Source organism: Strigops habroptila, chromosome W (genome assembly GCF_004027225.2).
Source record: "Strigops habroptila isolate Jane chromosome W, bStrHab1.2.pri, whole genome shotgun sequence".
NCBI lineage: Eukaryota > Metazoa > Chordata > Aves > Psittaciformes > Psittacidae > Strigops > Strigops habroptila.
Genome location: NC_044301.2, coordinates 29,348,128 through 29,420,216, shown reverse-complemented (window position 1 = coordinate 29,420,216; position 72,089 = coordinate 29,348,128). Strand labels below are relative to the sequence as shown.

The 72,089-nt window shown below is 42.8% G+C and overlaps 2 protein-coding genes across 2 annotated transcripts; both read left to right on the top strand.

The window, feature by feature from the left end:
* The first annotated feature begins 13,978 nt into the window (after nt 1-13,978).
* On the top strand, nt 13,979-51,290 carry LOC115619219 (alanine aminotransferase 2-like). Its single transcript, XM_030511276.1, has 11 exons — nt 13,979-14,608; nt 26,387-26,476; nt 27,987-28,095; nt 37,670-37,803; nt 39,850-40,093; nt 40,852-40,931; nt 41,495-41,631; nt 42,319-42,493; nt 43,890-44,045; nt 45,109-45,221; nt 49,089-51,290. The coding sequence occupies exons 1-11, from the start codon at nt 14,276-14,278 to the stop codon at nt 49,177-49,179; spliced, it is 1,662 nt and encodes a 553-aa protein (XP_030367136.1). The 5' UTR covers nt 13,979-14,275; the 3' UTR covers nt 49,180-51,290.
* An 8,071-nt stretch (nt 51,291-59,361) lies between these two features.
* On the top strand, nt 59,362-64,169 carry LOC115618999 (borealin-2-like). The gene is given in 7 exon segments (XM_030511015.1): nt 59,362-59,399; nt 60,777-60,811; nt 61,246-61,286; nt 61,616-61,676; nt 62,357-62,424; nt 63,951-63,971; nt 63,973-64,169. Coding segments are annotated over 7 exon segments (315 nt in total). The 3' UTR covers nt 64,024-64,169.
* Nucleotides 64,170-72,089: the final 7,920 nt, after the last annotated feature.

The window sequence follows — 72,089 nt, the reverse complement described above, 5'->3', positions numbered from 1 at the left end:
GCCTGGCAGATTGACTATATCACACTCCCACCAACCCGCCAGGGCAAGCGCTATGTGCTTGCCATGGTGGAAGCAACCACCGGCTGGCTGGAAACATACGCTGTGTCCCATGCCACTGCTCGGAACACTATCCTGGGCCTTGAGAAACAAGTCTTGTGGCGACACGGCACCCCAGAGAGAATTGAGTCAGACAATGGGACTCATTTCCGGAACAACCTCATAGACACTTGGGCCAAAGAGCATGGCATTGAGTGGGTATACCACATCCCCTACCATGCACCAGCCTCTGGGAAAATCGAACGGTACAATGGGCTGTTAAAAACTACACTGAGAGCAATGGGTGGTGGGACTTTCAAACACTGGGATACACATTTACCAAAAGCCACCTGGTTGGTCAACAGTAGGGGATCTGCCAACAGGGCTGGCCCAGCCCAATCAGAACTTTTACATACTGTAGAGGGGGATAAAGTTCCTGTGGTGCACATAAAGAATTTGATGGGGAAGACAGTCTGGGTTATTCCTGCTTCAGGTAAAGGCAAACCCACTCGTGGGGTTGCTTTTGCTCAGGGACCTGGATATACTTGGTGGGTAATGCGGGAAGATGGGGAAGTCCGATGTGTACCTCAAGGGGATTTGATTTTGGGGGAAAACAGCCAATGAACTCAATTGTACGCTGTTGCCTGCTCTATAACACTTTTATAGCCCACCAGCTAGATATCTTCAGGTCACCAGCCATTGACCCTGACTTCCCTCCGATCATCACCTCAACAAAGAATGAATTTTGAGGAAACCAGACGAGCTCAGCAGTGACCAGATGAGTTTGGCGGTATCATCAGCAGGCAACAACCCAACACTACGTACCGTCCCTCCTGCCCTGAAAGACTATTACAAGAGATGGAGCCTGACATCATGGACTGGATGAGTTCAGCAATTTTACAGGGATTGGTCCATGGACTAGGGAACGATATCTTTCTCTGTGTGTGGGTGTGGGTGTATATATATGTGTATATATGGGACAGGGGTGATGGTGTGCTGAGAGATGTGGGATCTGAGCATGACATGAATGGTATGGAATAAGGGGTGGATACTGTCCTGGGTTCAGCTATAGCAGTCATTTTTCTCCTGCTTAGTAGCTGGTGCAGTGCTGTGTTTTTTAACTTTCAGCCTGGGAACAACGCTGATAACACCGATGTTTTTAGTTGTTGCTAAGTAATGTTTATTCCAACCAAGGACTTTCTCAGTCTCATGCTTTGCCAGGGAGGAGGGGAAGCCGGGAGGAAGCAGAGACAGGACACCTGACCCAAACTAGCCAAAGGGGTATTCCATACCACAGCACGTCATGCCCAGTATATAAACCGGGGGGAGTTACCCAGAAGGCCCAGATCACTGCTCGGGTCGGGCTGGGTATCGGTCGGCGGGTGGTGAGCAATTGTATCCTCTCCCCTTGTTATTTCACTAATCGTTATTATCATTGGTGGTAGCAGTAGTGGTTTTGTGTTATACCTTAGTTGCGGGACTGCTCTTATCTCAACCTGTGGGAGTTACATTCTTCCCATTCTCCTCCCCATCCCTCCGGGAGCGGGGGGAGGAAGAAGGGGGGGGGGGGGGAGTGAGCGAGCGGCTGTGTGGTTCTGAGTTACCGGCTGGGCTCAAACCACGACAGCAACCTTGCTGAGGGCGCACTCAATCCCACTGTCCATGTCGCTGACAAAGATGTTGAACAGGACCGGTCCCAACACCGATCCCTGAGGGACACCACTCGTTACAGGTTTCCAACTGGACCTTGAGCCATTTACCACAACTCTTTGTGTGCAGCCATCAAGCCAGTTTTTTATCCACTGAGTGGTCCATCAATCAAATTGATTTCTCTCCAATTTAGCGTCAAGGACGTCATGCGGGACAGTGCCGAACGCTTTGCACAAGTCCAGGTAGATGACGTCAACTGCTCTGCCGCTGTCCATCCGTTCTGTGGCTCCATCATAGAAGGCCACCAAATTGGTCAGCCAGGATTTCCCCTTAGTGAAGCCATGTTGGCTGTCACCAACCACCTCGTTGTTTTTCATGTGCCTTAGCAAGTTTTCCAGGTGAAACTGTTCCAAGAGTTTGCCAGGCACAGAGGTGAGACTGACTGGTCTGTAGTTCCCTGGGTCTTCCACCTTCCCCTTCTTGAAAATGGGGGTTATATTACCCTTCTTCCAGTCATCGGGAACTTCACCTGACTGCCAGGATTTTTCGAATATGATGGACAGTGGTTTAGCAACTTCATTCGCCAGCTCCTTCAGGACCCGTGGATGGATTTCATCAGGTCCCATGGACTTGTGCACGTTCAGGTTCTTAAGATGGTCTCGAACCTGATCCTCTCCTACAGTGGGCCTAAGGTCTTCATTCTCACAGTCCCTGCATCTGCTTTCCAAGACTTTAGTGGTGTGGTCAGAGCATTTGCTAGTGAAGACTGAGGCAAAGAAGTCATTAAGAACCTCAGCCTTCTCCAAATCCATGGTAGCCAGTTCTCCTGATAGCTTCTGGAGAGGGCCCACATTGTCCTTAGCCTGTCTTTTATTTGCTACGTATCTATAGAATCCTTTCCTATTATCTTTTACATCCCTTGCCAAACTTAATTCTAGCTGGGCCTTAGCTTTCCTAACCTGGTCCCTAGCTTCCCGGGCAATGCTCCTATATTCTTCCCAGGCCGCCTGTCCTCTCTTCCACCTTCTATAAGCTTCTTTTTTCCCTCTAAGTTTCCTCAGCAGCTCCTTGTCCATCCATGGAGGTCTCCTGGCCCTCCTGCTGCACTTTCTTCTAGTCGGGATGCAACACTCTTGAGCACGTAGCAGGTGATCCTTGAATATCAACCAGCAGTCTTGGGCCCCCCTGCCCTCTAGGACTGTATCCCATGAAACATTACTAAGGAGGTTCCTGAAGAGGCCAAAGTCTGCTTTCTTGAAGTCCAGGGCAGTGAGCTTGCTGCACGCTCTTCTCACTGTCCTGAGGATCTCAATGTAATGTTGGATTGTTGCCTGCTGATGATACCGCCAAAGGGTGAGCGGGTCCTGCTGATCACTCCTTGGCTCTCCAGTCTACGGATCAGCTTATGGATGGGAATCAAGGAGTCTCGGTTGGTGCGATATTGCCGCCGGTGCACTGTTGTGGTCGCAATTGGCACTTGTTGTTCTTCGACCTTCAGCAACCCCACAACAGAAGGATCCTCTGAGAGACCGGGTAAGGTGGACAGCTGCTTAATTTCCTCTGTCTCCAAGGCAGCGATACCAAAAGCCCATCTATACCCTTTTGGGTCTTTGAAGTACCCTCTCCTGAGATAGTCTATGCCAAGGATGCATGTATCCCCTGGACCAGTTACAATGGGGTGCTTCTGCCACTTCCTCCCAGTCAGGCTGATTTCAGCTTCCAGCATAGTTAACGCTTGGGATCCTCCTGTCACTCCAGAAATATAAATGGGTTTCACCCCTTGATACCTTGATGGCATCAGGGTACACTGTGCACCGGTATCTACTAGAGCCTTATACTTCTGTGGGACTGATGTGCCAGGCCATCTGATCCACACAGTCCAGTAAACCCGATTATCCCTCTCCTCCACCTGGCTGGAGGCAGGGCCCCTCTAATAGTGATCATAAAATTCTCCACTTATGTCTTGTAGAAAGGGATTAGTATTCCTTATCACAGGAGCTGGAGTAAAATCAGCTCTTTCACTCCATCTGGGAAACTGTTCACCAGAGACTGGAGCAGCAGCTTTCCTGGGAGGATCATCCTTGACCATTGTTCTCGTCTTCAGTTCACGCACCCGTTGCTCCAGAACTGAGGTAGGTTTTCCATCCTACTTTCTCATGTCTTATCCGTGATCCCACAGGTAAAACCATAGGGTGGCCCGTGGTGTGTACTTCCTATATTTTCTTTCTCGAGCAGTAGGGCGCCTTCTGTTAATAGCTGAGACATCGGTTGGTACGCGTGGGGAGCTGGATAGATCGGATAAATCGTCTCTCAATTGTTTGAACTCCTGGGACAGTTTTTCCACAGCTGAAATGATGGAAGGGGTGAGATTGTCTTCGAACTCTCGGATTTGACGAATCAGGCAATCTCTGTTGGTGATATTCCGTCATTCCAGGTCATTGATGCCAATGTGAGGGCATATGATGATGGTGCACTCCGTGTAAGTTTCCGCCACATGGGTCATGTACATTCGACTTCATCTGGATCTACGGATGTGTTCCTGGCATCCGGCCTACGATAGATCATCTCTAGAATGGCTGATTCCCTCAGGGACTGGATGCCTTTCTCTATCGTGGTCCAGTTGGCTGTGCGACTCCTAATATCGTCTTTGTAGGGAAACCTTTCCTTCACAGCCGCCAGGAACTGCCTCCAAAGACTGAGGGCTCGCTTCTCTCTTGCAATCACTTTGTCATTTCCTCCTTCCTTAGCTAGTGATCCCAGCTGCTTGGCTTCCCTACCTTCTAGTTCGTGACCATCAGCCCCATTGTCCCAGCATCGGAGCAACCAGGTGACAATGTGCTCCCCTGGAAGACGGGTGAAATCTTTTCGCATATTCCGCAGTTCGGTTGAGGTCCGGGGTCGAGAAGTGACCTCTTCTTCTTCTTCCTCTTCCTCTGATCCACGTAGTAGTAACTCTTGTTCAGATGCTGTTCCAGGTAGTAATGGCATTGGGTCTTCATCTTTCTTCGCTTCGCGTGTTGCTCTTTGTGCCTCTCGTTTGCTTTTGCTTACAGGGGCAACAGACATTGTCACAAACTGGCCATTTGGTTTAGCTGCAGTGTTTGTCACTGTGGTTGGAGTGGCTGCAGTGCCTGCCACTAGGATTGGAGTGGTTGCAATGTCTATTGCTGGGGTTGGTGCAGCTGTTGTGCTTGGGAGTTGAGTAACACCAACAGCTGCATTGTCTATTGCTGTCAGGGTTTGAGTAGCTGCTGTACTTGTCACTGGGGTTGGTGCATCTCTTGTGCTTGGGAGTTGAATAACACCAACAGCTGCATTGTCTACTACTCTCAGGGTTTGAGTAGCTACTGTGCTTGTCACTGGGGTTGGTGTAGCTGCGGTGCTTGGAGTAGCTATATTGTCTGTTGCCGTCGGGGTTTGAGTAGCTTTTGTGCTTGTCACTGGGGTTGGTGTAGCTGTGGTGCTTGGAGTAGCCGCATTGTCTGTTGCTGTCGGGGTTTGAGTAGCTGTTGTGCTTGTCACTGGGGTTGGTGTAACTGCTGTATTTGAAGTTGGAGTAGTTGCGTTGTCTGTTGTGGTCAGGGTTTGAGTAGCTGTTGTGCTTGTCACTGGGGTTGATGTAGCTGCTGTACTTGGAGTAGCTGTGTTGTCTGTTGTGGTCAGGGTCTGAGTAGCTGCTGTGCTTGTAGTTGGCATAGCTGCGTTGTCTGTTGCTTTGCCATCAGATCCAGAGATATTTTTTTCCCTTTGAAGGTGCTGGATAGTGTTGAGCAGGGCTCTGTAGGCGTAGGCCAAGCCCCAGCACGTTGCCATGATTTGTCCCTCTCTGGTATAAACAGAACGACAGCACACCTCATTTAAGTGTTTTACTAGTTTTTCCGGATGTTGCACTTGTTCAGGGGTGAAGTTCCAAAGCACTGGAGGGGCCCACTGGCCTAGATACTTGCCCATACTATCCCACACACCCTGCCACTCATGACTGTCCAGCCTCAGGGAAAATCTCTTGGTGGTCCTCCTATATCGTCGTCTAACCCTAGACCATATTTGAACCCAATACTGCTTAACCTTCGAGATTAAATGAAATAGGATGTTCCCAGGATGGGTTGGCCGTGGGTAAAACACACTCCGTATGTTTGCCAACATGCTGATCCCCAGCACAATCAGCAGGCAGGTTTCAAGGGTATTCAAAGGCCATCTAAAACCTTCAGAACTCTCAACTGCTGTTGCAAATAGGCTGGTGGGGGAACGGGGGGTGAAAGAGAATGCCTCCTTCGTAAGTTGACCCCCCGAGGAGAAAAAAAAAGATATGCAATTGCTGAAATATTTCATTATATACCTCCCAATGTATAGAGGTGATGGCCACGCTGGAAGCACAAACCAGACCAGTTTCATGATCAATGAGTCTATTGTATTACAAGTCATTACCATGAAGTACAGTGAAACAAGAACCTTAGCCCAGGCCCCCCAGCCGATAAACACTAAAACAGCAAATAGTGGCTGTAAGTAAGGTACAACATGCTGAAACTCTGAGATCAAGTGCAACAAGTCTGAGAGCCAAATAATCACCATTGTGACGAGTAGTAACAATGAATGCTTATCACAAATATGATTAGACACACTCTGGTCAGATCTGTCGTTATCTCAACCCTTCGTGCCCCACGTTGGGCACCACAAGGGACTGTCATGGCTTGAGCCCAGCTGGTAACTCGGAACCATGCAGCCGCTCACTCACTCCCCCCCTTCTTCCTCCCCCCGGTCCCGGAGGGATGGGGAGGAGAATTGGAAGAATGTAACTCCCACGGGTTGAGATAAGAGCAGTCCCGCAACTAAGGTATAATACAAAACCACTACTGCTACCACCAATGATAATAACGATTAGTGAAATAACAAGGGGAGAGGATACAATTGCTCACCACCCGCTGACCAATACCCAGCCAGACCCGAGCAGTGATCTGGGCCTTCCAGGTAACTCCCCCCGGTTTATATACTGGGCATGACATGCTGTGGTATGGAATACCCCTTTGGCTAGTTTGGGTCAGGTGTCCTGTCTCTGTTTCCTCCTGGCTTCCCCTCCTCCCTGGCAAAGCATGAGACTGAGAAAGTCCTTGGTTGGAATAAACATTACTTAGCAACAACTAAAAACATCAGTGTTATCAGCGTTGTTCCCAGGCTGAAAGTTAAAAAACACAGCACTGCACCAGCTACTAAGAAGGAGAAAAATGACTGCTAGAGCTGAACCCAGGACATTCCTTCAGGCAGAAAAAGACTAGTACTTGTCATAGTGTCTTACAGAGTAAATTTCTCCCTGCAGCTGAAGGTCCCATGGTCTTATCTTCCTGTGGCTGTTGACCTGCTCTGCAGATTGAAGAGCCGACAGTATCCTAGTTGCCAAGTAAGCTTCTCTAGATTCCCACTACTGCTTATTTATTCAGCTTAATCGTTGAGGCTAATTTATTACAAGTCCTGTGAAACTTGAAAATGGAGTTCCAGATTCATAAAAGACCACACATGCTCTACATAAGCAATGTGTTTTAATTACAGATTTCGAAGCGAAATCATTGCTTTGCATACCTTAAAAACAGACTGTAAAAACTGAAACATCTTCTGAAAGGCCACATAGATTAACAAATACACATCTATTCTGAACATTTAGGAGATAACACAGGGAAGTCATATGATACCACAAACTTAACAACAGTGAAGAGGTGCATCCTCACCTTAGTCATTTGAAATGTGGTTCCTCTTAGTAATCTTGACGGTTAATCTTCTCATGACAAAGTCACAGGCAACAATTTTAGGATAAAATTTTCCTTTTCTAAATTTTAAAAACAAATCTCTTTCACACTAACCATCATCTCCTCAGAGTAGGTTTCTCACATTTATCATTTGAAGTGGGAGGTTCTGGCTCCAAGTACAATCACTCCAAGTCATTCACTATCTTTTGTTGATAACTTGCATCTATGATTATCAGGGGCAGATCTTCAATGAGACCTCCTGGATAAAACAGAATAACAGTACGCTGGACTATGCTATTTTTCACATGCAAACTGAGGAATTGCAAGGGTCTTAAATCACTTCTGATCAGTTTAGGCTTTACTTTTCCCACCTGGCCCAGGAGAAAATCTTCCCACCCTTCCTTTAGCAGTCATCCTAAAGATGGAGAAGCCATCTCAAAGCATCCCAGCAGAGAGGGGCATACCTTGTAATGGACAGAGGCTCCATGAAGACAGCCCCTAAATGAAGAAGTTTATGATCCATATTTGTACAAAATACTTCTCATTGTACTTCTCACTGTACTTGATTTCACAAGTCTTCCATATAAAGATTTATAACTTTGTGTATTCACTAATATATGCAAGTTAATTAAAATACACTGAAAAATCTATTCTGGTAATAGACCAGCTGCGCTGTTTCTTTGTTGTTTTGCACTCTTCTTAAAGGAATTGATTTAATGTAAAACTGTTGTGAGATTTAAATGACCAGAGGATCTGATGTTTGGTAAATGTTTTTTCTACCTGTTTTCTGCTGGAAGCCCTACATGTTGCAACTGGCTGCAGTGGAAGCTTTTGTATTACTGCAACACAAAGGATTTTGATTTCAGGTGATAAAACAAATGCTGATAGAGGTAATTGCACCAGATAGCTTTATATTTTTGCCAGGGTAAAAAGTAAAGGCGGTAAAATAACCTCAACATTTTGATTCTAAATTACTTGCATAAAGCAAAAGAGGATGGATGCTTATTAAACTATTCTACAACTAAGATTTCCACCACTGGAACACATCGCAGTTAGACTTTAAGTGCAATGCTTGCTTCATGCACACTATCACAGAATGGAAGTAATGCTGGAATGGATATATGAATCGTAGGCAAGCAAAAATAAACTCATAATATAAAGTACATATGGTCAAAACGTAATTAGAAGTGGTTTAAATCCTGAACACTGATAGTGGGGGAACATCACTGAACTCTGATTATCATGCTGCCACACATATATTCTGAGCTCTGGGTATCTAGATGCTGTAAGTTACAATGAGCATATGTAAGTATCAACTTTATCTCTTACAGATAAATGTAAGATACACAGGTATACAGTCTTCTTTGATCTAGTTTTCCTGATTCTATGCCCAATGTCTCAACTATAAAACCATCCTTACTGCAGTCTCATACACAAATTTTCTTCCTGAAGACTGCAGTCAATGTTCTTGGAGTGCTGCCACCATACCACTACCCTACCAGGACCAAAGCAATGGGAAAAGCACTAGACTTCTGCTGTCTTAGAAAAGCTTCAATCTCTGAGAGGTAAATTACATTTATGCCCCAGAAAGTATCCTTCAGATTTCCAGTTTGTCATGCCAGCCCTCTTCATCCTTACTACCAATATTGTATGATGAATAAAGAATCAAACCTCTTATCATTCGCAACATCTTTCCTGTGACAGTACAACCTACTGATTTTTTTCTATCCTTCCTCCTCTGGGAGTCTCTATCTGGAGACCAGTTGCCACACAGGGCATGACAACATATTCTGTTTTTGTGAGCATCTTGGGCTCCTGTGTGTGTGTGCTGTGATTTCTGCGTGAGTACAGAGTTACTGAATTGGCTGATTTACCCTTTTCTTAGTATTTATGTCTCAGTGGGGTTTGTTTCCCCTTTCTCTCTGCATATTGGTTTTGGCCTATACCAATCCATTACCAGCACAGATCTTTCTCCAGTGATACACAAAGATAAGACAGGTTTATTTTTTATATAAACTGTGACTGTTGCCAAAAACACAAATGTGTTCTATGTAGGAAGGACATCCAGATTTCATTCCTGAATCAAGACCAAAACCATGCAACCAGGACCCTGAGGCTTCTTTTGGAATTTTTTTTTTTTTTTTTTTTTGCCTTAACTGCGAAGGTCCAGACATAGCAAAACAGAGACTCTTTTAATATTTTATAAATATATAAATATTTAATATTTATAACAGCAGGGAGCTCTGCTGGGTATATTAACAGTATCTAGAAAAGAAGTTAATAAATATACAGGAGAACCAACTATTGCAATACCCTGCCTTTCTTTATGGAGCAAATAAACAAGTCAGTGACAGCTGTTCAACTAGTTAATACAAACAAAAATATTTTCCTTATTGAATGCAAATAAGGTAGTATTGGTAGCTAGACAACTGATTATTAAGATTTACCAAAGGTGTATATTTTTCTTGTTATTCTAATGTATTAACACATTAGTTTCAAGTTTGGGAAGTCCAAGACTATTTCTTTTGCATAATTTCAGAGATTTAATCCAGCACTGAGAAAAAAACAACAAATACATTCATTTCTAAGGGTACAGGTACCTCCTCTCTTAAGACAGTCAAAAATAAGTGGTGCTTTGCAAGACCAAGCTTAATTTAAAATGTTTTAAACTCATTTAAAATAGAAAATATGAAAGTTATACCATTTCTCTATTTTATGAAAAGCTACACATGACTGTCTAAGTGTCTGTTCCCGATGGCTTCTTTTCATTGCTGCTGTCATAACAATCCAGCTGACCTGAGTGATCTGAGATCTTAGGGTTCCTTCTCCCCCTTCACTGCCACACCAACTTCTTGCACACTACAGTATTTTGGCATGCAACTGTAATTTTACAAGAAAAAAAATCCCAAAGTAGGTACAATTCACAGATCCACATTAGAGTTGAAGAGAAGCACTTCACACATTACATTTCTGCTCAGCACTACAGACAATTTGGAAACATTCTGCTCTCCTCAGTGGAGCTCCCTGCAAGTGCGCACAGCCTCAGACTTGCCCAAGAGCTGACAACATGCAGCAAATTGAAAACTTAAATTCCTAAAATGCTGTGCAACCTTGTGTCAGCAAGGTTATAAAATGCATCCTGATTAATTAACGACTTCCTAATTAGTCAGCTATATTCAGTGGGGTTTTTATTCTTTCCACAGATAAAGCACTATCTAGAGAATTACCAAGGTGTATCTAAAATACATGGGTATTCATACCAACAGTGGAATGTATCAGGGGAAAATTGCAAATAATACAAACAGCTAGATGATAATATTTGCAATGTTACCATGAATGAATTGAATAGTTATAATGTTACAGTATACAACTGCTAAGAGGGAAGTACTATACAATTAATCAACTAATTATACAGACAAGCTTTAATCCTATTTTCTATGATTCTGGGTTTGGCAATTTCAGTAATCACAGCAGTTTGCAATACTTAATATTGTTACTATGCTTCTCCTTGGTAGATTTCAGAGCAGCTGTAATCTGAGTACCCTCTGAGTCCTTTCATAAGAAATCAAAGTTGTGACTAACAAGTCCTTTGAGATCCCATTACTCTGAACTTGGGCAAGAACAACATTGAAGTGGTACAAATGCTGGCTTTGTTCTCCAAGTACAGCTAAATATTGAGCATTTCCCAATTACAAAACATTTGGTTCTTCAAAATGTGGTTACACATTAACATCTTTTGGTTTCAGGAAGCCCACATTCCGGTTGTAATTATGGGGCTTAAACCATACAACTATTCATGACAAAAGGTCTGTCAAAATGGAAATATGTAACAGCAGCTGTTAGTCTCTTTGTCAAGTTTTTTTCTCCAACTCTCTATCCACCTTTCTATGCATTTATGCACTTGCTGTTGTTCTGTATCTCCAACTCCTCGCTATTAACATGAAATCCATTACTTTAGCTTCTTATGACTGCAAGAAAACCATCCTAGGTCTTTATGACTAAAGGTGGAACGCAACACAGGGATCAAGGAACTAACTGCCTGCCCTTGGTAAGCAGGACTTACCACCTTCTTTGTCTTCTTTGTCTGAAGCTTGTGCAGGATATGTAAACTGGCTGTTGATCAGGCCGATAGATCACCACAAGCCAACTTGCAAAAGCAAACATCTTCTCTGAAGGGTATAGCATGAGCCTGCAATTATGTGTGCTGCCTGCAGCTCAACTCCAGGGGCTGGGAGGGAGAGAGAAAGGAAGATTTCTGTCAGTACATACAAAAAGATACTTCATCCTTGACAGGTAATTGCACAAGATTGTTACAAACATCCATTAACTACTTTCACAGCTCATGAGGTAAGTTTTCTCCTCATATGATAGGTAGATATGCCAAGCCACAGTAAATCCAAGTGGTATGCTCAAAACCTCAGTCACTGACGCTAGAGTACTGACTCCTGAAATCATCAGGAACTTTGCTGCTAACTTCAAAAAGCAAGAAGATAGGCATGATTTTGCCTCAGCATTGCAAGCTCATCATACACCATTTGCTTTCCTGAAGGTATCTGCATTGCAATAATGTTTGGGGATGCATTTATCATAATTAAAGCAACAGATACACCCTCTATGACACAAACACTACTTGGTATTACATTGAACATGGAAAGGCTTTTTTCCACCCTATATATTTCCTGTGTGCGTTTCTAAACTTAGGAAATTAATCAGACTATTGAATTTCAAGTTCACATAAATTCATTCAGATTTTTTACCAAAAACATGTGCTTTAGCTTGTGCAATGCGCATTTTATGATTATTAATTTGTTAGTCGTGTTCCACTGCTGCTGTGCTACATTATGTGCTAACAAGCAACACTGCAGCATTCACAAACAAGGTCTGAGGTCTTGCTTGGGTTGTCAGCTGGAGGCAGTCTATACCTCTGATTCCTGGGGATCAGAGATACTGTGGCAGTGCTGGCTGGAAACTTTCTGCTATGCCAGCTGTTTCTGGGGGGCGGATTGGGGGGTGGAACAGCAGTGTCTGGACCAAGAGCAAAGGTTCATTTGTGTTCTCACCCCAGCAAAATTTGTGGTTCCAAATCCATTAGACTTTGATTTTTAATTGGCTATGTAGCATTTCAACCTTGCTTCTAGTGAACCCTGAAACACACTCAAATCAAGGTGTCTGGGAAGTGTACTTGTATACGCTGAATGTAAACACTAGAATTTAAAATAAGTTGCACATTTCAGGCCTGATTAAAGCTTACTGCAAAACCAGTTCTGTTTTTGTTTTTGTGGTAAATATGACATTGGCAATTCTTACCAAATCTTTGCTTCTGAACTGCATTTTATCAAACTTGGAAAAACAGCACCATGACACTGCTTGTTAATTATCAGTCAGAAAGCCAGATTCAGGTAACACTCAGCTTTCCAGATACATGACTGGTGGCAACTTTAAAGGAAAAGTGTCAAAATATGCAGGCTCTGGAAGTTGACATTTACAAAGTTAAAAAGGTTTAAAATATGGGGGAAGAAATCAGTCTGAAGGAGATGCAGGCTGCAATGCCCTGTCTCTGGAGAGGCATGGATTTGACAGATGGACCACCCAGTGGATAAGGAATTGGCTGATGGTTGCACTCAAAAGAGTTGTGGTCAGCAGCTCAATGTCCAAGTGGAGATCAGTGACAAGTGGTATCCCTCAGGGGTTGGTATTGGGACTGGTGCTGTTTGTTCAACATCTTTGTGGGTGACATGGACAGTGGGATTGAGTGCACCCTCAGCAAGTTTGCCAATGACACCAAACTCTGTGGTGCAGTCAATATGCTGGAGAGAAGGGATGGGATCCAGAGGGACCCTGACAGGCTTGAGAACCTCATGAAGTTCAACAGACCAAGTGCAAGGTCCTGACCCTCAGTCGGGGAAATCCCAAGCAGAAATACAGGCTGGGGGAGACTGGATGGAGAGCAGCCTTGAGAAGGACTTGGGGATGATGGTTAACGAAAAGCTCAATATAACCTGGCAGTGTGCACTTGCAGCCCAGAAACCAACAGTGTCCTGGGCTGCATCAAAAGGGGCATGGCCAGCAAGTTGAGGGAGGGGATCCTCCCCCTCTACTCTGCTGTGGTGAGACACCCCCCCCCCCCCCGCAGTCCTGCGTCAAGCTCTGGGGCAACAACACAAGAGGGACGTGGAGCTGTTGAAGCGAGTCCAGAGAAGGCCACGGAGATGCTGCGAGGCACCTCTGCTCTGGAGACAGGCTGAGAGAGCTCGGCTTGTTCAGCCTGGAGAAGAGAAGGCTCCGGGGAGACCTTAGAGCAGCTTCCAGTGCCTAAAGGGGTTACAAGGAACGTGGAGAAAGGCTTTGGACAAGGGCGTGTAGGGACAGGAACGCCTCGGGCTCGCCCCCTCCCCGGCTCCTCCAGCGCCGGGAGCGCGCAGGCACGCGGCGGGGGGGCTGCAGGCGCGGCCGTTCCCCGCCCATCACCTGACGCCGTGGGCAGGCGCAGCGCGGGGCCGCCGGAACTACAAAGCCCGCCGGGCAGCATAGGACTGGACAGCCAGCGCCTCAGCGTGCCCATAGAGCAGAGTGTAATGCGGAGACCCGCTGTAGACGTGGGCGCCAGGGTCCGCAGCGCTGGGCTGATGCAATAGCGGGATCCGCGGTTATCGCGGCAGCACCGCAGCGGGATCGGCTGTCTCTACTGTGACCAAGTTTGCGGGGTCTGAACATGGGGGGATCGAGCGTGTTGACGTGACTGTGCCGGTTCCTCGCGTTACTCTGACCGCGTCCCTCGCTCGCCCCGGTTACAGGCCGCACCGATCCGCGGTACCGGCGTCCTCAACCGCGTGGGGGGAGCTACCCGAAGGCCCATGCACCGGTTCGTGTTGGCTGCCAAGCAAGCCGCGGCAAGCCTAGGCTGCCGGGGCCCGGGGGGCGGTGGGAAGGACATGCCTCTGCGATGCGCCGCTTCGCTGGCGGCGGGCTGGCCCCCGCGGGGTCCTCGGCTCCAGCGGCCAGCGCGGGAGGGGACGGTGCGCTGGAGCAGCGCTGCTAAGGCCTCCGTGGTGAAGATCAATGAAAAGGCGAGCAGGGAGAAGATCCTGACGCTAGAGTCCATGAACCCGCTGGTGAAGGCGTTGGAGTATGCGGTGCGAGGGCCTATCGTCCTTAAAGCCGGCGAGATCGAGAAGGAGCTGCGGAAGGTGAGGCAGGGCAGGGCGCGCTTCCTCCTCCCCCGCCCGTTCTCGCGGCGAACGCGCCGGCACCGCCTCCGGCACTCCGCCGCCGCTCCTCATTGGGGCGCCGGGGGGCTCAGCGGGGCCCGTAGAGGCCTCGGGAAAGGGGTGGCGGGGTGCAGGGGGCGGCTGCGCTGCCGGTGCGATGCCTCGTACCAAGTTAACAACTCGCAGACCACGCACAGCACCTGTCCTATTCCCGCCGTTGCCCGGAGCCGTAGCTGGGGCACACCGGCCGTCCCCCGACCCTCCCCGGGCCGGCCCCGCTCCCTCCCCTGCGGGATACTCAGTGTGGGGGTGGAGGGGAGAGAAGCCCAAAGCAAAGAAACCCGCCCTCCGGCTGCTGTTGATCCGATGTCACGGGTTGCGTCAGGCAAACACTCCCACAACGCAGTGTTTACATTTCTACAGCCACTCTGACCCTTTGCTGCAATCCCATGTTCACCGGTTATACAAGAGGGTGACTGACCAGCTTCTGTCCATGGAGGTGTTCAAAAACCGTGTAGATGAGGCCCTCAGTGACATGGTTTAATGGTGGCCTTGGCAGTCCTGGGGGTTCTGTTGGATTTGATCTTAAAAGTCTTTTCCAACCTGGTTGATTCTGTGATTCTATGACAGAGCCTTTAAAATGTTCACGAGCATTTTGGAGATGCTGCCTTTGCTGGGGTGGTACTGGCGGGCTTGGAAGGTGTGAGGTGGGCCCAGCTCTTCCCAGGCTCCTCTGGCACATCCAGCACTCCTGGGTTTTCCAGACCCGGGGAGGCTAATGCTTCCTGTGGAGCCCACCAATACCGTGCTGGTGTTTTCTTCGCTGCAGGAGTTGAGGTGCTTTGGGGACAAGCCCTTGGAGCACAAATGCTGCCTGAAGTTGTAGGTGGTTAGTGCGTTAGGGGGTCAGGCAACAAAGCCTGATACAAGATACTCCTGAGGGTCTGGGCCAAAAAGCACTAAATAAAGCAAATCAGTGCTCACATTTTGTTATTCAGATTTTTTTTTCTTATTCCTTACACTAGCATTGGAAAAGCCCAACCCTTAGCAATGCAGGCATGGCTTTGGGCTTGTGCTGTCCACACCACAGCCTCCCCTGGCAGCATGAAAACTTGCTGGGTTTTGGTTTGAACAAAGCTTCTGGCAAGCTATTTTTCTATGATTGCAAATATTATTCCCTGCCTTTGCTGGTTCAGAAAGCCTTGCTAATATGTTGTTACAGGTACTGCAAGACCATTTTCATTAGTGTATGTAAAGTGCTTTGAGCAAAAGCAGTGCCATAGCAATGCTAATGAGATTATTTTAATTCTTTGGTCTTTGTGCTACTTGGTTCCCCTTGGTCTAGAAGGTAAAGAGTGTGTTTTTTCAGCTCACTGTGTATTATATACATCAATTACTTATGTCTAACTTAGTAATTATTGAAAACAGCTTCTTTTTTAGAATTCTACTTAAAAACTTCAGATTGGTGGAGACTTCATTTCAGAACATTTGATTTTTGCCTTAAAACTTGTTTATAAAGGTGGCATTGTCTTTATGCAACTAGGTTCCCTAGTGGGTGCATTTTCCAGAGTATAAAATCCTCCTGTGTTCTCACTGAGTATGTTTGGTTTCAAGTTAACATCACAGGGCAAGAGGTATTACTTGACAAAACAAATATAATACAATCTCCACTAACTCCTCTCAACTCCCCTGTTTACTTCAATTACCAGCTGAGTCACTGCAAAGACAATAAATAACCTTCTATGCACTTTTTAACAATTGCAAGAGCAAGTCATTGCCAGTCGCTTTACTAAAAGATTGTTATGGCAGTTTTGTGCCCACTTACCTGGCATTTTCCATTTAAAAGTTGTTTGGGTTTTTTCTGTAAGCCATTCTCATGGGATAATGGCATCCATTATCAATGGCTACCAGCACTCAGGCACATGACTGTGCTCTGCTGTGACTAACCTGATCAAAACCCTCCTGGTTGGCAGGGAAGGAGGACAATATTGCTGTAAAAGTTGAGATGATGGATCTGCAGAGAACACTAATCAATTTAACAAGCAGCTGGAAGACTATTTTCTTCCACGCTGCTCAAGTTAGTCATTCCCCTTTGCCTTTTTCTGATAATACTGTTACTCCTACTGTTTAATCAAACTCTCTGGGAAAGTATGCAGCCTTGAGGAGTACCTGGGTTCCTTATAATTGAAATATTGTAGGTTATCTGTCTTTTTTTTTTTTTGTCTAAAATTGACTTCTGTGTGATCACAGGTCAGTGGCACTTCTTTGATTACTTTTAATTGAAACTGGACAACTACTTTTTTTTTTTCATCCTTTTCAACCTTAAGCTCACAGAGTTATGTCAACCACTGCCAGCAGAACTAACACTGCCTGATAAAGAGGCTGAAGTGGTTGTCAGGGGAAGGTGATGCCCCACAGCATCTCTAGATCGATTATTACTCTTCACTGACAGCAAAAGGGATGCCACATAGCATCTACATATGACGGGGAAGAAGATCTGCACAGGCATGAGAGCATGGACTCCACTACTGTGGAAGCGCTGCACTGGCTGCTGGTAGCAAGAGCTGTCAGGTGAAACAATGATAGTAAATCTGCATTTGTCCTGTTCTGCCAAGGTGCCTTTGGGTCATTTGTTCCCAAACTAAAGGCATTTGAAATGCAGACACCAGACTGTATCTAATCAGATACAGTAGAGGCTCTCCCTGTTTAAACTTGGTTCAATTCAGTTAGATGTCATTCTTGAGTAACTTAGACAGCTTGTCATGCAGACTATAGAATAGTTACTTGAAGCTGTTTGCACAGTGTAAGCTTTCATCTTTGAGTTTTATTCTGCTGTTTCAGATTCTAAATAGCATTTCCTCTGTTATTCGATCTGGGACTTGCTTCTTTTCTATATTACCTGCAAATGATTACAAAAGGAGGTGTAACTCCACAGTGCACAGAGAATAAGGACTAAAATGTTACTTGAGAAGTTGCTGACTAGGTAATTCAAGGGATAGTTTTTTAAAAAAAAAACAAAACAAAACAAAACAAAAAAAAAATCAACCCCTGAAGCATTGATTTCAACTAATGAGCTCAGGATTAAGCTAATGTAGTGACCTGGGTTCAGTTATAGCAGTCGTTTTTCTCCTTCTTAGTAGCTGGTGCAGTGCTGTGTTTTTGACTTTCAGCCTGGGAACAACGCTGATAACACTGATGTTTTTAGTTGTTGCTAAGTAATGTTTATTCTGACCGAGGACTTTCTTAGTCTCATGCTTTGCCAGGGAGGAGGGGAAGCCAGAAGGAAGCAGAGACAGGACACCTGACCCAAACTAGCCAAAGGGATATTCCATCCCACAGCACGTCATGCCCAGTATATAAACTGGGGGGAGTTACCTGGAAGGCCCAGATCACTGCTCGGGTTGGGCGGGGTATTGGTAGGCGGGTGGTGAGCAATTGTATCCTCTCCCCTTGTTATTTCCCTTATCGTTATTATTATTAGTGGTGGTAGTAGTGGTTTTGTATTATACCTTAGTTACTGGACTGCTCTTATCTCAATCCATGGGAGTTATATTGTTCCGATTCTCCTCCCCATCCCTCCGGGAGTGGGAGGAGGAAGAAAGGGGGGGGAGTGAGTGAGCGGCTGCGTGGTTCTGAGTTACTGGCTTGGCTCAAACCACGACATGTAGGTAACAAGTTAGAATACTCTAGTAAAGCAGAGTAAGATTAATTGCTCAGGAGTACAGATGAGGCATGCTGTACTTGGACCTCATGAGTTTTGTTGGCCTGTGACCTCTATTCATCTAGATGGAAAATGAAGGTTTTGATCTACATTAAGTCTTTCCAGCTGGAAATCTTCATGCAAAATCACTTGCTTGAATCACTTCTCTGAATGTTTTTGTTACAATTTTGAAATTGCAGTAGTCTTTCAAATGTGACAACTTGATTTCTCTTCCTCTTTGCTAATGGTAATAATCAGCTGATTCTGGCTTACTAAGGTGATGGGGGAGAAAGAACTGACTTCAACCCTTTTCCTTGGTGTTTCTGGGAACTTTTTAAAGTAAGCTAAAGCATAGGCATATCTTAATAAATAATTCTATTCTCAATGGAACTCAAACAAGATTTTTTTTGTTTTTTTATTTTTTAACCCCTTTGTTTTAGACTTGCTAACAGATGGCCACCATATCAAGTATTGACTTTACTTACATTTCAGACTAGAAATTTTAGCTTAAACATGAATTCAATGCGATAATGTCATCTTTGGACAGAGCAGTTCTTCTTACTTAATCAGTGATAGCAAGCCAGCTTTGTCTTTACATGGGCACCGCACATATCTGATTTGTTAATTTGCATTCATGCTAATTTTAACTGACCTTGCTATGTAAAGTCCCTTCATATCTGTTACTCTGACATCTCTCTCCACTTATACTCTCCTTTTGTCCCTATTTTCTGCTTAGCTTTTACATAATGTCAAGTTCTATGTCAGGTTGTGTTGGCTTACACATACTTGCAAGGCATGTGCATATTAAACAGCATTTTAGGATCCACAAGTCAACTCATGTAACGTTGGAAACCATGCCTAGCTTAGTGCAAGTCACACAACATTAGGTCCCTGTTCAAAACTTTAAAGCTACTGAAGGAAAGATGTAGGGCAGAAAGGGGTAGAGGGGTGGTGTGGAGATTAACGGCACGGACTCAGAGCATCCTCATGCAGTGAATCACTTTATTGCCTATTGCTCTAGCTTTTATACCATTCTAGCAAAAGATATTTTTAGCCTATTGCTCTACCTTTTATACCAAGCTAGTTTTAGCACATCATGTTTAGTTCCTGGTTTACAGTTTTGTTTTTTCCAACATTCTTCGTCATTTCACAAACAGTCCCAAAATAACCAATTCCTTATCTTTCTGTTCTCCTGCTCCTGTCCAGCTGGGTTGCTCTGCTTAACCACACAGTGTACTTTGCTTCTTCTTTAACTCTTTCTTCTCCAGCCAAGCAGTTACTTCTCTTGGGCAATAATCAAATAGTTTCCATCCTCTCCTACAGGGTGGTATGTATGCAGAGATACACTGGTAACATCTAGAAAGTTCCTTCAGATCAGCACAGGTGGTTAGCATATTCTACCACAGAGTCTGAACTAGGTGCTTTTAATACCCAGTCAAGGTGCCTCTACACATTGAAGCCTGTGTTTTTTACTGTGTGGTGGTGGTTTGGTTTTCTTGGTGTTTTTTTGGTGTTCCCCCCCCCCCCCCCCCCCCCAACAGCCACTGTAGTATGACTTTTACAGTACAAGGGCTGTACCCTCACCTCCTGTGCTCATGTTTTTCATTTGTGTAACTATTGCAAATAGGTTCCTATCACATGTTTATTCTTCAGGTCACTTTAACTTATGTAGCTCTGGCAGCTTCTGCTAAAGTATTTTGGTTAAACAACTGTAGAGCGCTTTTTTTTTTTTTTTTAAATTTTATTTTACTAATTCTTCAGGCTTTTAAATCGAATAGAAAAAATTCTGACTTAGAATCCAGACTTCATTGTAAATATGAGTTGACAGTGTCCCTGAGAGTTGTGGAAAGATAAAACACAGTTTAGAGCATGACATGCAGAAATATAATTTGACATGCCAAGAAAAAGATACAAGGTTGACTGGTACACCCAGTAATGAAAGATGTTAAGTTTAAATTACCATCCTATAATTTCCTGCCTTGAATGCATGCCTGTGTGCACACTAAGAAAGTATCTTCTAGACAAGAGCATTTGACTTCATTAAGACTTGTTGTTCCTTGGTTGCCTGTTCATGTTGCATGTAGAAGAGAACCTGTAGTAAACCCCACATTTTTTAGCAGGGTGAAACTACTGCAGATGAATATGAAAGAAAATCAGTTTTAAGAGTACAATTGCCAAAATCATACATTCAGAAGCGCACAGTCCACAAGATCCAGATATTTAATCTTTTCTTGTTGAATACAGTAACAGAATCTATTCCAAAATACCCCTTTACCAATAGGTCTTCAAGTTAAGAGGGTCCTAATGTCTATCTCCTTCTAATGAGCATTATTTTAATGCTGTCATTTACAATCATGTTAAAATCAAGGGCTCTATTCATATAGGCAAAACTTTAAATGCAAATGCACTGTGAACACTGTAGAAGGCAAAAGTAAATTGAGGACAAGCCCTGTTCCAAAATCCCTGAATCAGATCTGCCAATTAATGGTCAGCCCTACCAATTTTTCTCATTTGATATTAGAACCCCCCTTGTCCCCCCTTCCCGAATTATACATGCGTAACACAAACTCAAAGCCTTACTCTGTAGTAAGCAGGTCAGGTTTATTTTTCTGTTGTGAGCTGTTTTAATAAAAAGATTGGAATGCTAATTCAGGCCTTCAAGTCCCTATTAGTTAAGAGCCTCTGGGTAGTGCTTTCTTGGCCTTTTGAGAAGGGGGGGAAGGCAAGCAACTTGGCTACTACAGTGTAGATCTCAACTATGTTTGGTTTTGCCAGCTCTCTTATACAGCTTGTTTGTGCAAGTCGCAGCATAACAGACTCAGCTTGTGCTAAGGAAATAGCACAGTGTTTCAGTGTGATGTTATTGCCTGATAACCATCAAAAGGAGGCACAAAACAATGGCAATGAAAATGCAACAAAGAAGAGCAGCCAAGAGTGGACAAATTCTGAAATTTAGAAATAGCTGAAATGCCACATTGCTTTTCTGGGATTGAAAGAACCTCACATTTTTTGGCCTCCTCAGGTGAGGAGTCTTTCCTATTACCAAATCCAAATCACACAAGCCTCTCTATTGACTGAGGATTTTCCTTTGAAATTCACTGAAGACTTCAGCAAAGACAGCTTTAGGTCAGTTTGCACCCTTTATGCTTTCTGGGCACAGTGTTAGTTTGCAATTTGCCAGCATTCTTAAATGGCACCATCATAAAGGGAACCTCCAGACACGCTAAAACTCCAAAGAGACAAACCAGCTCTTGGCAATGGACTGCCTTCATGGTAGTTCTTTGGGAAAGTGTATGTTCTGGCATCATATAGTTTTGTTGGGGATTTTTTTGGGTTTGTTTGTTTTTTTCTGATAAAATAATTCTCCCAACAGTTCTTGCTTGGTGACTCTCTCCTTGAGAGACAGCTCATCATTTCATACTATACTCCATACCTGCTGGGTTTCCTGAGGCTGTGGGGATGTCTAAGGGAAGCTTCCCCAAACCCGGTTATCTACATAAAGATTTGTGTTGACTTTGCACCAATAAATTCTGGTTCACATGTGAAAATCCCTTCTCCCAGTTTTCTGTGATAGTCAGAACACTGACACAGTCAGAATAATCCTGTCTGACCTGTTTCAGGTTTCAGAGGCTTTTCATCTGGTCTCTTAAAAGACTGCATTTCCTCTGAGGAGAGTGACAGAACTAACTGCTGAAGGAACTGATCTCCAAAGAACTTATTCCAAATCTGGGAAGAGTCCTTTATTCAATTAAAATCCTTTCATTATCAAGAAGATGGCAACTGGGAGGAAAAAAAAAAAAAAAGACATTTTTGTATTTTCTACTTTACAACTGAATTTAGAAGTGCAAGAAGGCTTCTTCAGCTGTTAAAATGGCTACTACAATTAGTCCCTTTGCTAACAATTTCAAAAGAATGGCAGCAGATTGGCTTTGTTCCCAAGATGAGGATGAATCAGGTTGTTAGGACAGCGTGAGGTGCCACAAAAGGCAGAAAGTTGTAGCAGTGGTTGTTTTGAAGGGCTGGGGATTGTTTTTCCTCCTTCATGTGGTTCATACCCTCTTCAGTAGACATGAGTATCAGTCTGGTACTTAATGCTCACAAGTTTGTTATTAGAGCTCTTGTTCTGCAAACTTCACTTTTCCAAATCTCTGCCTGGTGGCAGAGAGTAGTTACAATCCAGTCAGACTGCCTCAACAACACACCTTGAAAGCCTGATTGTACGAGAGAGAGAGAGAGGATGTAAGAGACAGAATATGAGAGCACATGAATGGGGGTGAATATGGGGGCAGCTCTCTATCACTAGAAGAAAGCAAAACAATTTAATGGCCTAGTTTCTGCCCCCCCCCCCCCCGTATGTTCCTTGGCTTGTCAGGGGCATAAATTGTCTTGGCACAGGCATGTTACTGATGTGGTCAAAGACTGCTTAGCCTTCTGCAGTGAAATAAATCTTGCCCTAACAAACTATGTCCTGTTGCAGCATGTTTCTGACTGTTCTACAACCTGATGTTGAAGTTATCAACATCACATTCACACTTCCTCCTTTCATACAGATCTTTTCATAGACTTTCCAAAAAGTATTTGATGTTAATCTTCCCTTGGATACTCATGCACACTAGTGCCATCACCATAGGAGAAACCGTGACACAAGTAACCAGTGACTAATGCTACTCTGTCTTAAGGATTTGAGCGAATTCCACCTTGAACTCATCTGCAGAGTTATAGGCACTGTCTAGACTTCCCTTGATGCAGCTTCTGATTTGCTTTGAAACTTTGACTCATTAACATTTGACACTTGTTCTTGCCTTTTATTGTTTCCTGTTCCTTCTTTCTGAAATGCTAGGATGGGATTTTTTTGTTCTGGAGGAATCAAACATAAATCTGTACAACTTTGATATTCCTTTCCATAGAAATACTGGGAATCAAGTAATAGAAGAAGATGAGAACAAACCTAAGTAGTCAGAACCATTTTTTTCAAGGTTTCACTAAGAGGGGATATAGTGAATCTTGTGAAGACAGTTCTAAACAATTGCTGATATTGATAATGCATGTCAGGGAAGGCAAAGACCCCAGTTATTTAAAAATGTATCTCTGATTTGAAAGACAAAAAGGGCAATGCCTCTTATAGCTGAGACCAAGAAATACGAGTTAGTCAAGAGGACCATGAGCCTTTAAGCAGGTATGTAGGAGCAGTGTGTACAGCACAGAAAACCTCATTGTTCCTTCTCTACCAAGACTTTACAGTAAGATAACTGTTATGTATGTTTTTCTATTTTCTCCAGATCAATCATTTTAGTAGGAAAGGTAGTGTGGGGTTTATGGAGTAGGTGCTGACTATATACCTGCAGTTGATGCCCAAAGGCAGTGATGGCATAAACACTGAGTTGGGCACTAGCAGAGATCTGCATGGTGTCCATGCTAATAAGCTATGAAATAATTTACAATAAACCTGACATGGACACCAAAAAAGGTCTGTTACCTTGTAAAGGCCTGTACCACTATAAAAACTCCACAGGTGCATTAGGAAATGCAGGGTACCTTTCAGCATTTCGCTAACCAAAGCAGCAGCTATTTTTTATTGCAGATCACAATAGTATTTATTTGTGTGCAAAACCCATCTAATTTGTCTAACATAATGTATTTATGTTGTTAGAGGTTTGTTCATAATCTGGTAAACCAAGGTTTTTTTATTTCATCTATTGCTGAGAACTGCTGTGTTTTTTTAGACTGCCTAATGTAAGGCAAAGAATGTATCCCTTATTCTTTACCAAATTTGTTTTGCTGTGCAAATCTAGTGAGACTGATTCTGTTTGCTGTAAGAAGGACCAAATGCAAACAGTCTGTGGGAATTTTTCTTACTTTCAGGCAAACCGAATTTGTTCTTCTACATGTAGCTTCTTTTCCTGCTTATTTTCAAATTAGAATGAAATAATGTTGAGCTATCAGTGGACCCCAGGTAGTTTGAAAAGAACCTATTTCTAGCTGCTTGCTTTACTCACAAATTGCTAAACTTCAGCCTCAGATACCTGTAATTTTTATCTGGCATCCCTATTCTTATTTCCTTATTTAAGGTTGAAATACAGCTCTTATTTAAGCACTCAGATCAGCAAACATAAAAGCAAATGACATGATGGAGTCTGTGTGTCACTTTCAATTATTTTAAGTGAATGTTTGGGGTTTTTTTTAAAATCCTGCTAAATTTAAGGCCATATAAAAATAACCCTTTTGAATCAGGATCACAAAAGTCCAACTGTCTTGTCTTAATGCCATTTCTAACTACCTATTTCTATTTCAAAAGAAAAAACCTAAACACTATCAGTCAAATGATGGACTGGATTTGTAGTGAGGATTTGAATCACATTATCACATAACCTCTCAGCCACATTACACAGCTGTACATGTCCAAATCTTGGTATACCTGGGAATTTGCATCCTTGGTGACTACTAATATTTTGGTGATTGTTACCTTTGCACATCTGGTTTCTTGTCTGTCTTTGAAGTCTTAACACATAATCCATGGTAGAAAAGCAAAAATTAGTTAAGGCTTACCAGCCACATGTTCTATATCCAAATCCAATAACTTGCTGTAAATATACAGGGTAGGAAGAGGCTTTGTGAGTTCAGTCCACAGCCAGAGCAGTATGTTATAGGCAATTGTGTACAGAAAACAAATCGGTCTAATTTTGCAGTTCATTAGTCCACATGAAAATTCTGTTGCTGTTAGAAGGCCTCTCTACTATCTTTCATACTTAAATATACATTAGAAAAGCTATAAATTTGTTTTTGCCTACCTCATTTATTCTTCTTGTAATGTTGGCCTTTCCTTGAAGTTAATCTTTTTTATTTAAATCAATGGTGTGTTTTTGTTTTTTTCTACCAGTTAGTCCCTTGTCTTTTTCCCCCTTTATTTCACTTTTTAAAGAGCTGTGATTGGTAATCAACATTCATCAACTGTTTTCCCTCTGTTCTCATGATGTATCCAGTCCCTCATAGGAAAAACAGCTCTCTGAAATTTCGGAGATTAGGAATGTCGTGGTTTAAGCCCAGCCAGTAACTCAGAACCACGCAGCCGGTTGCTCACTCCCTCCCCTTCTTCTCCTCCCCCTGCTCCCAGAAGGATGGGGAGGAGAATCGAAAGAATGTAACTCTCACGGGTTGAGATAAGAACAGTCCAGTAACTAAGGTACCATATAAAGCCACTACTACTACCACCACTAATAATAATAATAATGATAAGGGAAATAACAAGTGGAGAGGATACAATTGCTCACCACCCGCCGACCAGTACCCAGCCTGACCCGAGCAGTGATCTGGGCCTTCCGGGTAACTCCCCCCGGTTTATATACTGGGCATGACGTGCTGTGGTATGGAATACCCCTTTGGCCAGTTTGGGTCAGGTGTCCTGTCTCTGCTTCCTTCTGGCTTCCCCTCCTCCCTGGCAAAGCATGAGACTGAGAAAGTCCTTGGTCGGAGTAAACATTACTTAGCAACAACTAAAAACATCAGTGTTATCAGCGTTGTTCCCAGGCTGAAAGTTAAAAAACACAGCACTGCACCAGCTACTAAGAAGGAGAAAAATGACTGCGACAGCTGAACCCAGGACAGTATCCACCCCTTATTCCATACCATTCATGTCATGTTCAGATCCCACATTTTTTTCAATATACCATCGCTTTCGTCTCATATATATATATATACCCAGTGATTATTTAGCACTTCTGCTGTTTTTCATATAGGGCCTCACTACGATATATTTTGTAAAACGTATGTATGGAAAAATGGGGTCATCACACAATGAATATTTAAACAGAAAACAAATAAGCAAGCAGTATCTTTACTGTTTTTACCCTAGAAAGTACTAAAGGTCAGCATCTTTTCTGTAAAGCATTTAAGATTTACTGGCTGTATTGTATAAGAAATGTCTTAAGCTTTACATTAAACACTATTTGTTCTGAGATTAGGCATTCTTTAGTTACAGCCATATGACAGATACCAAAAAAGAGGAATTCCTTATCATCTACTTCATCCCTAACAATGCATTGCAAATAATCTCTTTTTAGGGAATCAAGAAACCTTTTACTGAAGTAATTAAAGCCAACATTGGAGATGCACATGCAATGGGACAGAGGCCAATCACCTTCCTCCGTCAGGTAAGAATATTATAAAATATTATTCTTAATTTTTTATTAGATTACCAAGAATGCCTTAAAATCTGTCTGGTGTGTGTATTAGCATAAATGATTCCCTAGATGCACTTAGACTTAACATAGTTCTTTTGTAAAGAATTACAGATTTTGATTTCTGAGCTGAAGTCCTATACCTTGCTTGCTGAGTGTCCTCTTTCAACACAGTAACTTTCCTTATGTTTCATGTTATTCCCCATCCATACATTCTCCTGCCAATTCTCCTATGTTATCAGTCTGCACATTCATTATCAATAATGCACTTCAAAAAAGAAAGTGGTTGTCTTCAAAGAAAAAAGCAAATGCCTTTCTTCATCTGACAGTTTAAGATCTGCACACAATTGGGTGCAACTAGTTGTAATGTTGCTGATTTTGCACATTTTACCTCTGATTGGTTAACTTTTAGGAAAGACTACAACAGAATTCACCTTTGTATATTATTCCCGAAACACAAGCAAAGTTTAAAACGAGTATTACGTTATTTACTGAGCATCCCTTACACACACATGTAAAATCCAGTCTATAATAATGTAAATTCAGAGTTCCAAGACAAACTGAAGCCCTATGAAACTGGGGGTCCAGGTGATGAGATTATAAAATTGAGCTATACAGCAAACTGTCAGCAAACTAGGAAGACCAGAGCTTCTTACAAATTATTCAGAACCAATGTTATTAAATAAAGTACTGGGTAAATGGGAAATTCTTCCTCCCCATGACTGTGTGCACACATGGATTAATTCTTCAGTCACTGTCCCAGAAGATGACAACAGCCTATCCATATTACACCATGTAAGCATAAAAATGAGAGAGAGACTGGAACAAATTAAGCTGATCTCAGATCTCTAGATTCTTTGTGTCTTACATTCCTTCATAAACTTAATTCTGCTAGGTCATGTTTCTACTTTTACTATGTTCTATATCACCACTTCTTTTTTAATTAATTATTTCACACAAAATCAAATTAGTAATAACTTTAAGTTATTTTTGGGAAGGATTATTAGAACATGCAACTGGGGCTTCAAAATTTGATCATATTTCTCAGTTCTGCTCCATTTTAAACTCTTGGTTTCTTGTCAATAAAGTGGGCTAGTAATACACAAAGAGTGGAGGATAGAGCTGTTTAGAGATACCATGAATAATTAACTGTGTTTTAGTGTGTTTGCACTATGCATAGCTCACCTGGACTCCAGTCTTTACTGTTTGTAATACTAATAGTTAATAATTCTATAACTGTTTGTAATACTAATAGTTAATAATTCTATAACTGTTTTTATGAGCAGAACTTGGAACCCGATAAGATTTCTTTACTTCCGTAAGCACTACCCTTAACAAAACAACTGCAAACTCTTCATCAATAACCTTTGTTTTAAATTAGCTAGTATTTGATATTTTCATTTCCAAGGAAAGTTAAGAGTAATATTATCAACTTAAAATAGCCATTGAGAAGTGGCCAATTTACATTTTCTTGGCACTTTAGGTAGTGGCACTGTGTACATACCCAAACCTGTTGGACAGCCCAAATTTTCCAGAAGATGCCAAAAAGCGAGCCAAACGGATCTTGCAGGGTTGCGGAGGAAACAGCTTAGGTAAGCGTCTAAGTTTGTTGCTCCTGTTTGTATTAGAATCAACAAAGGTAGTTTCAATATCTGCAGTGCTGAAATTTCTTAATCATGTTTTATATGATTACAAGTCAAATAGGAGTAGCCTACGGCAAAAATGATAGGGGGAGAGTTCATGGTGTGGCCTGCTGATAAGCAGTGACTAACAGTGCAAATTTTTGAAAACTAAAACCACTGTAGACCTTACTGATCTGCTGTACTGGTTTATGCCTTCTCTCCACCCTCCCTGTCTCTAGTATCATGTATCAGCCTGTCGTGGTTTGAGCCCAGCCGGTAACTCAGAACCACACAGCCGCTCGCTCACTCCCCCCCCCCCCCCCTTCTTCCTCCCCCCGCTCCCGGAGGGATGGGGAGGAGAATGGGAAGAATGTAACTCCCACGGGTTGAGATAAGAGCAGTCCTGCAACTAAGGTATAATACAAAACCACTACTGCTACCACCAATGATAATAACGATTGGTGAAATAACAAGGGGAGAGGATACAACTGCTCACCACCCGCCGACCGATACCCAGCCCGACCCGAGCAGTGATCTGGGCCTTCTGGGTAACTCCCCCCGGTTTATATACTGGGCATGACGTGCTGTGGTATGGAATACCCCTTTGGCTAGTTTGGGTCAGGTGTCCTGTCTCTGCTTCCTCCCGGCATCCCCTCCTCCCTGGCAAAGCATGAGACTGAGAAAGTCCTTGGTTGGAATAAACATTACTTAGCAACAACTAAAAACATCAGTGTTATCAGCGTTGTTCCCAGGCTGAAAGTTAAAAAACACAGCACTGCACCAGCTACTAAGCAGGAGAAAAATGACTGCTATAGCTGAACCCAGGACAGTATCCACCCCTTATTCCATACCATTCATGTCATGCTCAGATCCCACATCTCTCAGCACACCATCACCCCTGTCCCATATATACACATATATATACACCCACACCCACACACAGAGAAAGATATCATTCCCTAGTCCATGGACCAATCCCTGTAAAATTGCTGAACTCATCCAGTCCATGATGTCAGGCTCCATCTCTTGTAGTAGTCTTTCAGGGCAGGAGGGACGGTATGTAGTGTTGGGTTGTTGCCTGCTGATGATACCGCCAAACTCGTCTGGTCACTGCTGAGCTCGTCTGGTTTCCTCAAAATTCATTCTTTGTTGAGGTGATGATTGGAGGGAAGTCAGGGTCAATGGCTGGCGACCTGAAGATATCTAGCTGGTGGGCTATAAAAGTGTTATAGAGCAGGCAACAGCGTACAATTGAGTTCATTGGGTGTTTTCCCCCAAAATCAAATCTCCTTGAGGTACACATCGGACTTCCCCATCTTCCCGCATTACCCACCAAGTATATCCAGGTCCCTGAGCAAAAGCAACCCAAAGAGTGGGTTTGCCTTTACCTGAAGCAGGAATAACCCAGACTGTCTTCCCCAACAAATTCTTTATGTGCACCACAGGAACTTTATCCCCCTCTACAGTACGTAAAAGTTCTGATTGGGCTGGGCCAGCCCTGTTGGCAGATCCCCTACTGTTGACCAACCAGGTGGCTTTTGGTAAATGTGTATCCCAGTGTTTGAAAGTCCCACCACCCATTGCTCTCAGTGTAGTTTTTAACAGCCCATTGTACCGTTCGATTTTCCCAGAGGCTGGTGCATGGTAGGGGATGTGATATACCCACTCAATGCCATGCTCTTTGGCCCAAGTGTCTATGAGGTTGTTCCGGAAATGAGTCCCATTGTCTGACTCAATTCTCTCTGGGGTGCCGTGTCGCCACAAGACTTGTTTCTCAAGGCCCAGGATAGTGTTCCGGGCAGTGGCATGGGACACAGCGTATGTTTCCAGCCAGCCGGTGGTTGCTTCCACCATGGTAAGCACATAGCACTTGCCTTGGCGGGTTGGTGGGAGTGTGATGTAGTCAATCTGCCAGGCCTCCCCATACTTGTACTTCAGCCATCGTCCTCCATACCAGAGAGGCTTTAACCGCTTGGCTTGCTTAATTGCAGCACATGTTTCACATTCGTGAATAACCTGGGCAATAGTGTCCATCGTTAAGTCCACCCCTCGATCACGAGCCCATCTATATGTTGCATCTCTGCCTTGATGGCCTGAGGTGTCATGGGCCCACCGGGCTAAAAATAATTCACCCTTATGTTGCCAATCCAAGTCCATCTGAGCCACTTTAATCTTAGCAGCTTTATCCACTTGCTGGTTATTCTGGTGTTCCTCAGTGGCCCGACTCTTGGGTACATGAGCATCTACGTGGCGTACCTTCACCACCAGGTTCTGCACCCGAGCAGCGATATCTTGCCACAATGCAGCAGCCCAGATGGGTTTACTTCTGCGTTGCCAGTTGCTCTGCTTCCATTGCTGCAACCACCCCCACAGGGCATTTGCCACCATCCATGAGTCAGTATAGAGATAAAGTACTGGCCATTTTTCTCGTTCAGCAATGTCCAAGGCCAGCTGGATGGCTTTCACCTCTGCAAACTGACTCGATTCACCCTCTCCCTCAGCAGTTTCTGCAACTTGTCACAGGGGACTCCACACAGCTGCCTTCCATCTCTGATGCTTTCCCACAATACAGCAGGACCCATCAGTAAACAAGGCATATTGCTTTTCACTCTCTGACAGTTCATTATATGGTGGGGCCTCTTCAGCACGCATCACCTCCTCTTCTGGTGACATCCCAAAATCTTTGCCCTCTGGCCAGTCCATGATGACTTCTAGAATTCCTGGACGACTGGGATTTCCTATTCGAGCTCATTGTGTAATTAGTGCGGCCCACTTACTCCATGTAGCATCAGTTGCATGATGTGTAGAGGAGACCCTGCCTTTGAACATCCAGCCCAGCACAGGCAACCGGGGTGCCAGGAGGAGCTGCGCTTCAGTTCCAATCACTTCTGAGGCAGCTCGAACCCCTTCATAGGCTGCCAGTATCTCTTTTTCAGTGGGAGTATAGCTGGCCTCGGATCCTTTATATCCCCGACTCCAAAAGCCAAGGGGTCGACCTCGAGTCTCCCCTGGAGCTTTCTGCCAGAGGCTCCAGGTAGGACCGTTCTCCCCAGCTGCGGTATAGAGCACATTTTTCACATCTGGCCCTGTCTGGACTGGTCCAAGGGCTACTGCATGAACTATTTCTCGTTTAATTTGTTCAAAGGCTTGTTGTTGCTCAGGGCCCCATTTGAAATCATTCTTCTTCCGGGTCACGTGGTAGAGAGGGCTTACAATCAGACTGTAATTTGGGATGTGCATTCTCCAGAACCCCACAACACCTAAGAAAGCTTGTGTTTCTTTCTTGTTAGTTGGTGGAGACATTGCTGTTATCTTGTTGATCACGTCTGTGGGGATCTGGCGGCGTCCATCTTGCCATTTTATTCCCAAAAATTGAATCTCCTGTGCAGGTCCCTTGACCTTATTCCGTTTTATGGCAAAACCGGCCTTCAGCAGGATTTGGATTATCTTCCTCCCTTTCTCAAAAACTTCTTCCGCTGTATCACCCCACACGATGATGTCATCAATGTATTGCAGGTGTTCTGGAGCTTGCCCCTGTTCCAGTGCAGTCTGGATCAATCCATGGCAGATGGTAGGGCTGTGTTTCCACCCCTGGGGCAGTCGGTTCCAAGTGTACTGGACGCCCCTCCAAGTGAAAGCAAACTGTGGCCTGCATTCTGCTGCCAAAGGGATTGAGAAAAATGCATTGGCAATGTCAATTGTGGCATACCACTTGGCTGCCTTTGACTCCAGTTCATATTGAAGTTCTAACATGTCCGGTACAGCAGCACTCAATGGTGGTGTGACTTCGTTCAGGCCACGATAGTCTACTGTTAATCTCCACTCTCCATTAGACTTTTGCACTGGCCATATGGGGCTATTAAAGGGTGAGCGGGTCCTGCTGATCACTCCTTGGCTCTCCAGTCTGCGGATCAGCTTATGGATGGGAATCAAGGAGTCTTGGTTGGTGCGATATTGCCGCCGGTGCACTGTTGTGGTCGCAATTGGCACTTGTTGTTCTTCGACCTTCAGCAACCCCACAACAGAAGGATCCTCTGAGAGACTGGGCAAGGTGGACAGCTGCTTCATTTCCTCTGTCTCCAAGGCAGCGATACCAAAAGCCCATCTATACCCTTTTGGGTCTTTGAAATACCCTCTCCTGAGATAGTCTATGCCAAGGATGCATGGATCCCCTGGACCAGTTACAATAGGGTGCTTTTGCCCCTTCCTCCCAGTCAGGCTGATTTCAGCCTCCAGTATAGTTAACGCTTGGGATCCTCCTGTCACTCCAGAAATATAAATGGGTTTCACCCCTTGATACCTTGATGGCATCAGGGTACACTGTGCACCGGTATCTACTAGAGCCTTATACTTCTGTGGGACTGATGTGCCAGGCCATCTGATCCACACAGTCCAGTAAACCCGATTATCCCTCTCCTCCACCTGGCTGGAGGCAGGGCCCCTCTAATAGTGATCACAAAATTCTCCACTTCTGTCTTGTAGAAAGGGATTAGTATTCCTTATCACAGGAGCTGGAGTAAAATCAGCTCTTCCACTCCATCTGGGAAACTGCTCACCAGAGACTGGAGCAGCAGCTTTCCTGGGAAGATCATCCTTGACCATTGTTCTCCTCTTCAGTTCACGCACCCGTTGCTCCAGAGCTGACGTAGGTTTTCCATCCCACTTTCTCATGTCTTCTCCATGATCCCGCAGGTAAAACCATAGGGTGGCCCGTGGCGTGTACCTCCTATATTTTCTTTCTCGAGCAGTAGGGCGCCTTCTGTTAATAGCTGAGACATGGGTTGGTACGCGTGGGGAGCTGGATAGATCGGATAAATCGTCTCTCAATTGTTTGAACTCCTGGGACAGTTTTTCCACAGCTGAAATGATGGAAGGGGTGAGATTGTCTTCGAACTCTCGGAGTTGACGAATCAGGCAATCCACTGTTGGTGATATTCCATCATTCCAGGTCATTGATGCCAATGTGTGGGCATATGATGATGGCGCACTCCGTGTAAGTTTCCGCCACATGGGTCGTGTACATTCGACTTCATCTGGATCTACGGATGTGTTCCTGGAATCCGGCCTATGATAGATCATCTCTAGAATGGCTGATTCCCTCAGGGACTGGATGCCTTTCTCTATCGTGGTCCAGTTGGCTGAGCGATTCGTAATATCGTCTTTATAGGGAAACCTTTCCTTCACAGCTGCCAGGAGCCGCCTCCAAAGACTGAGGGCTCGCTTCTCTCTTGCAATCGCTTTGTCAATTCCTCCTTCCCTAGCAAGTGATCCCAGCTGCTTGGCTTCCCTACCTTCTAGTTCGTGACCGTTGGCCCCATTGTCCCAGCACCGGAGCAACCAGGTGACAATGTGCTCCCCTGGAAGACGGGTGAAATCTTTTCGCATATTCCGCAGTTCGGTTGAGGTCCGGGGTCGAGAAGTGACCTCTTCTTCTTCTTCCTCTTCCTCTGACCCACGTAGTAGTAACTCTTGTTCAGATGCTGTTCCGTGTAGTAATGGCATTGGGTCTTCATCTTTCTTCGCTTCGCTTGTTGCTCTTTGTGCCTCTCGTCTGCTTTTGCTTACAGGGGCAACAGACATTGTCACAAACTGGCCATTTGGTTTAGCTGCAGTGTTTGTCACTGTGGTTGGAGTGGCTGCAGTGTCTGCCACTAGGATTGGAGTGGTTGCAATGTCTATTGCTGGGGTTGGTGCAGCTGTTGTGCTTGGGAGTTGAGTAACACCAACAGCTGCATTGTCTGTTGCTGTCGGGGTTTGAATAGCTACTGTGCATGTCACTGGGGTTGGTGTAGCTGCGGTGCTTGGAGTAGCTATATTGTCTGTTGCTATCGGGGTTTGAGTAGCTACTGTGCTTGTCACTGGGGTTGGTGTGGCTGCGGTGCTTGGAGTAGCCACATTGTCTGTTGCTGTCGGGGTTTGAGTAGCTGTTGTGCTTGTCACTGGGGTTGGTGTAACTGCTGTATTTGAAGTTGGAGTAGTTGCGTTGTCTGTTGTGGTCAGGGTTTGAGTAGCTGTTGTGCTTGTCACTGGGGTTGATGTAGCTGCTGTACTTGGAGTAGCTGTGTTGTCTGTTGTGGTCAGGGTCTGAGTAGCTGCTGTGCTTGTAGTTGGCATAGCTGCATTGTCTGTTGCTTTGCCATCAGATCCAGAGACATTTTTTTCCCTTTGAAGGTGCTGGATAGTGTTGAGCAGGGCTCTGTAGGCATAGGCCAAGCCCCAGCACGTTGCCAAGATTTGTCCCTCTCTGGTATAACCAGGACGACAGCACACCTCGTTTAAGTGTTTTACTAGTTTTTCCGGATGTTGCACTTGTTCAGTGGTGAAGTTCCAAAGCACTGGAGGGGCCCACTGGCCTAGGTACTTGCCCATACTATCCCACACACCCTGCCACTCATAACTGTCCAGCCTCAGGGAAAATCTCCTGGTGGTCCTCCTATATCGTCATCTAACCCTAGACCAGATTCAAACCTGATACTGCTGAATTTTTGAGATTAAACAAAATAGGATGTTCCTACGACGGGATGGCCGTGGGTAAAACACACTCCGTATGTTTGCCAACATGCTGATCCCCAGCACAATCAGCAGGCAGGTTTCAAGAGTACTCAAAGGCCATCTAAAACCTTCAGAACTCTCAACTGCTGTTGCAAATAGGCTGGTGGGGGAACGGGGGGTGAAAGAGAATGCCTCCTTCGTAAGTTTATCCCCCGAGGAGAAAAAAAAAGGTATGCAATTGCTAAAATATTTCATTATATACCTCCCAATGTATAGTGGTGATGGCCACGCTGGAAGCACAAACCAGACCAGTTTCATGATCAATGAGTCTATTGTATTACAAGTCATTACCATGAAGTACAGTGAAACAAGAACCTTAGCCCAGGCCCCCAGCCGATAAACACTAAAACAGCAAATAGTGGCTGTAAGTAAGGTACAACATGCTGAAACTCTGAGATCAAGCGCAACAAGTCTGAGAGCCAAATAATCACCATTGTGACGAGTAGTAACAATGAATGCTTATCACAAATATGATTAAACACACTCTGGTCAGATCTGTCGTTATCTCAACCTTTCGAGCCCCACGTTGGGCGCCAAAAAGAACTGTCGTGGTTTGAGCCCAGCCGGTAACTCAGAACCACACAGCTGCTCGCTCACTCCCCCCCCTTCTTCCTCCCCCCGCTCCCGGAGGGATGGGGAGGAGAATGGGAAGAATGTAACTCCCACGGGTTGAGATAAGAGCAGTCCCGCAACTAAGGTATAATACAAAACCACTACTGCTACCACCAATGATAATAACGATAAGGGAAATAACAAGGGGAGAGGATACAATTGCTCACCACCCGCCGACCGATACCCAGCCCGACCCGAGCAGTGATCAGGCCCTTCCGGGTAACTCCCCCCGGTTTATATACTGGGCATGACGTGCTGTGGTATGGAATACCCCTTTGGCTAGTTTGGGTCAGGTGTCCTGTCTCTGCTTCCTCCCGGCTTCCCCTCCTCCCTGGCAAAGCATGAGACTGAGAAAGTCCTTGGTTGGAATAAACATTACTTAGCAACAACTAAAAACATCAGTGTTATCAGCGTTGTTCCCAGGCTGAAAGTTAAAAAACACAGCACTGCACCAGCTACTAAGCAGGAGAAAAATGACTGCTATAGCTGAACCCAGGACACAGCCCCTTCTCTTGGTCTCAGTTGCTCATCAGCCTCTGTGCAGCACTCCATAAACACGTAGTCTGAGGCAAGTTGGATGTGCAGCTGAATGGAGGTGACTCCTATCACTGTTGTTAGCCTGACATCTTACTGTTGTTCTCTTCATGGCTGGGAAGGAGAAATTGGCTTTTGTGGGAAAAAGCAAAGGTTAAAACCTTATCCCTCCATTTAGCTTGAAGTGATGTGTTGTGTTCTAATAAAACCATATTTTCAAAAACTGTCCATCCAACAGAAAAGTGGCTTCACTAGATATGGTCAAGCCATTTGAAGCATTGTTCCCACGTCTATATTGGCCTCTTTAAATGTATTAATTGCAAAGTTAATATGAATGTCTTGACCTCTGGATATGAACTAAATAACCTCACTTCCAGTGAAGTTTCATTTGGCAAAACTCTACTCATAGTATCAAGTCTTGCTACTCCCAGACTGTGTATGAAGTCTTAGATATGTCCTCAACTTCTGTTGTGTTCAAATCAAATACTCTGGGATTCCTTTGACAACACTTACTTTGCATGTGGGGTAACTGTCATGTCTTTCCAGGCAGTTGACAAATTTACCCCTCTCCTACATATAAAAATATCTAATATGTGTACATGCAGTTTTTTGGGTTGGGTTTATTTATTTGCATCCTACAGTGCAAACAGATGGGTTCTGATCAAAGCTATCAGTTGAGTACAATTAAGAGTAGAAGACCTGAAAATTGAGTTCAGGTCTTCTGTATATCCTCACTAAATCGTGGGACTCGATGCTTAATGGAGCACAAGACAGAATGACAGCTTAGGTTTGTTCTCCTACAGCAGCTCCTAGCTGTGGTCAAAGACCCATGTATAGACCCAATATAACTTTTAGTCCTGTAAAAGTAAATGTTTAGGACATCAGGGAACTTTGTGCCCTGAATTACCATTTTGTCCCATGGTTCTTTGTCTTGATAAATTATGCTTTCACAGAAGTATTATCAGGCAGACTACTAGCATATAACTGAGTGATGAGTTAAGTCACTCCATCCAACAAGCACAGAAGATTCTACAGCTTCATGACAGTGTTCTAAATTAGATGTACACTTGTCACTTTGTTGTCCATCGGTCTTAGCTTCATAGCTTGAATCCATTCTTCACCTTGGCTTAGGCTTATTTTTACTCTTTATTTGTTGCACATGCTCAGCAATGATGTACACAGGCATCTAACATCTTACTTTATTTAAGATTATTAGTTGTGCTCTGTAAACTGCACGAGGCCTATAGATTGGGGTGATCCTAAAAGTTTCTGCTACAAGTAACTGAAAAGCAGTTGTGGGAGAGGCTGTGGGGGGACAGAGAAGCAATTTAAGATTTTTGGGGTTTCAGACTGTGGGAGAAAATGGTATTATATTATTTTCATGTTGCAAATAGAAATCTTATTTTTGTCATGGATTTGAAGAAGTTATTTCCCTTTCTCTTGCACATGCTACCTCTTTGCCTTGTTCCCATTAGTTAAATAGGTGTTGGTTGACATTCTGCAGTGGTTTTCAGCATAAAACAAACAACTGGGAGTTAGTAAAAATGGGATTGCTGTCCCAGTTTGCAGAGTAGCCTTTAAATCCTACTTTTTACCAGTCTAGTTTATGTTTGTATTTTAGTGATACTTATATTTGTCTAATTTCAAATGAACTCTTTTGCTCTGTGAACAAACCAACACCCTTTCCTACTCTTTGGAAAACAAAAAAACCCAAACCAAACCAATCCTGGGGGTCCAAAGCCTTCATACATACAAACTACTTCATACAATATTAGCTCAGGAGTTTTGCTAGCAAACAGAAAATCTGATTGTTCATTGTACTCAATTCTCATCTCATTTTTCACAGGATCTTACACTGCCAGTCCAGGTATAAATTGTATCCGTGAAGATGTTGCTTCATATATTGAAAGAAGAGATGGAGGGGTTCCTGCAGATCCAGATAACATATATCTTACCACTGGGGCAAGTGATGGTATTACTGTAAGTGTTAAAATTAAACCTGTCTCTTCTTGGTGTAATTTATCAGCTACCTTTGGAAATACAGATCTCTGTTGAACATCTGGTCTCACAACTCCTGTGAGTTTGATCTAACAGGTACTGCAGTCATGTTAAGTGGATATGCGATACATCCAATTATGTGGATTTAAGATGCCAGCTAAGAAACAGGCACATGGAAACAAAGTCTCTTAATATACATTAACTTGTACCTTTTGTAAAGGCAGTATAAACTACATAGGGGCCTAAATATAAATTTAGGAGATTCAGACCATTCAGGCTAAATAATGGTGTCCTCAGTGGTTAAGATACATAAGCACTGAAGATTAGAAGGTATGAGTCTGTAGCAGAGAGAAGAGGGAATGAAGAGAGAAGTGAGTGAAGAGAATGAAGTGAGAAGTCCAGCAGCTCTTCTTCCTAGTAAACTCTCTGCTAGTGCAGATTAATGCCAGTGAAAATCCCCAAAATCTCTTCAGTAGCCAGCTTGTTTGGGAAAAAAAAACCATAAGGTTTTGGCTTCAAGCAAGGTTCAGAGTTGGTCCTCAGTTAAGAAAGGAACAACTGTCTCTATTACATTTTTCCTTTACGCAGACACATTCACTGGTATTACAACAACCAGAAGTTCTTTGCTTTTGTTAAGGCAGCCTCTTATAGCTTGTTTGTAAAAGTTTGGGTTTTGTTGTTTTATTAAAAATGACATCTAGTGGCAGATTTCAGAATGACAGTGTTCTGATACAAGCAGTTCTCCAGATGTCTTTAGTGAATTGGCTTTCCAGAGTTTATGATGCCAAGTCTTAACCTGGCAGCTTGTCAGGAATGGCAGCATAGCATATCAAGTCTGTATCATGCTTGTTTGATTTCACCAGCGATGAAAAGTCAGCAGTACAATGAGTCTCATTATTTGGCACTTCCAAGGATAAAACAACTATTGTTTCATAACTTGGGGGACAGAGGGTGTTAAAGGGTTTTTAAATTTGCACTTTGTCCTGATTATACATTTTGGATACTTGGTATTTTTAAACTAGTGGTGGGTGCAAAATTATGTTGATTATAAATCATTAGCTTAGCAGCTGAGTTAGTATGTGACAAGAGGCACAGAAAGGCAGATTTTGTTCTAGAACCAACAAGAAACTTCAAGTATACTGCTGTTATATCTGAAGAGATATTTTTGGTTTTACACTATCAATTACATAATGATAAGGATGTCTGTTTTGGTTGCACCTGTACTTCAGAGTTCTCCCTTGATTATAAAGGCAAGAAATCTCTCCATTCCTGCACCAAACGAACTCTTTAATTCACATGTAAAAAGCCTACACATAGACACACACAGACACACAGTCGCTAGGCACAGGCAAATACTCTGGACTGACCTTAGCACAAGCATTTCTAGCTGTATCTTCTGAATGTAAACTACATATGATATGTTAGTTTTCCATCCCAAGACACGCAGACTTTTGGTCTCTTCAGTTACTTGAAAATGAAACCATAACGTGAGTCTCTAGCTTTATTCCCATCTGGCCACAATTGCTTCTAATCTCTGTGTCTCTGTTCCAAAGGAGAACCTCCACAGGCCCTAGTTCTAATTTCTGGGTTTATTCACTGGCCTCGTGTGGTTAGTGAGATGAGTGGAAGGCAACAAGCAAGAACTAGCTGAGTTTGTTGTTGTTTGCTTACAACTGGGGACAGTAATAAAATCATGATCTTGATATTCCTGTTTCCAATTTTCCCTCTGACTTGTGCTCAGAATGTTTTTCCTAAATTTTGTAGTTGATCAGACATGATCTTTAGAAGCCACAACATTCAGAGGAATTCCATTAAGCTGAGTTAGACCATCCTCCCTCAGTCAGTAACTTAACTTGAAATAAATAAATGCCCTTTGATATAAGATGACTGTATGCTTCTAGATACCTTAACTCTAGATTTTTTAAGAAGGAAGATCAGTAACTTATTCTAGAGTATACTCTTAATTCTGGTGTGTGACTTTTTCTTTCTTTTTTTTTTTTTTTTTTTTAATTCCTGCTTTTTCCCCAGACCATTTTAAAGATCCTGGTCTCAGGAGGTGGAAAATCCCGAACAGGAGTGATGATCCCTATACCACAGTATCCCTTATATTCAGCAGCCATATCTGACCTAGATGCTATCCAGGTGAACTACTATTTGGATGAAGAAAATTGCTGGGCTCTAGATGTGAATGAACTTCGCCGTTCCTTGAAGGAAGCTAAGGCATACTGCAATCCAAAAGTCCTCTGCATCATCAACCCTGGAAATCCCACAGGTCTGTAGCAATTTTGGTTAATGGATGGGTTTTAACACCATTTTGGGGTTTTTTCCTTCTTCCATTCATTTGACATCACAGGCAAATTCTAAATACCTATGAAATATGTAAAGCTGAATTCTAGAGATCAGTGCTTTAAGTAGGACAGCATGTCTTACTTTTAGAAACTTATTTTCAGTGTCATGGAACTCCAGGGATTTGGGAAGACAGGAGGGAGCAGTTTCACTTCACTGGATCCCATTTGAAGCCACTGCTTCCAGTGAACTTCTGCAGACTTGTGGAATCACTTGGTCACTTTTGGTCTTTATCAAAGATCTTGTCTCTGTCATGGCCTGTAGCCTCTTGCCACTGAAAGGCAATGACTAAACACTCTGAACTCAGTGGCAACCACTGCTCCCTCAGAATAATTTAGGTTTTTGAGTAGCTGAGGTTGATTAGTGAGAAACTAGCTCCCACTTAACCATCATACATGTATTTCAAATGATCAGTTATACACAGAGTACTCTTAATAAGTTAAATTACTGTATCTCACACTTCCTTTGCTTGAGATAGACTAAGTTACCTTGAACCATAATTCCTCCAAAAATGTTCCTTAATTTCACACTTAATAAATCGAATTATAAAATTCAATAGCACTTTTCTGAGAAAGAAGGATGTCTTACTGAAAAGCTAATAGTCTAACTAGGTCTGGGCGAAAAGATTTGTGTATATATAAATGCTCCACTAACTTTCTTCTTGCTTTACAAATCAAACCATAGGACAGGTGCAAAACAGAAAGTGCACTGAAGATGTGATACACTTTGCTTGGGAAGAGAAACTTTTTCTTCTGGCTGACGAGGTAATGGAATATTCTCTTCTCCCTAAAGCACAGCTAAGAGTACACATACAAGGTGTAATTTTTTTCCATGTGTGGTACTGGTGGTTTTTAAGTACAGGGAACAGATTCTCTGTTAGCATTTTAAGCCATGAACAAATGTGCAATATTCTTAATATCAGAGGATTAATATGAGAGGTGCCTTGATCTGGATTTGAACTAGAAAGAGTAGGGGACATGAGCAAGGAGACACAAGAAGTAACTTTGCTGGAACTGACCTAAAAACCTATGTGATACTCAGACTACTTCAAATGAAAGAAACAGAAGGAAAATCAATTAAAAAATACAAGTAAAGGTTAAGTTATACAAAGATGCTCACTGTTCTTCCAAAGGCTAAACTATTAAGTATGGCCATATGAGATAAAATGAATAATTACAGTAACTATTATTTAACAAAGAACCTTGTGTCTTTTAATGGCTTTAAGTTTTGAGTGTTACCACTGTTTCTTCAGACCTGGCTCTCTAAAAGGTCATCTTTTATCTTTAGTTAGGGGAACAGAGCACATTAACGTCTTCTGACTGTTCAGGTTTACCAGGACAATGTGTACTCTGAAGGATGCCAGTTTCATTCTTTCAAAAAGATTCTGTATGAGATGGGACCCGAGTACTATAACAATGTTGAGCTGGCCTCTTTTCACTCCACCTCTAAGGGATACATGGGCGAGTAAGTCTGCTTTTTTTTTTTTTTTATTTCATCTTCCTCGTTAATCTGGTTGGATGGCCGTTCATGTTAGTGACCTGAAGGTAATCCACCGTCTTTTGTAATTTTAACTAAAAACTATTAAGAAAAGGAAAACAAGCATTTAAAGCACAGAGTAATGGATTAGCTCAGTGGTTTTCAAAGTACCAAATAATAAGTATATTTATTTCAGACACCTAATACCTCAGTTCCACAAAGGCGAAATCCTACAGTCCTAAACTGGACCTCTGATAAAGGAAAATATGGTCTCCAACAATCAAGGGAACAGCTCAAGAATCACTGGGATGTTTAATATTACAAATGTTTGGGTTTGGTTGTTCTGGGGAGGAAGAGATGGAAGAAAAAGAATTTTCTGATTAAATGAATGCTGCTACAGCCATGCACTCTTGTTCTTAAGAGTGAATAGTCCACGTTAATCGTTAACTTGCCTAACGGGGAAACTGCATGTACACCTTCTTCTCTGGATGGGATACCAGGGCTTAATGACATATCATTTAATTCCATCTTAAAACACCAGTATAGCAGCTGTTTCAACAATCTGTGTGTTACATATTGTAAGACACTCATGTCTTTCCACTTCTGCAGTCACTTTCATTGCTTTTCCAGTACTTTTACACTTGAGGTTAACTGATCTGTTCACTTTAATCACAGATGTGGCTACAGAGGAGGTTACATGGAGGTCCTTAACTTGCACCCAGAAATTAAAGGACAGCTTGTTAAGTTGCTTTCTTTTCGCCTTTGTCCTCCAGTCTCGGGACAAGCAGCAATGGATGTTGTAGTGAATCCTCCAATACCTGGAGAAGAATCTTATTCACAGTTCATAAAGGTCAGCAATAACATTCTTTTTTTTTTTGTGGATTTCCTAAACCTAAGTACTGTGAACTCAAAATATGCAGAGAGACCAGACTCCTTTCCTTTCTTCTCCAACAACCCTGTAATAACACCAGTTTACAGAACTCTGCAGGGTATTTTAAATTAACTCAGTATGACTACCTTTCAAAGTATTTTTTATTCCTTTTACAGTTCCTTTGTTTAGAAGCCAAAAAAAGAAAAAAAAGCTAAGAAGGCATTATCAGATCAGCTTTCTTGCTAAATGTTGTGGTTTAAGCCCAGCTGGTAACTCAGAACCAGGCAGCTGCTAGCTCACTCCCCGCCTTCTTCCTCCCCCCGCTCCTGGAGGGATGGGGAGGAGAATCGGAAGAATGTAACTCCCATGGGTTGAGATAAGAGCAGTCCAGTAACTAAGGTATAATACAAAACCACTACTGCTACCACCAATGATAATAATGATAAGGGAAATAACAAGAGGAGAGGATACAATTGCTCACCACCCGCCGACCAGTACCCAGCCCGACCCGAGCAGTGATCTGGGCCTTCTGGGTAACTCCCCCCGGTTTATATACTGGGCATGACATGCTGTGGTATGGAATACCCCTTTGGCCAGTTTGGGTCAGGTGTCCTGTCTCTGCTTCCTCCTGGCTTCCCGTGCCCCTCCTCCCTGGCAAAGCATGAGACTGAGAAAGTCCTTGGTTGGAGTAAACATTACTTAGCAACAACTAAAAACATCAGTGTTATCAGCGTTGTTCCCAGGCTGAAAGTCAAAAACACAGCACTGCACCAGCTACTAAGAAGGAGAAAAATGACTGCTACTGCTGAACCCAGGACACTGAACTTCTCTCCTATGTTTAGCAAGACATAGGAATTACTAAGTAAGATTTGCTTTTACTAAAATCTAAACAGGAATGTAAGTTCAAATAAAGTTGTAAAATCAGCCTTGTTCTTAGGTATCCAGTGCCTCTATAAACTGAACAACATGGCATTCTGTATTAAAGTATGCATAGAGTTTCTCACTTGTAAAAATGAAACTGAATCTGCCTTAAGAAATTACAGTATTGAGTCAGATCAAAGGTTCAGCTAACACGATTTCTAAAAATAGCCAAGAGTGGATGCTCAGAAGGAAGAATGTAAGAAGAGGGCATGCAAATTGAGACTTCTGCAGGTTATTGGCTATCTACAGTGCTTTGTAGTTGTATCTTGCTAATGCATTTTTGCATTGATGTCTTGAAGAGTATGACTGGAATTAGGAACATCATTTGCTCTAATAGCTCTGCAAAGCCCTAAAAGTGCTTAATTCGGGGAGGCTTCTTGAAGCATCACAGGTTTTTCTGGTGTTTTTATTGCCACTTCAAATACATCAAACTGAACACCTTCCTTTTAAACAGGAGAAGGAGTCTGTTTTGAACAATCTTGCCAAAAAAGCCAAACTAACAGAAGACATGTTTAACAAGATACCAGGAATGCACTGCAATCCACTTCAAGGAGCTATGTATGCTTTCCCACGGATCTTTATTCCTTCTAAAGCCATTGAGGAAGCAAAGGTCAGTCAGTCATTTTTACCCCAATTCATTTTAACCTTCACGCACTTGTGCCTGCCACTTCTAATGATGAATTTTTATTCCAGAGATAGAGTAAGCTCATATAGTTACAAAAGCAGTACTTCATTGACTATGTATGATCTTAAATATAACATGACCTTTATTTTAAGAGAGGAAAACAAAACCGAGCATTTCATCGCAGTGGTAAGGCTTCCAGGTTGAGAATGTTGCCCAAGGATGTTAGTGTTAAATAGATTAAGTCATACAGTGGGCAAGTAGCTGGACCTGTGCAAATTCCAAGCTGCTGCCTGTGCCTGGGTTAGGTAGGCCAGGACGTGCGATGGGGATTGTGAATGGCAGTGTACTACTGACCCTGCAAAAGAAGCCCAATTCAGGTTGTGTGGGAAAGAGGGAGGGAAGCTTCCTTACAAATTTTACCTTTATGTATTTGGGCCAGTAAGCTATGTTAGTGAATGACAAGTCTTTTTGATCGTAACTAGAGCTGTATTCCCCAACATCTAATATTAATTTTTTAAAGGGAAATTTATCAGCATAGCTGAGGATAAATAGGGCTAGTTTTCAGCTGATTATTTGATTAGGCATATAACCTGCATCTATTTAAGAACTTCCATAGTTATTAATCAGGGGACTTTTAGTCAGTAGATAATTCAGGGGAAAAAAATAGTAACTGCCAACAAAAGTGGAACACACAGCTCTCAAATTAATTTCATCTCATCAAATGTCAGTTGCTTAGATTTTTATAAGTATGATTTTGAGACATTTGACAAAAAGCAACAAGCAAGTCAAGGAGAAAAACAAGAATATCTAAAACCTTTCTTTTGAAGCAAGTGTTTTGTGTAGGTTCTTCAGCCTTGTTCCTCCATGAGATACTCTTATTTAATTCACAGTGTGAGCTGTCCTACTAGCAACTGCTCTTCATTCTCTTTAGTAAACAGAATAAGAAAGTAATATTGTAAGATAAGGATTCAGGAAGAAAAACAGTAATGAAATTCTATATATCTGGAATATTTTGACTTCAATAATTCAAAAGCATCCACTCCCTTAGGTTCATAAAATGGCACCCGATATGTTTTATTGCATGAAACTTCTGGAAGAGACTGGAATATGTGTTGTACCTGGCAGTGGATTCGGCCAAAAAGTAGGAAGCTACCATTTCAGGTACAGTTTCTGTTTCTTTAATATCAAACAAACTGTAATAAGCTAAGTACCATGCCAGTATTTTCTCTTCTGATTAAATATAAGGATTTTTGTTTCAGTTTATGTTGTCTTGCTTTCTACTGGACATTTTCTGTGCACTGACAATTAGGTCAAAGATTTGTTCTGCTAGATGAGCTATTCAGGCTTTTACGGTGTTTTCACAGATTGCTGACATAGTTTTATTCTATTTTTATACACTGACATTTTAAATGCCTTCTCCATGAATGCAAACAATAATAATAGCTAATACTCTAATCTTAAAGTTGGCTAAGGCATTACAAAAATTGCCCTGCTTTCTTTTGGGGGTGTGTGGGGGTGTGTGTTTAAACAGTGTTTCCATACAGAGAAACTGCATGAAAAATGCAGTATCTTTCCTATAAATCTGCTCCTTAAACATGCTGAATAATTGTCATGGTTTAAGCCTAGCTGGTAACTCAGAACCACGCAGCCGCTCACTCACTCCCCCCCTTCTTCCTCCCCCCCCACTCCCGGAGGGATGGGAAGGACAATCGAAAGAATGTAAATCCCATGGGTTGAGATAAGAACAGTCCAGTAACTAAGGTATAATGCAAAACCACTACTGCTACCACCAATAATAATAATGATAAGGGAAATGACAAGGGGAGAGGATACAATTGCTCACAACCCGCCGACCAGTACCCAGCCTGACCCGAGCAGCAATCTGGGCCTTCTGGGTAACTCCTCCTGGTTTATATACTGGGCATGACGTGCTGTGGTATGGAATACCCCTTAGGCCAGTTTGGGTCAGGTGTCCTGTCTCTGCTTCCTCCCGGCTTCCCCTCCTCCCTGGCAGAGCATGAGACTGAGAAAGTCCTTGGTCAGAGTAAACATTACTTAGCAACAACTAAAAACATCAGTGTTATCAGTGTTGTTCCCAGGCTGAAAGTCAAAAACACAGCACTGCACCAGCTATTAAGAAGGAGAAAAAAATTACTGCTACAGCTGAATCCAGGACATGGGCCCACGGGGCTAAAAATAATGCACCCTCTTGTTGCCAATCTAAATCCATCTGAGCCCCTTCAACCTTAGCAGATTTATCCACTTGCTGGTTGTTCTGCTGTTCCTCAGTGACCCAACTCTTGGGTACATGAGCATCTACGTGGCGTACCTTCACCACCAGGTTCTGCACCCAGGCAGCAATATCTTGCCACAATGCAGCAGCCCAGATGGGTTTACTTCTGCGTTGCCGCTTGCTCTGCTTCCATTGCTGCAACCACCCCCACAGGGCATTTGCCACCATCCATGAGTCAGTATAAAGTACTGGCCATTTTTCTCATTCACCAATGTCCAAGGCCAGCTGGATGGCTTTCACCTCTGCAAACTGACTCTATTCACCCTCTCCTTCAGCAGTTTCTGCAACTTGTCTCAGGGGACTCCACACAGCTGCCTTCCATCTCCAATGCATTCCCACAATATGGCAGGACCCATCAGTGAACAAGGCATACTGTTTCTCACTTTCTGACAGTTTAATATATGGCGGGGCCTCTTCAGCACACATCACCTTCTCCTCTGGTGACATCCCAGAATCTTTGCCCTCTGGCCAGTCCACGATGACCTCTAGAATTCCTGGACGACTGGGATTTCCTATTCGAGCTCGTTGTGTAATTAGTGCGGCCCACTTACTCCATGTAGCATCAGTTGCATGATGTGTAGAGGAGACCCTGCCTTTGAACATCCAGCCCAGCACAGGCAACCGGGGGGGTGCCAGGAGGAGCTGTGCTTCAGTGCCAATCACTTCTGAAGCAGCTCAAACCCCTTCATAGGCTGCCAGTATCTCTTTTTCAGTGGGAGTGTAGCTGGCCTCGGATCCTTTATATCCCTGACTCCAAAAGCCAAGGGGTCGACCTCGAGTCTCCCCTGGAGCTTTCTGCCAGAGGCTCCAGGTAGGACCATTCTCCCTGGCTGCGGTGTAAAGCGCATTTTTCACATCTGGCCCTGTCTGGACTGGTCCAAGGGCTACTGCATGAACTATCTCTCCTTTCATTTGTTCAAAGGCTTGTTGTTGCTCAGGGCCCTGTTATATGCCTCACAAAGTATAGAGGTGATGACCACGCTGAGAACACATACCAGATCAGTTTCATGATTAATGATTCTATTGTATTACAAGTCATTAGCATCAAGTACAGCAAAACAAGAACTTTAGCCCAGGCCTCAAAACTGATAAGCACTAAAACAGCAAATACTGGCTGCAAGTAAGGTGTGACATGCTGAAACTCTGAGACCAAGCACAACAACTCCGCGAACAAATAAATCAACATTGTGATGAGTGACTATTGATCCAAAACACTGAATGCTTATCACAAATATATTTTGACACACTCTGGTCAGATCTGTCATTATCTCAACTCTTTGAGCCCCACGTTGGGCATCACAAAGGACTGTCGTGGTTTAAGCGCAGCCAGTAAGTCAGAACCACACAGCCGCTTGCTCACCCCTCCCTTCTTCAGCTCCTGAGGGATGGGGAGGAGTATTGAAAGAATTTAAATCCCACGAGTTGAGATAAGAGCAGTGCAATAACTAAGGTACCACAGAAAACTACTACTTCTATCACTAATAATAATAATAATAATCATGAGGGAAATAACAAGGGGAGAGAATATAAAACTAAAAGGGGAAAAGGAAAAGAAAACAATAAACAATAAACACAAGTGATGCACAATACACCACCTGCTGACCAATACCCAGCCCAACCTGAGGAGCAATCTGGGCCTTCCAGGTGACTCTCCCCAGTTTATATACTGGGCGTGACGTGCTGCGGTATGGAATACCCCTTTGGCCAGTTTGGGCCAGGTGTCCTGTCTCTGCTTCCTCCCTGCTTCTTCTGCCCCTCCTCACTGGCAGAGCATGAGACTGCCAAGTCCTTGATCAGGGTAAGCATTCCTTAGCAACAACTAAAACAGTGGTGTGTTATCAGCATTGTTCTCAAACTCAAGTCAAAAACACAGCATTGCACCAGCTTCTAAGAAGGAGAAAATTATGTTATAGCTGAACCCAGGGCAATAATTCTCCACTTTACCAAAGCAAGATGTTGGACTAAATTTTCTAATACCAAAACTGTGAACATAAACTCTATTGCTTTTGCTTCCAACAAACAGGAGTTTACGTCAGCTGAGCCACTGATAGCTAGAATTTATCATGGATTTTTGTCTTGTTTGGTCTGAAGCAAAGTAACAGAGGGTAACTTTAGCTGTGAAAGCTCTGCAATAGAGATAGCTAGATTAGATATCTGGGTGCATGCAGCTCCAGGGAAAAGCTAGTGCAAGTCCATGCCTGTACCAAGTGTGGGAAAAATATTTTGTGCTGTAGGTCTTACATACATACTCAATATGCAGAAAAAAAACCCCAAACCCAAAACCGGACTAAAAACTGCAGTGTGGGATGTTGCATTGTTTTAATGCTTCTGAATTACATTTTCAGTTCAGAAAGAAATGTGTATTTACTCATAACTGCCTGCCCCTAAAGCTCAAACAATATATGTTATTGGCAGAACTACCACAAAAATGGAAACTGAGTTGCTGTTATTTCTGATAACCTTCTTTATCACTCCACAGAAAATAACAATTCTTGAATTCCTATATATTAACCGATTGAAACAAATTGCCCCAGGACATTGCTCTAGCTTAATAGTATAGTTCAATTAGAGCATAAATGCAGGAAATAAGATAATCGCATCAAAATAGATATTAAACTTAACACATTACTAGCTGTGTCCCAAGATTAATCAAGATCTGTGCAAAGATCACAGTTTAGTTTGTTTTGAAGATAATGTGGGTTGTTTTGTTTTTTCCTTTAAATATTATTTTTCAGAATGACCATTCTTCCTCCAGCAGAGAAGCTGAAGATCCTACTGGAGAAAATGAAAGACTTCCACATAAAGTTTCTTGAAAAATATGCATGAAACTACTGCGGCTTTTTCTCCTCATCCCCTCCCCTTCAAGGTGAATGCAGAAAATTAACAAAAATATGCTGAGAATGTGCTGTTCATCTAATTTAACTAAATTCAAAATAGGTAGAACCAATCTCTGATACTGCTACAACTTATTGGACTATTAAATTTAATGTCTGGTATAGAAGATGTTGTTACACCAACTTTTCTTTTTTTTAAGGGAAAGGGGAGAATGTGAAGAAAGTGGCAAGAAGAGTCAGTAAAGGATTTTGTGCCTTGACTGGAAGGTATATTCATGAACTTTTGACTCAATAGGCTGGGGAAAGGAGTTGCTCATTAAAAATGCTACTGTCATGTGGGTTTTTTTGACAAAACAAATGCCAAGAGCAATTGTTTAGCTAGGAACATGTTTCCCATCTTAAAATTCTACTAAACAAAAATTCAAAAGCCTACGTTATAGGTATTGTTTTGTTTTGTTTGGGGGTTTTTTTGGGGTGGTGTTAAATATGAAGTGTTCTCTAAATCTGATTAAGAATGTAGGTACGGTTTGCTTATTAAAAAAATCTTTGACAGATGTGCAGATACCTTTGAACTTCTGTTAAAAGAAATCCTGCTGTCACAGCGTAATCTGACTGGAACATACAGTTCTGATCAGAGGAGTGAACATGGTGTCTCCTTGAACCCTATTTTCATGAAACCAAAACATGATGAGGAATATTAGCTTCTTGTTCATGCTGTTCAACACACTATCCCAGCATAAGAGCACTGAACGCTTCCTTTCATAACAACTCCGTGAGTCTCCTGTTAGCTCATATCTTATATATACATGGAACACCATTTGTTTGGAACCACAAGAGACCTGTTAGCTGGCCAAAATCCTGCTTGAATGGCAAGGACTAACAAATGTTCTTTAGCAGGAGAAAGGCTGGGGGTGCTTTCTAATGAAGGAAAAGGTATTTAAAGGAAAATATCTTTATGCTTGGTGCAAGACAACAGTAGTACAGCTCACTTAAATCTTCCACAGTCATACTGCTGGCTGATGACCCTGAGTACTTATTAAAACCCAGTATTAAAAAACAGGTCGCCATCCAGGAGTACAGCTGTATTACTCTACTAATCTATGCCAGTTTCCCTGCACAACAAAAGAAGGCTTCTGTTTCTCTAGAGTTGGAAGCTGGACACCTTCTTCTAGCACTGATAAAGGACTGAAAGAACATAGCTTCCAGTATTCAGCCATGAAAGCATTAGAATTTGTCAGGCCTTAGGCTCAGCATTTACGTTTAATCATTAAGAATGTCTCATTTAATCTAGTCATTATTTTTAAGTTATTATTTAGAAGTAAACTCATTTTTATGTCTACTAGCACTTTGTTAGGCTGCCTTTGTAGCTGATTCAACTTCCTATGCTGATCCAGGTTACTAAAGCCAAGGGCTAGAGAATCACCATAGGGATAAAGCCTGTGCCAATCTATTATGTGTGGAAGACGAGATGTTGCCAATAATTGTCCTTGCAACAGCAGCTACTGGTCTATGACATAGCATTAGCAGCTGGTGTACTTCTCACTGTTCTTTACTGAAGTCTGCGAGAAGAATTTAGTACTTCTCAATCACCTACCAGTGGTTCCAGGTTCATAAATGAAAATGGCACACTGCTACACAAAGCTACTATGGAGGCTTAGAGGAAAAAAAGAAAATCCTTTTATCCATGTAGGAATGGACTTCTTGGAGAGCAGCAGACTGAGAACACTTATGTTGCTACTATCCATTGATAAATACAACCTTTTATCTGTTAGTGCTCTCCACATCCTTAATATGCACTAATAAAACAAATTCAGAAAGCAAAACCGTACTAAGAGGTCAGAATATTGATGTAAAAATAAGGCAAACAGCACATTCCTGTTCTAGGAATGTGTCCAAATCAGATCTGGCTTTGGACTCGTAATGCAGTGTAGATTGAAGCTAAGATCTAACAACAGGAGTTAGAATATTTTTTTATATTTTTGTAACTGCAGCTTTTTCATGGGGTAGTATTTGTAATCTAATAAGTCAACAGATTTTATATTTGCCTTGCATTTGCACCTGATACTTCTGGAAAAAATGTAAAGGTTTACAAGTTTCTAATAATTTACAGGTGCGAAAGGCTTTTTGTTTTAAGTTGGGACAGCAGTTCTTACACTTTAAAATCAAAATATAATGGCATAAACCGTTTTTTCTAAACATTCTATTATGGTGCCTTTTATGTTTCTGATATTATAAGGGATAACTATTTGTTCTTGATGTATCTCATATGGAAGGGTAGTGATTTCTATTATCCATCCACAATATTTGTATGTATTGTGATAAGGTTAATGTACATTTTTGTGGAACAATCCTGTAAAGCTAAGAAAAGATGCTTATTTTCAATGTCTTTGAAATATTTCATTAGTAACAGACAATCCTTACTGTCCTGGGTTCAGCTATAGCAGTCATTTTTCTCCTGCTTAGTAGCTGGTGCAGTGCTGTGTTTTTTAACTTTCAGCCTGGGAACAACGCTGATAACACCGATGTTTTTAGTTGTTGCTAAGTAATGTTTATTCCAACCAAGGACTTTCTCAGTCTCATGCTTTGCCAGGGAGGAGGGGAAGCCGGGAGGAAGCAGAGACAGGACACCTGACCCAAACTAGCCAAAGGGGTATTCCATACCACAGCACGTCATGCCCAGTATATAAACCGGGGGGAGTTACCCAGAAGGCCCAGATCACTGCTCGGGTCGGGCTGGGTATCGGTCGGCGGGTGGTGAGCAATTGTATCCTCTCCCCTTGTTATTTCACTAATCGTTATTATCATTGGTGGTAGCAGTAGTGGTTTTGTGTTATACCTTAGTTGCGGGACTGCTCTTATCTCAACCCGTGGGAGTTACATTCTTCCCATTCTCCTCCCCATCCCTCCGGGACCGGGGGGAGGAAGAAGTGGGGGGGGGGAGTGAGTGAGCGGCTGTGTGGTTCTGAGTTACCGGCTGGGCTCAAACCATGACAGTTCTTTTTGGCGCCCAACGTGGGGCTCGAAAGGTTGAGATAACGACAGATCTGACCAGAGTGTGTTTAATCATATTTGTGATAAGCATTCATTGTTACTACTCGTCACAATGGTGATTATTTGGCTCTCAGACGTGTTGCGCTTGATCTCAGAGTTTCAGCATGTTGTACCTTACTTACAGCCACTATTTGCTGTTTTAGTGTTTATCGGCTGCGGGCCTGGGCTAAGGTTCTTGTTTCACTGTACTTCATGGTAATGACTTGTAATACAATAGACTCATTGATCATGAAACTGGTCTGGTTTGTGCTTCCAGCGTGGCCATCACCACTATACATTGGGAGGTATATAATGAAATATTTTAGCAATTGCATATCTTTTTTTTTCTCCTCGGGGGGTAAACTTACGAAGTCACATCACCATTGAGTGCTGCCGTACCGGACATGTTAGAACTTCAGTATGAACTGGAGTCAAAGGCAGCCAAGTGGTATGCCACAATTGACATTGCCAATGCATTTTTCTCAATCCCTTTGGCAGCAGAATGCAGGCCACAGTTTGCTTTCACTTGGAGGGGCGTCCAGTACACTTGGAACCGACTGCCCCAGGGGTGGAAACACAGCCCTACCATCTGCCATGGATTGATCCAGACTGCACTGGAACAGGGGCAAGCTCCAGAACACCTGCAATACATTGATGACATCATCGTGTGGGGTGATACAGCGGAAGAAGTTTTTGAGAAAGGGAGGAAAATAATCCAAATCCTGCTGAAGGCCGGTTTTGCCATAAAACGGAATAAGGTCAAGGGACCTGCACAGGAGATTCAATTTTTGGGAATAAAATGGCAAGATGGACGCCGCCAGATCCCCACAGACGTGATCAACAAGATAACAGCAATGTCTCCACCAACTAACAAGAAAGAAACACAAGCTTTCTTAGGTGTTGTGGGGTTCTGGAGAATGCACATCCCAAATTACAGTCTGATTGTAAGCCCTCTCTACCACGTGACCCGGAAGAAGAATGATTTCAAATGGGGCCCTGAGCAACAACAAGCCTTTGAACAAATTAAACGAGAAATAGTTCATGCAGTAGCCCTTGGACCAGGCCGGGCCGGGCCAGATGTGAAAAATGTGCTCTATACCGCAGCTGGGGAGAATGGTCCTACCTGGAGCCTCTGGCAGAAAGCTCCAGGGGAGACTCGAGGTCGACCCCTTGGCTTTTGGAGTCGGGGATATAAAGGATCCGAGGCCAGCTACACTCCCACTGAAAAAGAGATACTGGCAGCCTATGAAGGGGTTCGAGCTGCCTCAGAAGTGATTGGAACTGAAGCGCAGCTCCTCCCGGCACCCCGGTTGCCTGTGCTGGGCTGGATGTTCAAAGGCAGGGTCTCCTCTACACATCATGCAACTGATGCTACATGGAGTAAGTGGGCCGCACTAATTACACAACGAGCTCGAATAGGAAATCCCAGTCGTCCAGGAATTCTAGAAGTCATCATGGACTGGCCAGAGGGCAAAGATTTTGGGATGTCACCAGAAGAGGAGGTGACACGTGCTGAAGAGGCCCCACCATATAATGAACTGTCAGAGAGTGAAAAGCAATATGCCTTGTTTACTGATGGGTCCTGCTGTATTGTGGGAAAGCATCGGAGATGGAAGGCAGCTGTGTGGAGTCCCCTGAGACAAGTTGCAGAAAGTGCTGAGGGAGAGGGTGAATTGAGTCAGTTTGCAGAGGTGAAAGCCATCCAGCTGGCCTTGGACATTGCTGAACGAGAAAAATGGCCAGTACTTTATCTCTATACTGACTCATGGATGGTGGCAAATGCCCTGTGGGGGTGGTTGCAGCAATGGAAGCAGAGCAACTGGCAACGCAGAAGTAAACCCATCTGGGCTGCTGCATTGTGGCAAGATATCGCTGCTCGGGTGCAGAACCTGGTGGTGAAGGTACTCCACGTAGATGCTCATGTACCCAAGAGTCGGGCCACTGAGGAACACCAGAATAACCAGCAAGTGGATAAAGCTGCTAAGATTAAAGTGGCTCAGATGGACTTGGATTGGCAACATAAGGGTGAATTATTTTTAGCCCGGTGGGCCCATGACACCTCAGGCCATCAAGGCAGAGATGCAACATATAGATGGGCTCGTGATCGAGGGGTGGACTTAACGATGGACACTATTGCCCAGGTTATTCACGAATGTGAAACATGTGCTGCAATTAAGCAAGCCAAGCAGTTAAAGCCTCTCTGGTATGGAGGACGATGGCTGAAGTACAAATATGGGGAGGCCTGGCAGATTGACTATATCACACTCCCACCGACCCGCCAGGGCAAGCGCTATGTGCTTACCATGGTGGAAGCAACCACCGGCTGGCTGGAAACATACGCTGTGTCCCATGCCACTGCCCGGAACACTATCCTGGGCCTTGAGAAACAAGTCTTGTGGCGACACGGCACCCCAGAGAGAATTGAGTCAGACAATGGGACTCATTTCCGGAACAACCTCATAGACACTTGGGCCAAAGAGCATGGCATTGAGTGGGTATACCACATCCCCTACCATGCACCAGCCTCTGGGAAAATCGAACGGTACAATGGGCTGTTAAAAACTCCACTGAGAGCAATGGGTGGTGGGACTTTCAAACACTGGGATACACATTTACCAAAAGCCACCTGGTTGGTCAACAGTAGGGGATCTGCCAACAGGGCTGGCCCAGCCCAATCAGAACTTTTACGTACTGTAGAGGGCGATAAAGTTCCTGTGGTGCACATAAAGAATTTGTTGGGGAAGACAGTCTGGGTTATTCCTGCTTCAGGTAAAGGCAAACCCACTCGTGGGGTTGCTTTTGCTCAGGGACCTGGATATACTTGGTGGGTAATGCGGGAAGATGGGGAAGTCCGATGTGTACCTCAAGGGGATTTGATTTTGGGGGAAAACAGCCAATGAACTCAATTGTACGCTGTTGCCTGCTCTATAACACTTTTATAGCCCACCAGCTAGATATCTTCAGGTCACCAGCCATTGACCCTGACTTCCCTCCGATCATCACCTCAACAAAGAATGAATTTTGAGGAAACCAGACGAGCTCAGCAGTGACCAGATGAGTTTGGCGGTATCATCAGCAGGCAACAACCCAACACTATGTACCGTCCCTCCTGCCCTGAAAGACTATTACAAGAGATGGAGCCTGACATCATGGACTGGATGAGTTCAGCAATTTTACAGGGATTGGTCCATGGACTAGGGAACGATATCTTTCTCTGTGTGTGGGTGTGGGTGTATATATATGTGTATATATGGGACAGGGGTGATGGTGTGCTGAGAGATGTGGGATCTGAGCATGACGTGAATGGTATGGAATAAGGGGTGGATACTGTCCTGGGTTCAGCTATAGCAGTCATTTTTCTCCTGCTTAGTAGCTGGTGCAGTGCTGTGTTTTTTAACTTTCAGCCTGGGAACAACGCTGATAACACTGATGTTTTTAGTTGTTGCTAAGTAATGTTTATTCCAACCAAGGACTTTCTCAGTCTCATGCTTTGCCAGGGAGGAGGGGAAGCCGGGAGGAAGCAGAGACAGGACACCTGACCCAAACTAGCCAAAGGGGTATTCCATACCACAGCACGTCATGCCCAGTATATAAACCGGGGGGAGTTACCCGGAAGGCCAGATCACTGCTCGGGTCGGGCTGGGTATCGGTCGGCGGGTGGTGAGCAATTGTATCCTCTCCCCTTGTTATTTCACTAATCGTTATTATCATTGGTGGTAGCAGTAGTGGTTTTGTGTTATACCTTAGTTGCGGGACTGCTCTTATCTCAACCCGTGGGAGTTACATTCTTCCCATTCTCCTCCCCATCCCTCCGGGAGCGGGGGGAGGAAGAAGTGGGGGGGGGGAGTGAGCGAGCGGCTGTGTGGTTCTGAGTTACCGGCTGGGCTCAAACCACGACACTTACTTTCAAATGCATGCTTCTAAGTTTGATTCTCCTACAGGTACTTCAGATGTATGAGACTTCCAAATAATAAAGCACATGTTAAAAAAAAAAAAAAAGTAATAGTTCTCCATTTCCTTTGTCACTGAAGCAGCACTTGCTGGATTGCACTATGAAGCATTAAGCTTCATGTTCAAATAGTATTTACTTTAATCCATTGATTCGTAGAACACGTTAAGAACTCGCCAACGAAGTTTAAGTTGTCAAGCAAGTATTCTTTATTGCAGCGCTGGGAGACACAGGGGATATCTCCTCCTAATGTGTCCCATTTAAGCATCAAACAGACCGTGATTATATTGTCGCTTAACATACATATTCATTACATTTCCAGTAAACGTCATACATACTCATTAGTTGTCGGAGAATCATTTTACATAATTCCACGCCCATTTTCGCATGCGCATAGCAACATGGTAGTGGTCTTTGTTGGTCGTTTTACTTCTTCCAACAATCTTCATCACTTGGCCATTCCTTGAACTCTAGTTCAAAGACTCTTGTCTTTGAAGCATGCACAGTAGATAAATGCTTATGCCAGCTTAATTAGTTCGATAACACTGCTGACATAAGTGAGTGATTTCTCCCCATCCTTCTACTTATCGGTTAACTTCGTTACAGCACATCCTGAACATCTGCTAGTTTCAGATACTCTTTATCTACAGTCCTGTTTTGCTTACAATAAATTTTGTACGAAGGTCATAAGGTTCTAAAACTATGTCAGCTACAATGATTTATCTTATACAAGGATCCTTATTATGTTCTTTTGGTTGGGCTCTTTAGGTTTGGAAAGTTTTGTTGTTATGTCAGCAACCACTATTCCGGTTTTGGCTGATTATTATGAAATATTCACCTAAGATACTTTCCATTGCTATTGTTACAAAGCTACCAAGCTTTTATTTACAAAGGCTTATATTTCATTTTGTACTTCCTTGTCTCACCATGTACCTGATCATTAATTTCTGCATCACTCCAATTTATGGACTTGAAATTTGTCAAACTTGTTACCACAAAACTATTGTCTGTACACAGAGATGGTCTTAGGCATGTTTTATGCTCATAATTAATCATATCTTTTTATGTAAAGAGTTGTAACCAGGAGCTAAGCAAGCCAGACTTCTCCACAGAGGAGATCAATTGGTCAGTTAAGGCTGATCAACTGTGGCCCAAAAGCTTTGGTGAGGGGTTTGTTTGGTATTATCAGTTGTTTCCTTCTAAAAAAACTTACACAGCTTGTATGAGATTAAACTTGCAGAGCAACACAATGTTGTCATTTTGCAGTGATACCTCAGGTGACTTTAGTGGTGTTTGGTAATTCAAAAGGAAATTAAGTTTAGGGAAAGGGAAGCTAGTCCTGCTTCCCTATACATACATGCATATGCCAGCACCACTTAAAAAAAAAAACCCAAAGCAGGCTATTCTCTTATTTGTATCAAGTATTTGAGTATTTTCTGGAGCAGAAACATTTTCCTGTTTTTTTGAGGGAGTAGGTTGTTTGTTTTACAAACAAGAGCATCATGGTCTGATTTTAATTCATAATCTATATTATGAATTGTCAGTCAGATTTTTTACAGCTTTTTTTTGAGTGATGTAGGATGTCCCTCGGTTGAGGGAACTGGGGGGGGGGGGTTTAGTCTGGAGAAGAGAAGGCTTAGGGGTACCTTATCACTCTCTACAACTATCTGAAAGGAGGTTGTAGTGAGGTGGGGGTTAGTCTCTTCTCCCAAGTAACAAGCAATAGGACAAGAAGTAATGGCCTCAAGCTGTGCCAGAGGAGGTTTAGACTGGATATTAGGAAAAATTTCTTCACAGAGAGGGTAATCAGGCATTGGAACAGGCTGCCCAGGAAAGTGGTGGAATCAATGTCCTTGGAAGCATTCAAAAACCATGTAGATGAGGCCCTCAGTGATATGGTTGTCCTGGGTTCAGCTATAGCAGTCATTTTTCTCCTTCTTAGTAGATGGTGCAGTGCTGTGTTTTTTAACTTTCAGCATGGGAACAACGCTGATAACACTGAAGTTTTTAGTTGTTGCTAAGTAATGTTTATTCCAACCAAGGACTTTCTCAGTCTCATGCTCTGCCAGGGAGGAGGGGAAGCCGGGAGGAAACAGAGACAGGACACCTGACCCAAACTGGCCAAAGGGATATTCCATACCACAGCATGTCATGCCCAGTATATAAACTGAGGGGAGTTACCCGGAAGGCCCAGATCACTGCTTGGGTCAGGCTGGGTATCAGTCGGCAGGTGGTGAGCAATTGTATCCTCTCCCCTTGTTATTTCACTAATCGTTATTATCATTGGTGGTAGCAGTAGTGGTTTTGTGTTATACCTTAGTTGCGGGACTGCTCTTATCTCAACCCGTGGGAGTTACATTCTTCCGATTCTCCTCCCCATCCCTCCGGGAGCGGGGGGAGGAAGAAGGGGGGGAGTGAGCGAGCGGCTGTGTGGTTCTGAGTTACTGGCTGGGCTCAAACCACGACAATGGTTTAGTGGTGGCCTTGGCAGTGCTGGGGGAACGGTTGGACTTGATGATCTTAAAGGTCTTTTCCAACCCAGTTGATTTTATGATTCTATGAATCAGGGCATCGCACTCTTCCTCAGCAACTTCGACCAGTAGGGTGGGGTTGGGGGTGGCGGTGAGGGCCTCGGGGCTGCCCCGCGCCTCTGATGGGCGTCGGCCCTCGCAGGCGATGAAGTGGGCACCGTGGCGGGCACTGCGGCGGGCACTGCGGCGGTATCCGCGGTGCCCGCACGCATGCCCTTGCCTGCCCGGTGAGGGGAGCTTCCGGGTCGGAGCCGGGCCAAGGCGGGCGGCGAGGAGCGGGGAACGACCCGCCTCTCCCTGGGGGGCGCAGCGCGGCTCCCGGGCCCGCGCTCGGGCCGGCGAGGGGGCGCCCTGGAGGCCGGCGGGGCTTGAGAAATGCGCGGGCCTCAGCTCGGTGGCGGGCGGGCTGAGACGCTGCCCTCTCGGCGCGCGCCGTGTCCCTGTCAGCCTCGGGAGGGCTCCCGCGTCAGACTATCCGCATAAAGCGTTGTTACTTTACTTTTGAATGCGGTCTAGCAGTCCTGGTACTTGGAAACATGTAACACATATGGCGGTAAGAGCCTGTTTTTTTTTTAAAGCCAAGGAAAATATCCAGGAAATTAAGAAAGAACTTGATTCGCTCTTGTGAACAGCTGAGAAGGTGTTTATGGTGGAACTGCTGAAGATGTCAGTTGCCATCGGGAAAATTAAAAGACTTGCTTGGTAAGTGCATGTCCTGGTTTCAGCTGGGATGCAGTTAATGTTCTTCCCAGTAGCTGATACAGTGCAATGTTTTGGCTTTAGCCAGAGAACAGTGTTGATGACCCAGGGGTGGTTTGGTTACCACTGAGCAGTGCTCACAGAGCCAAGGCCTTTTCTGCCTCTCACCCACCAGCGAGGAGGCTGGGGGGCCCAGGAAGGAGGAGGGGACTCTGGGAGCAATGGCATTTGTCTTCCCGAGTCACCATGAGGTGTGATGGAGCCCTGCTGTCCTGGGGATGGCTGAGCACCTGCCTGCGGTGGGAAGTGGTGAACCTGAAATCAACCTGGCTGGGAATGAGTGGTTAGCTGCTTTGGAGACAGAGGAAATTAAGCCACTGTCTGCCTTGCCTGGGGTTAAACCACAGCAGTGTGCATGGCCCTATATTTGTGAGGGATGCAGACACCATTACAGCATGATGTACCCCTGACTGATGCAAGAAAACCTGTGAACTTGGTGTCTTTTATATAGAAGTTTGCTTTGTGTGCTGAGTACGTTAGCTAATCGGCAGTGGTATTGCACTGCAGGGATTCACTCAGTACATTCAAGTAGACTGACCCGTGTAACACAGGGTGTAGAATTAGTTGGTAACAGTGTATAGAGTCCAGAGCCTTATTTCACATGTGCTCTAAAGTCATCTTACTTAAAGCCTGAAGAGACAAGGAATAATTACAAGTCTAGTATTTTCTGTGTGTAAAAAATGTGAGCACTTCTTTCCATCTGAATCTGTTCATCCTAGCCACAAAGATTATTTTGTCTTTCTGTTAAGTTGAAGTCTTTTACTACTGAGCCTTTCTTATCTAGTCATTTACCTGTAATGATGAGCGAAGAAGTTCAGTTTTGTGGAGAAAAGCTGCGGCCTTGCCAAAAATATTATCAGGAATAGTGAATAAACACAATAAACTGCTGTACTAACAGAAAATAACTTCCGCAAATCATGTAGCAATATGACTGCTAAGCATAGCACAGAAACTGTTTTACTCACAGAAAATAACTTCTGCAGACAATGTGGCAATATGACTACTAAGCATTGCTAGACTTCTGCTTTTTGGTAGCCTGCAGCTTGTGAAAGCAGAATAGAATATCATAGGCAGACCGGGTAGCTGTAACCCCCGAGTATCTAAGACAAAGGAGAAAGGGGGAGGGACCCCACAGATGGGATAGGTACAAATATAGTGTTGACACTAAGAAAATTTGAGAACCCTGAACCAGGTGTGTCTGGTGGGGATCTCCCTTTACCTGAATAAAGCTTTAAACCTCGCTCTGCCTCACGAGCTGCTCTATTATCGAAACCAGGTTTTCCTGACAGTTTTAACCTCATGTTTATGCAGTAGTTAAAGCTGTGGTGCACAGTCGGCATCAGATGTATATTCTGGTAAGAACTGATGTTTTTGGAATCTATCTTACAGCTGGAAATTACAGGGGCCCCACAAAGGTCCAACATAAGACTCTTGACAAACTTGAGTCATGTCTTGAAAACTTCTGCCTAAAAGCATTAGCTTTCAGCCGTGCAGCATATGGAGGATTTTCTTCTTGGAATTCAGGTTATATACTGTGTGACTACGCTTAGTATCCTTTCAAAGATCAGACATACTGAAATGGCCTAAGATTTTCATTGCTGCTTTGTAGGAGTGACTATCCTACAAGACTTGAATCTTGTTCAAATGCAACATACCTGCTAGCTAATGTTAGCTATTTAAGCAACTGTAATCCTGAATTACTTGCTCAGCTTCATAGCACATAAGAACCTGCAGATAGTAATTATGCAAGTAGTAGTATATAAATAAGGTATACTTGCTTGAGTTACAGATTTGCGAGGAGGTGAGGAAGTGGCTCTTGCTGCTGCAGTGGTAAGTGGTGTTTTCAAATTTTATCACAGCTTACAGAATAGAAGTCTTCTCCCTGCTGTAAACATTTCAGATGAATGTTTTTGTTTGGCTGTCTGTTTAAAGAGAAGATGGTACAAGAAGGCTAGACAGCCAGCCATGGTGTAGTTATGAACATTACCTAAAGCTTTAGGGTCATCTGCAGGCAGAAATCCAGGTGTTTCTGAAAAAATAAACTGGTGGTTAGCCAATTCCACTTTTATCACTTTTAGTTAACTGCCTTTTGTAGGATAATAGGCATTTACTGGGCAAAATCTGCTAACTTTCCCTTGTTGGATAAACTTTGTTTTTAGACTGACTGCTCTCTGGAAGACATAGCAAATCCAAAACTGGTGAGGACCAACAGCAAAAAAGGCAAGTCAATACATTAATAGATGGCTTGGTTCTTACATTTTCTTCTTTTTATTTGTTTGAACTGAGCATTTGTAAAGCGAATGTTAAACCTGAAGGGTACAAGAGGGAAAAGTGTCTAACAAGAAGTGTAACATACAGGTCCCCTCAGCATTCAGTGTGGAGGATCATGAGCTTTGCTACTCTTGAGGTACTTTAAAACATGAGATAAGAGTTCCTGCCCTTTGGGTTTATCACTGAAAATGGCGAGAAGAGACAGATTTAAGTGATTTGTCAGTGCTTTACAGTATAGCAGAAGAGCTAGGAGAGTCACCCCTATTTTCTCACAGGTCCCTCCTGCCTCAATGTTTTCCTTACAAACACTGAGGTTTGTAAGGAAAATACCATTTCTCTTCATACTCCAAAATATGCACTAAGGAGGACGCTGCCTTATAGTAATTCTATTTTGTCTGGGGGTTGAAGGGGTATCTAGTGTCTTCTAACTGTGCTGTGTGTCACCGTGTCTGTGATGAACACACATAGTTTGCTTTCAACTCTGATCCAGGTGAATGGCCATCAGACAGCAGAACTGATAGGTAGCTGTCAGTAGGTAAATAGGCTTCAAACAAATGAGTTCGAAGTGGTCTTTTGTGCTCTTCATGAAACTTCTTTTTATTTTCCTTGTCTTTCTAATGTATTTCTAGTTAAGGTAACTACAATTGTTGAATATGAAGATGCCAAGCATATTTCTGCAAAGAAAACACCTAAAAAAGTAAGTTTATTCTGAACAAATGACATAAGGGTTTTATTAGTTCTGACCTGCTATGAACCCTGCTAGATTCATGACTGGGCAGGCAAGTGGCATGCTGTTTGTTTGAAAAATCAATTGTTTAAAATCCAATGTATTTTAAGTTAAGCAGAGCTAAACTGTGTAGTAAATTAATTTCATAATGAAATACTATATCTGCACTTCTGGTAACTAATTCACACAGATTTACAAGCACTGGCATAGTTTTTCTCTCTTGACTTGTCAGTATGTCTTGATGGTTTGAGGAACCATTTTCTGCTGATTTAAAAAACAAACAAAAAAAAACCAACCCAAAACAAAACCAAACCAACCTCAACTTCATGATTTAATACATGCTTTTATATATTTGAATGACTTGTGCATTCTTGTCCACCTTGATCTCTAAACCAAATAGCACAAGTGTATTAATTTTGTCTGTGAAATGTAGTGCCTCAGCCAGACACTGAAGTATGTAGCATGATTCGTAGAACTCATCAGGAACTCATCAACAAAGTTTTAAGTTGACAAGCAGGTATTCTTTATTGCAGCGCCGGAGAACACGGGGGATAGCTCCTCCTAGCATGTTCTGTCCAAGCATCAATCAAACCATGATTATATTGTCGTTAGTCATACATATTCACTATATTGTATACATATTCATGAAGTTGTTTATATATGACATCACATTCCTAGAACATTCTTCCCGCATGCACACTTTATTATGGTAGTGGTCTTTGGGACCTTTGGTGGTCGTTTCTTCATCATCTTCCTCTTCATCACCTTATCTTTTCCTTGAATTCTTGTTCTGGTAGTCTTTGAGGTCTGCACAGTAGATAAGTGCTTACGCCAGTTTAATTAGTTCGGTAACACTGCTGACATAAGTGAGTGATTTCTTCTCGTCCTTCTACTTATCAGTTAACTTAGCTACAGCACATCCTGAACATCTGCTAGTTTCAGACACTCTTTATCTACAGTCCTGTTTTGCTTACAATAAATTTTGTGCTAAGGTCATAAGGTTCTAAAACTATGTCAGCTACAATGATTTATCTTATACAAGGATCCTTATTATGTTCTTTTGGTTGGGCTTTTTAGGTTTGGAAAGTTTTGTTGTTATGTACAAAGCCACCAAGCTTAAAGTTACTTAAAACTGAATTTTCTTATTTGCAAAGGATTATATTTAATTTTGTACTTCCTTGTCTCATAGCAAGATGACAACAAAGACTAAAAGATTACATGTGGAGTTACAGGCATTAATTATAAGAGAGCTTAAAAGTTGGAAGGGTGTATATTACAAAGGTGGCTGTACAGAACTTCAGTATGAACTTTAGGCATTATGAAACTTGCCATTTTATGTGTCCGTAGAACTTTATAAAAGGCAGCACTGTGGGGCTTAAGTGGTTTGTTGTATTTTTTTGCCAGGGAATTCTTACAGTATTGTTCCCTGGAAATATCTATAATTTCATCTTAAAATGGCACTTCTTTTAACTGCAGTCTTACATATGCATTTTCAGATTTCCAAAACAAAGTCAGTCGGTTTCATTGTTGTCTGGTTTAAATGGCAAACTGAACCCTCTTTCTAGGTAAGACTGATCTTTGATGGCTTAACTCACCTGAATCTGTGAATGCTGAATACAATTATTTTCAAATGAAGTAGCTGAGATTTGAGCCCAAGAGGGATACACCTGATAAAGATATCTTCCAAAGCCTGAATCAGATGCATTGTAGTGACACAAACCTGAACAAAAAAGCACCTCTAGCTGAAGAGATGTGGTGGTACCTCTCACTCACTGAATGGCGCACAGTTCTGAATCTGTGATATCAGTATCAATTTCCAAACAATACTGAATAGAAGAGAGTCTGTAAGGGAAACCTCTTGCTCTGTTAGGAGTAATGAATTGTTCTGTAATAATTATTACATAGCTGAAATGGAGGTGTGTCCTGGGTTCAGCTGTAACAGTTATTTTTCTCCTTCCTAGTAGCTGGAGCAGTGCTGTGTTTTCGACTTTAGTCTGAGAACAATGCTGATAACACACTGATGTTTTTAGTTGTTGCTAAGTAATGCTTACCCTGATCAAGGACTTTCTCGGTCTCATGCTCTGCCAGGGAGGAGAGGCACAAGAAGCCGGGAGGAAGCAGAGACAGGACACCTGACCCAAACTAGCCAAAGGGGTATTCCATACCACAGCACATCCTGCCCAGTATATAAACTGGGGGGAGTTACCCAGAAGGCCAGATCGCTGCTCAGGTCAGGCTGGGTATCGGTTGGCGGGTGGCGAGCATCACTCGTTTATTGGGTTTTTTTCCCTTTCCCCTTTTAGTTTTATATTCTCTCCCCTTGTTATTTCCCTTATCATTATTATTATTGGTGGTAGTAGTAGTAGTTTTATTATTATTTAGTATTTAATATTTAGTATTATACCTTAGTTACTGGACTGTTCTTATCTCAACCCATGGGATTTACATTCTTTCGATTCTCCTCCCCATCCCTCCAGGAGCAGGGGGGGAAGAAGGGGGGTGTGAGCAAGTGGCTGCGTGGTTCCGAGTTACCGGCTGGGCTTAAACCAAGACAAGGTGTCATTAGTAGGAAAATGCATGCTTGCAAAAACACCTTAAAGCTGCTTACAGTCATGATGGACCAAATTCAAGTCTCACTATAGGATCTAATGAATTAAAAACTTGGCGGATATCTGCATGAAATTTTTTTAGAAGCTCTTGCTACACCTACAGCTCCAGTGTGCATACTTGTATCCACTGACATTTACTTGATACATTCAAATTATCTTCAGAGAAATGCAAGTTAAACAACCTATCAGTGTTTAATGTCCCTAAAAGAAATTTTAATTGCTTTCTTGAATTGGGATTACAAAGGTTTTGGCTCAACAAATTCTAACTAGAGAAGGCTGCTTTGCCTGGGGAAGTCTATAACTTCTCAGTCTTTGAAGGTTGCTTTTATTCAAGTACACTAACGCTGGGCCAAACCCACATGCCCTTACAGTATCTCCAAAATGTGTGTGGGGAAAGGGAGATTAGAGGAATAGTGAAGTATACTTAGAATCATAGAATAGTTAGGGTTGGAAAGGACCTTAAGATCATCTAGTGCCAATCCCCCTGCCATGGGCAGGGACACCTCGCACTAAACCATGTCACCCAAGGCTCTGTCCAACCTGACCTTGAACACCGCCAGGGATGGAGCATCCACAACCTCCCTGGGCAACCCATTCCAGTGCTTCACCACCCTCACTGTAAAGAACTTCTTCCTTATATCTAATCTAAACCTCCCCTGTTTAAGTTTGACCCCATTACCCCTTGTCCTACCACTACAGTCCCTAAGGAAGAGTCCCTCCCCAGCATCCTTATAGGCCCCCTTCAGATACTGGAAGGCTGCTATGAGGTCTCCACGCAGCCTTCTCTTCTCCAGGCTGAACAGCCCCAACTCTCTCAGCCTGTCTTCATACGGGAGGTGCTCCAGCCCCCTTATCATCCTCATGGCCCTCCTCTGGACTTGCTCCAACAGCTCCATGTCCTTTTTATGTTCTGTCATCAAGATTTCTGTGAACTGAGTTAAAATCCAAAACCGGAAAAATTTGTTCTCTGGATTCAGGTCAACCACACAGGACAAATATCCTGAGAACTAATTAGAAAAATTACTTCCTGCTGAAAAAGAAACTTCCCAGGAAATTTTGCACACTCAAATAGAAAGCTCTGGGTGCTACCTTAATTATATCCAACTCGGGTATTGCAGCCCTCTCTTACCTACTAACATAAATGACTTTCATTCCCCTATGGTGTTAGGTCCCATTATATCATGTCTATCTACCTCAGAAGGGCTTCTTCACATGTATATACACTAGACCTCTGTTGTAGAGCACTTCAACATTCTCTAATCCACTAGCTGTCTGCCTTCATTCTAGATAAAACACTACAGTAGAAGTAGATGAGGAAATAAAAGAAATAAAAGCAATAACCACTTCCATTTTATCTTTTTTTTTTTTTTAATTAGGTCTGTTCACTCTTCTGCAAGTGTGACTGAGGCTGTTAAGTCTCTTACTTCTGAATGTAGCACCACAAATTTCAAAGCCACCACAAAGGTATCTAAAAGGTAAGGGTTTTTTTGGCTTGTTCTTAATAAATAACTTTGTTAAATACCAAGACACTATATATCTACATTAATATCAATCATCATCAATCTAGACTTAATAGGTCTTCATGGTCTGCCACTAAATTTGGTAGTGGGGATGTGAACCAGTCACACACCTCCTGCTCTGAGTGTGGGTGTTAACTTAGGTTCTTACAGAAGTACAGGATTTGATGTTGTAACTAAGCCAGTTTCAAAAAAAACAACCAACCAAACAAAAACCCAACCAAAAAACCCAAAGAGATTTAGAATATAAATTCTACTCCCACTCACTGTTGTGCAAAGGTATAGTTTACAGCTTAAACTAATTCTCAGAGCCCAAACTTGATTAAAATGTCACCAATACTACTGTGTTAAAAAAAAAAAAAATAAATCACACACCCCCAAAAAAAACCCCAGTCACATAAACTGACAATCAGTTCTTTGCATATTGAACCATTAAGGTTTTCAGTTATTATCATTCCCCACACACTACAGAGTTTGGTTTTGGCAGAAGTCATCAGCTGAAGTAGAGGGGTGGAGAACTTAAATGGGTCATGAAACCAGCAAGTGGCTTAGTTTCACCTTGGCCTGCTATAAATATCAGAGGCTCATTTCCATGTAGAACATATACCCAAATCTTACATTTTTAAGTGGAATACGAACAACTGTATCATGAAATAAGCTTAGGAATTTTGTATGGCACAAGGCTTGCGCTGTACCTCTCAGAGCTAGCAGCTTCAGTATGTCTTAGTATCTCCCTCTGTAGTAGACAGATACAGCACAGGCCTTATCTTAAGCCCTGAGGCATGAAGTTTCCTCTTTCCAAACCTGTAAGCATTCACTGTTGATACTGGAGAGTGGGTATTCTTGTTACCGAGTGGTGCAAATGTCAGCTTGCTTACTGGCCTGTACACAGGCTTCAGAGGTCGCTGCAGTGTTTCAGGGTTATAGAATGTTACCGAGTGGTGCTAGTACATGCTGCTGATGGATGGACTTGGTGTAGTCTTCTGGCAGAACTGGAAGCATTTAAACATGACTGCCTTTCTATTAGGGATGTTTGCTCCTACTTGCATTTGCTTCATGCTTGAAAATTTCCTGCAGAGCATAGAAAGTTACCCTCAGAGTAACATTTTTATTGTATTCTAGTGCTGGATTACAACAGAACTGGATTACAACTCAAGAACTGTACCTACCAGTGGAAGAGTTCAAGGCATGTTACTAAGAAATAAATCAGTACCTCAAGATAAAACTTCTGTTTGTAAACATTCATCTGGCCGATGGACAGGTATCAAGCTTGCTTGTTTGGGGTTTAAAAAAAAAAAAATTTTTCAACTTACAGTAGTTGATAAATTGTGAATAGTCTGAGAGTGATGGCTCTTGCTATCCCTAAATGAGTTACTGCTAAACAAAAGTTAAAATGGTTGCTCAAGTTTTTCAGTGTAGCAGGGAAGCACATGATTTTTTTAGAAAAGTTGGCCATGCAAGTAAAAACTGTCAGAATAGTTTTTATCTTAAAACTGTTTCTCTTAACGTGTAGACACTGTATGGCTGATGGAGACCTCCATAATATTGACATGCAACTACTAAATTAAAATACAGTACAGCATATTCATAACCTAGTGGTAAGCTTAAACTAGTAGGCTTACATATAAATATTCAGACACCTAGTCTCAGGTTTTCATATGAGATACTGTCATGAATGTACATTCAAAGTGCTTTAACTCTTTTGAGGTTAAGCCTAAATTGGTCGGCATAAATTGGAGGGAGGAATAGGGCAAGGGAGGAACAGAGAGGGGAGAACTGTGGCACACAGATAATCTGTAAAAATAAATGCACTTAAATAAGCATGCGCAGTTTGGTAATTGCATGGGGAGGGGGGCAGAAGCATAAATTCTTCCTTCTAGATGGCTCTGGTGTCTCTCCTGCAACATTAGCAAACTGCCATTCTCTCTCTCATATTCACAAAGGCTCACAAAGCTACAGCCAAGTTTCAATTCCTGTTATAATCTATTATTCTCTGTCCCTTGCTGAGTAAGAACTATAGTCCTGTTAATTCTATGCTGCAATTGAATAGTAATGGCCTTACCTTTGGTGCAGGGAAGTAAATTGTTTTGAATCAGAATGAAGTTGAACAGAATTTTGTAGCACATAGTGCCTGACTCTTCTGAAGATAAGGGTACCTGGGCTTTTGGATGAAGTAATGTGCAGCACTACAAGTCTATCTAGATGTAAGAAATATTAATCAGTTTACAGTCTTGCAGGTATTTAGAGACTTGAATGTAACTACTTTTAAGCTACAGGTCTGGAAGCTGTTTTGTGTTTTATAACACAGACCTGCCTCTATAGGTAAAGAATGAGGGAGTGCTTGCTTGCTGCTTGCTTTAGAAATAGTGACTTTTCTCTTTTTTCTGTCAAGTTCTGTTGGGTAGCTTGAACTAAAATGAATTTTTCCCCCTTAGAGTAAGCTGACTGTACTATGTGGAAAGACAATAGCTAAACCAAGTTAATGGAAATGTCTGACTACAGAATATTCATGACAGCTCTTGCTTGCTTCCTCTGAAGCGCTTAGAGAATGTCTATAATGTCTTAATAAAGCTGTATACTACCCAGTAAATGTTTTTATATAAAAGCTTACAATGTGATGTGTATTATTAAATTCCTGTTATCTCTGTGAAGGATACAAAAGCAGAAGAAAATTCTTTTTCCAACTTCTTTATAAAAGGCTTAGTTAACATCTAACCTTCGTTCACAGTAAAATGAACAGTAATAGGTTGTTATGTAGGAAATAAATTGTAACTCTCCTGTTCTAAATAGGACTCTGGGATTTTTACATAACTGTTTGTAAGTATAGACCTCTAATGTCATTGGTCCATGCATACCACAAGCAGAATGTAGTGTTGGTTTACTACTCATCTTCCCAGTACCAATCTATCTCCTTGAATCTAACTCTGCAATTAAGCTGAAGTGTGAGTTTCTAAATTCTTGAATAGCACTTTATGGCATATAACTTGATTTCTGTGGTGGCATATAAATCTGCCACAGGAATAGAACTTATTTCCAGTCTTGTGCTCTGACATGACAGTAATGTGCAAGATGACAGGTAGTAACCCAGACATACTGTAATTTGTGGTGTCACCCCAATTTTTGTAGTACTTTACTTAGATACTTTTGAGTAACTTCTAGGAAAGGCTTTTAACATCTTTTCAGGTAAAGGTGCCAGTCCAGCAGTCACTCTACTGTGGGTACTCTTGTGTTTTCAGAACTTGAGGATGCACTCGGCTTTTACTCTGCCAGTGGTGATTTCAATGAAAGTGTTCACTGTAGTAAAGGTTGGTATGAAAGACTCCTACATTCTTTAAAACATTAGTTTAAGAATTAAATCTAGATTAGTTTTTCTTCTTTTCTGCTTCCACCCTTGCTCCACATAAGGAAACAGAGGTCACAAGCTTCAAATATGGGGGGGGAAAAGCTTCTTGAGGCATGGAAAACAAAACTAGTAAAGAACATGAAGTTAAACCACTATTAAACATAGATTAAAACTCTGCTCTCACTTGGTAACCAGAAAATACAGGAATAAACCTCTCATTCAGATTATACCTGACGTTTACAGAACATTCATGAATAGTTATTCTTAACTCAGTAGGTTAACCTGAATTAACATTCATTTTCCATTAAATCGATAAGAGCATCACATCAACATGGTATCAGCTTTTGATTATTGCAGGCAAATGAACATTTCAAGATGAATGATTTAACTGTTCAAGGTAACCAAAATGGCAGTGCAGTACTGAAACCTGCACTTTTTTGTATTTTGGAAGAGGTGTTGTGTTTGGCATGCTTTGAAGCCAGGCCAACACACCTTGGTGGTGGATCTCCCTTGGGGTGTTAGTATGGTGGTAGTCATATTACAAAAATAGCTGCTAGTCTTTAATCCATCTTGTTCTTGTTACAAGTATTTTCTGAGTTGCAATTTAGAGACTACTCCTTTTTTGTGATTGAAAGGCTACTACTGAGAGCTGGGAAAGTGTTTCTGGGCCCTGACGCAAGGGGCAGGTTCACAGGATGTGCACTGTAATGAAGCACGAGGACTTTTCAATCAGCTGAAGTCATTCTTTGGAATTATCACCAAGCTAGGAAACCTCCAGAACTCCATTTGGTCCTTTGAAATTTGGTAAGAGGCATACAATTAAATGCCTTACAACTCCTTTACAGTGACTGCTTGAACTTTGTATTTGCATCAGCCTAAGGCTGTAGTGGAAGGTTATAGGTTAATAATCAAAATACAATTTTCCCATTACATCCTATTTAGAGGGCTGAGCAATTGCTGCATATGAACAGGTAAGTCTGTGGCATGTTTCATTTTTTTTCCCCAAGCAATAGTAATCTTTCTTCCGCTGATTACTTCTAACTTCTTTGCAAACTTATTTTTCAGAAGAACATAGTCTCCTCTTTTAGGTGAACAAGAACCACACCACTGTCAGTATCTTATGTGTAACTGTGCAGTGTGAACACCTTAGTAAATTAAATGCATCTAAAGGTGACTCTCATAGAAAGTCTGATCTGTCCTCTTAAGACAGATCAGACTTTCTATGAGAGTCACCTTTAGGTCCATTTAAGTCACGGTATATGCTAAAATAGGTGTCACAAAATAAGCTGGACAAGACTTTGAGTCTGTTTTGGGGTTTTTTTTTGGGGTGTGGGTTGATGTCATCCCCCCTTTTAGCTTCTTGAGATCAATATTAAAGACAAAGTGTCAACTTAAATAAAAGGTTCTAATACAGCACTGGTGATCACATTTTCTTCTTCCCCCCACATACAGAATGTTCTTTTGTTTATAGTACCACCTTTACCATAAGTACTTCAGTTGCAGCTGTTTATAACTGTTTATTTGATTAGAATCATAGATTAGATTTGATTAGAATCATTGATTAGAATCATAGAAATTATTCATAGGAGAGTCACATTGGCCCAGTTAAAGCACTGATAGCTATATGTTAAACATTAAACTCCATCAGTAAACTATTGAGGCATTAGTAACTGTACTCTAACTGTAGTAGTATATTACTTGCAAGTTAAATATTAAAATCAAGACAGTGTAGACTGAATTGATGTCAAGTTTTTCACACTCCAACTTTGTAAAGGGATACCCTCCTGGTAGAGCAGAAGATCCATATAGTAAGGGTAACTCTGAAGAAGTCACCAGTCACTGAAAGATGCTGCTGTGAGGAGCCTAAATTAATGTAATCTCAGGATTGAAACAACTAGACTAATGCTGTATACGGTGATCAACTTCCCCTCCAGCCCTTCACTTCAGCATGCTAGCCAAAAGGTTACCACTAATCCTTTCTTTATCCCACTGAAAAAAGGAATTTTAAAGCAAAGTGGTAAGATCAGAACACATACTCTGTTTTCCAAGGAGGTAAATTGTGAAGGTACTACTTAAAGCGATTAACACACCTGTCCTCTGGTTTAAGCATTACAGATTAGGATGCCTTCTTTGGGAAATAAATCAGGATAAAGGATCAGTATGCAA

What these genes read in the sequence shown, in the direction of transcription:
- LOC115619219 (XM_030511276.1), top strand. Translation starts at nt 14,276, where the DNA reads ATGCACCGGTTCGTGTTGGCTGCCAAGCAAGCCGCGGCAAGCCTAGGC. An exon ending in TCTAAGGGATACATGGGCGA is followed by an intron (nt 41,632 to 42,318) that starts GTAAGTCTGCTT and finishes CTTTAATCACAG; the next exon opens with ATGTGGCTACAGAGGAGGTT. An exon ending in GTAGGAAGCTACCATTTCAG is followed by an intron (nt 45,222 to 49,088) that starts GTACAGTTTCTG and finishes ATTATTTTTCAG; the next exon opens with AATGACCATTCTTCCTCCAG.